The sequence below is a fragment of the Halichoerus grypus genome, chromosome 8 (genome assembly GCF_964656455.1).
Source record: "Halichoerus grypus chromosome 8, mHalGry1.hap1.1, whole genome shotgun sequence".
Classification (NCBI taxonomy): Eukaryota; Metazoa; Chordata; class Mammalia; order Carnivora; family Phocidae; genus Halichoerus; species Halichoerus grypus.
Window position 1 is genome coordinate 78,747,200 of NC_135719.1, and position 64,535 is coordinate 78,811,734.

Genomic DNA, 64,535 nt, shown 5'->3' on the forward strand with positions numbered 1-64,535 from the left:
CTCAAGCTATATTACAAATCTGTGATCATCAAAACAGCATGGTATTGCCACAAAACAGACACATAGATCAATGGAACAGAATAGAGACCCCAGAAATGGACCCTCATCTCTATGGTCAACTAATCTTCAACAAAGCAGGAGAGAATATCCAATGGAAAAAAGACAGTCTCTTCAATAAATGGTATGGGAAAATTGGACAGCCACATGCAGAAGGATGAAACTGGACCATTCTCTCACACCATACACAAAGATAAACTCAAAATGGATGAAAGACTTAAATGTGAGAGGGGAATCCATCAAAATCAGAGAAGAGAATACAGGCAGTAACCTCTTTGACCTCAGCCACAGAACTTCTTGCAAGACACGTCTCTAAAGGCAAAGGAATAAAAAGCAAAAATGAACTTTTGGGACTTCATCAAGATAAAAAGCTTCTGCACGGCAGAAGAAACAGTCAACAAAACTAAAAGGCAACCTACAGAATGGGAGAAGATATTTGCAAATGACATAACAGATAAAGGGCTGGTATCCAAGATCTATAAAGAACTTCTCAGACTCAACACCCAAAAAACAAATAATCCAGTCAAGAAAAGGGCAGAAGACATGAACAGACACTTCTCCAAAGAAGTCATACTAACATAACATAATAAAATTAAATTAAAAAAATAAATAAAAATAAAGTGATGCTAAAAAAATAAGTCATACAAATGGCCAAGAGACACATGAAAAAATGCTCCACATCACTTGTCATCAGGGAAATACAAAACCAAACCACAATGAGATACCACCTTACACAAGTTAGAATAGCTAAAATTAACAAGGCAGGGAACAACAAATGTTGGTGAGGATGTGGAGAAAGGGGAACCCTCTTACACTATTGGTGGAAATGCAAGCTGGTACAGCCACTCTGGCTGGAAAGTTCCTCAGAAAGTTAAAAATAGAGCTACCCTATGACCCAGCAATTGCACTACTGGTTATTTACCCCAAATGTATGGATGTAGTGAAAAGAAGGGGCACCTGCCCCCAATCTTCATAACAGCAATGTCCACAATAACCAAACTGTGGAAGGAGCCGAGATGTCCTTCAACAGATGAATGGATAAAGAAGATGTGGTCTGTATATACAATGGAATATTACTCAGCCATCAGAAACGATGAGTACCTACCATTTACATTGACATGGATGGAGCTGGAGGGTATTATGCTAAATGAAATAAGTCAATCAGAGAAAGGCAATTATCAGATGGTTTCACTCATGTGGAATGTATAAGAAATAGTGCACAGGACAATAGGGTCAGGGAGGGAAAACTGAATAGGAAGAAATCAGAGAGGGAGACAAACTATATGAGACTCTTGCCTGAGGGCTGTGGACAGGGAGGTGGGTGGGGGGATGGGGTAACTGGGTGATGGGCATTAAGGAGGGGATGTGATGTGATGAGCACTAGGTTTTATATGCAACTAATGAATCACTGAACACTACATCAAAAACTAATGATGTAACATATGTTGGCTATTGAATTTAAATTTTTAAAAAAGCACTTGGAAACAAGGTATTCATTCAGAAAACAATTCTGATACCTACTGGTCCTCTCAACACTAGGCATCCTTTATTTTTAATTTTTAAAAAAGATTTTATTTATTTAAGAGAGTGAGTGAGAGAGCATGAGCCAGGGGAGAGGCAGAGAAGCATACTCCCTGCTGAGCAGGGAGCCTGATGTGAGACTCAATCCCAGGACTCTGGGATCATGATCTGAGCTGAAGGCAGACGTTTAACCCACTGAGCCACCCAGGCACCCACAAGGCATCCTTTAAAAAAGAATACACAAAAATGTTTTCTAGAATGACATCTGCATTTTTCATAATGAATTTATCCTGCCTGCTGAAAGTGATGTTTTTACTTGTTTGGTTAAAAAAAAATCTACTTTATTCTAGCAGAATGGTGCAGGAATCGATGAGATCTTCGTCAGTTCTCTGAAACTAGATTGAAACCATGTTTGCAATTCATCAAAGGTCCAAAAACTCAAAGAGTGTCCCTAACTCATGAGGCTCTGACAATATTACATGGGGAATCTAAGCACATAAATGTTAAGTGATTTACCACCCCAGCACAGCTGGTATATCATAAAGTTTGGCCCAAGTTCCTCTGAATCGCAAACCAGTACTGTCTTCCAGTTATCTCTAACCAATGACAATTTACCTTGCTACAAATTTAAAATAGGCAAGTGCGTGCCAAACATCTTAAAAATACACACACATGTGATCTATTTCCAATAATTTTTTCTAAAGAAAAAAAAACAGATTCTCAGGGGCAGCTGGGTGGCTCAGTCATTAAGCGTCTGCCTTCGGCTCAGGTCATGATCCCAGGGTCCTGGGATCGAGCCCCACATCGGGCTCCCTGCTCAGCGGGAAGCCTGCTTCTCCCTCTCCCACTCCCCCTGCTTGTGTTCCCTCTCTCGCTGTGTCTCTTTCTGTCAAATAAATAAATAAAATTAAAAAAAAAAAAACCAGATTCCCAGAAAATTTGCATTAAATTTTAAGTTCCCTAGCCAAAGCAATCTTAAAAAAGAAGAACAAGGCTAGAGGCATCACAATTCCAGATTTCAAGATATACTACAAGGTATTAGTAATCAAAATAATATGGTACTGCCACAGAAATAGGCACATAGATCAATGGAACAGAATAGAGAGCCCAGAAATAAACTCATATTTATATGGTCAATTCATCTACAAGGCAAGAATATACAATAAGGAAAAGACAGTCTCCTCAATAAATGATGCCGAGAAAACTGGACAGGTACATGGAAAAGAATGAAATTGGAACACTTTCTTATACCATACATAAAAATAAACTCAAAACGGATAAAAACCTAAATGTGAGACCTAAAACTGTAAGACTCCTAGAAGGAAATATAGGCAGTAGTTTCTTTGACATCAGCTTTAGCTACATTTTTCTAGATAGGTCTCCTCAGGCAAGTGAAATAAAAGCAAAAATAACCATTGGGTCTACATCAAAATAAAAAACTTATGTACAGAAAATCATCCACAAATCAAAAAGGCAAACTACTGAATGGGAGAAGATATTTGCAAGTGGTATACCCAATAAGAGATTAATGTCCAAAATATATAAAGAGCTTATATAATTCAACACCAAAAAAAAAAAAAACCCACACAATCTGATTTAAAAATGGGCAGAAGACCTGAATAGATAATTTTCCAAAGAAGACATATAGATGGCCAACAGACACATGAAAAGATGTTCAACATCACTAATCATCAGGAAAATGCAAATCAAAACCACAATGAGATGTTACCTTACACCTGTTAGAGTGACTAACATCAAAAAATAAGAAATAAGCATTAGTGAGGATGTGGGAAGAAAAAAACACTTGTGCACTGTTGGTGGGAATTTAAATCGGTGTAGCCATTGTGGAAAATACTGTAGAGGTCCCTCAAAAAATTCAAGATAGAATTACCATATGATCCAGTAATTCCACCACCAAAGAAAACAAAAACACTAATTTAAAGATATATGCATGCCTATGTTAATTGCAGCATTATTTATAATAGCCAAGATATGGAAGGAACCCAAGTGTCCATCCATAGATGAATGGATAAAAAAGATGTGGTATGTATGTGTGTGTGCATATATATACATATATATGTGTACATGTATACATGAAAGCATGTAGAGAGAGCATGAATGCTGAAGTCTGGATAAACACAGAAAATAAAGTAAAAAGCCATCACAATCTATTTCAAAGCCCTTCTGTTATATAAATGAGCCAATGATGGCTTCTGTATATTGACCCCTAGATTGTTTACTTCACAGCAGGTTGAATCCTGGTAGCTCAAAAGCCGACAGGTGCCAAAATTTTTACATACCTATTTTATATATAGCCCAAATAAATAGATTTTTAGCCATCTAGAGCCTGCCTACTTTGCATATCCCAGGAAACTGTGACCAATATCTTCTAGCCATGGAGAAGATAAATTCTGCCAGCCATAGATAAATAAAGACCCCCAAGTTATTGCTGCCCTTTGGAACTTTCTGACAGAGTCCTCCCCTTCTCCAGGCTAACAGCACCTAGTCAAGTAAGCTTACTCTCTGATCCCCATCTATCTCCTGGTGGTTGGTTAGCCCTTAGTCCTCCTCCCCTTCTGAGTACTGGCCTGTAAGCCTATAGCCTCTGAAAGGCCTCATGAAAGTTGAGGGATTTCCCCAGCAAGCAAATGTTCAAAGCAGTGTCCCCAAATAAAAGTTGTGTGTGCTACTGCCACCTCATGGTCATATTTTTTTCCTCAAAATTCCCAGAACGCCCCTACCCAATTCTTGCAGAATTGCCTTTGGTCAAACTATAGAGCCATTCAAATTTTGGCCCAGAGAGTAAGAGTCCTACACACATTTTTCAGGAAAAAAAAAAAAAAAAATACCGATTTCTTCAATTAATAGAATTGGACTATTTGTAGTCCCATGACATAACTCTGGGATCGTACTGACTACAGCACAGTTCAGAATTCCCTTTTTTCCCCCTTTGTCTATTGTCAACTTATGACCTTTAGAAGATACTATTCATGTTTATCAGTGTTAATGAAAACCTCAAGTTCTCACTAAACTTAGTATTTCCCACTATACTTTTTTTTATGTCATTGAGGTTACCTGGGTAAATTTTTTTTTTCCTGGACATATCTTAAATGCATATCATCGAGTTTCAGGATTGAAAAAAAAAATTGCTTCTGATGCTTACTTAAATTCCTCTTACCACTTTCCCGGCCTGCATCTGACAAAATCCATGATTGAAAGTAGTCTTCTGAAGTAGCTTGTCCCATCACTGGACAGGTTTCTCTGTTAGAAAGCTATTCTCCATATTGAATTATAATGTATCTCCCTATAACTTTTACCTATTTTTTTTAATTCTGTACTTTGGAGACAAATAGGACAAATTGAATTGTTCTGTTAAATGGTCACTTCCCCTTTTTTCTGATAGTCTTTTGTCTTCCAATTTAAATATGCAAGTTCCTTCCACTGTTACTCATTTTTCATACTTCCAAGGCCCCCTCTAAATTGCTTTCCTCCAAAATTACTGCCATTTGCCCATGTGCTTCTTAAATTATGAGACCCAGAATTTCTGAAGGACTCTTTATCTGATCTCTGCAGAGTCAAACAGGATTAGAGCATTACATCCATTATACGTTCTAAAGTCACAAGATTAGTTGTAGCAATTATAATGTTGATGTAAATGTTCAATTTACTTTACCCAGGCTGAAGTGAGACTAAAAGGACAAATTCACAAAACAAGTAAGACAACACTTTACAGTCAATAATGGAACAGTTGTTACTGATCTAAAAAGCCCAGCATTACCATAGCATGCCTGGGGTTGGTATATGTATTCAATTATAGAAAGGAAGGAACAGATGGAACAATCCTTTGAAGGGTTTTGTAAATTCTTTACTATAACTAAACTCTATCTTTATATCCTTTGGTTTTGTAGAACTCTTTGCTCTTACATTTTCATTCCTAAATCCAAGTGTCATCTCTTTTGCGGGAAAACACAGCTGCATTACCATAAAAATATATGCAGATGCTTCTGGTTATATTTAACATTCTGATCCAAGGCTTAAGACCAACTTATTCTTCAGCTAAGATCCAGGCTTTACCATCTTTCCTTTTTCCCCTAGAGGTTGGAACAATTCAGGCCTCAGTTAAAGAAATACTTTCTGAGATCTAGCCAAAACTTTCTCATTGTTATTCCTAGATGAGACCACTGGGAAAAGTCAGATAATCCAGGAGGGTCAGAAGCAAACCTTGGCATATTTATTAAAAAGTGCACAAGGGACTGGAGCTCAGCAGTAAGGCCTGAATGCACACATAGCGTGCTCTGGATCACCACACCTCCAAGATGGACTGTCAAGAACAGAATAATCACGATTCAGAATGTGTTTGCTACATACCCTCCTTTAGAGGCAGGGCTGTAATCAGTCATTCCCAAATCAGGAGAGACCACAGTGCCCTTTATAACTTCATGTAACCAGCTTGAAAAGGTCAGTATAGTCATTGTGTGGGCTTCAAATAATTGCTATCCTTGCTAATATTATCTTCCAACACTCAACCCCTTTCAGAAGCCTGAAAAGAAATGTGAATTGGAGCGCCATTGTGTTTAGCGTGGCTACACACTGTCCTGCTGAACTGAGAGAACAAGGAGACCCAGGCGGACTCCATGGATGTCTGCCCTCTATTGGATTCTAGAATCCTCACATAACAGCTTTAAGTAAGGTACAGCTCAGATTTTTTTGGTAATGTCCTTTTCACTTTCCTCTAACCCTTTGTTATATTTTTTCCATATGAAAATGTAATTTAAAATAGCTTCCTCCTAATGGAAATTGGTTACACTCTCAACTATATAACATAACCTCCAGCATCAGAACTATTCTAAATAAATATTGTCATATGTGTTTTATTTATAAATATTTTAATAAATATATTTAATAAAAATAATAGTATTTTACTTAAATTGAGATGTTAGCTGAACCACAAAACCACATGGGCCAAGAATAAATTGTGGAATGACAACTTCATTCTATACCTTATTACTTTTTCAAATCACATATACCAGATTTCCTGACCCTGAATATGGGGCAGAAGAAAACATCAGGTAGTAAGAGAAGGACATTTTTCTATTAAAGGACACTGATTGACTACATAGAGAAAAAATGTCAGTTATGGACTATAAACACATTTTCTTCAAGAGGGAATAACCTAAAACAGTTCACTTACCTATTTAAAAATGAGAGGGAACAATTATAAAAGCCATTTAATAAAAATAAAGATTTGGACAATTAGAAACAGAGAAGACAGCAAGATACAGAGTACACATACAACACACACACACACACACCCTTAGAGCAGATTATAATAACTTAGCAACAATAAGAAAACTCACAGCACAAAGCAGCGTGGATGAAAGAGACATAAAGAAAGATGAAATTATTCAAAGATGGTTGTCTTGAGCAGGCTCCTGTCATGGATATCCTCCTGTTTCCTTGGACTGATGGTGTATCCCCATAACAAACAAAATCTTTGTTGCCTAGCTTTTGTTTTTAGCAAAGTGGAGTTTCCAATCTTTGCATTTTTTAAAAACGTTTTTCCTCTGGCTACACACAATTATTTCCTTAATTGGTTAGTATTAGGGCATGTCATTAATTGAGACAACAAATATTTAATAAGCACCTATAATATACCAGATAGTGTCCTAGATTCTAGGAATATGTTGGTGAGCAAAATAATGTATTCCTCTTACATTCAGACTGTTGAGACAGAAAATACACACTAAGTAGATAATACAATGCCAGGTAGCGATAGGCACTTTAAAGGAAACTAAAGTGGGATTGGGAAACAGAGTAGCAAAGATGGACTAAAATAGGGAAGGCCTCTGTGAGTTTCTGATTTTTACCAGAAATCTGAATGAAGTTAACAGATTGAGGCATGTGAATACTGGCCAGGTGGAGAGAGGGACAGAGAGAGGGATGTTCCAGGCCTGGATAATGGGCCACCCCTGGCATGGTCAAGGATCAGCACAGCTGGAGTGGGGCCAGTAGGGGGAAGAGTGGTAAGAAATGAGGACATGGAGGAAGGCCTCATTGACCTTCCTAGCTATGGTAAGGAATTGGGGAGTTTTAAGTATATTTAAAAGATTGAGATCAAGTAGCTGACATGGTCAGATTTTCTAAAAACTGTCCTCAGCTACTATGTGGGTAACAGTCTCTAGGCATATAAAAATGGAAACAGGCAATTTAAAAGGCTTTTGTAGTGGTGAAAATGAGAATTTCATAGAAGCATGTACCAGGGTGAAAGCTGATAGGAATGCTAAAAATTGTTCAGATTCTGAATGTTTTGAACATGAGGCCTAGAGCACTTGTTGTTACAGAGTACTGAGAGGAGTGGTAAGGATGTGGCCAAAGTGTATAGACTGAGCAGCTTAGTGAATGGTGGTGCCATTTAGTGATATGGCAGTGAAGGAAGGATTGGCCAGTTTGAGGGGAGAAGAATCAAAGTTTAATCATAGGCATGTTCCGTTAGATATCAAATGGAGATGTTGAGAAAGAAATTGGGTAGATAAATCCAGGTTGCAGAAGAGACTTCATAGCTAGGGAGGGAAAATCTCGCTTCGTCTTAACACAGATGGTTGGTTTTTATATCAAGGGGCTAACTGTCAGGTCACTTACAGAGAGAGGATTGTGGGAGAAGGAAAAATATCAAGGGTTAGGTCCTGGGTGGGGTGGGAGGGACACGACACATGTACAGGTCAAGTGAACCAGGAGAAACTCTGACATAGAAGCCTGAGATAATATATAGAGAGAAATGAGGATGACTAGTCTATGCACAGATCTCCAATTAATATAATTCAAATCTCAGAATGCTTTTGTTGACATAACAACATAGCTATTTTTACTTTACATGACAAATATATATAGAATACCATCATGAGGTACTTTCCCTGCATGTGAGAAATTTCAGCTGAGGACTGAAGCCTGTGTACTCTAGTTAGGGTAACTCTCAGTTAAAAGAGAACCATTAGTCATTAGTCTAAACCTCATTCATACAGGGGCACCTGGTGGCTCAGTCGATTAAGCATCTACCTTTGGCTCAGGTCATGATCTGAGCCCTGCATCAGGCTCTCCGCTCAGCAACAAGTCTGTTTCTCCCTCTCCCTCTGTGATCTGTCTCAATTTTGCTCTCTCTAAAATAAATTTTAAAAATCTTTAAAAAAATAAAAATTAAAAAAACCTCATTCATTCATACCAATTTCATTTAAAATGTTTATTCAAGGTGACAGAACAAGAAGCTTACTTCTCTTCAGCAACAAATTTTTAACTGCAAAGGGAACCAAGTTAAAAATAAAGAGTACTTTGAAGAATTGTGCCTATGTCTCTAAACACTGAGAGAAAGTAACATTGCAAATTGTGTGATTTCAGGAGATCTTTAAAAATAAGAGGGCACACAAATGTCACAAGTGGCCTTGCTGTAAACAATGGTTGATTAAAAGTCATTTCTGAACTTGGTTGAAAGCCTCTGAATGACAAGAAGCATCTATCTTAATTTAATGTAGTGCTGAGGACACAAAACAAAGGCAGGGGTTTAATGACCCATGATGGGAATGGGGATCATGATGGTAAATCTGTAACAAGCACCCACACCCCCAAGTTCCTTATTTCCTCCCAATATCACTGGGGCAAAGAGGGCTAAATATCTTTAAGTAATCTAAAACTGCGCTTCCAATTGAATTGTAAAGAAAATTGGAGAACATCTTAAGATGTAGAGTCATTTGTAACATGGTGATGTCTTATTATTGCAGTTTGAAGAGGAAAAAAATGAAAAACCTAGTTGAAAATAACCACTCTGACCCTGTGAGTGAATTCATTCTTCTTGGATTCCCTTGTTCCTGGGAGATTCAGATCCTCCTCTTCTCATTCTTCTTTGCAATCTATGTCCTGACACTAACTGGAAACCTGTGCATTATCTCTGCAGTGTTGTGGGATGACCATCTCCACTCCCCCATGTACATCCTGCTGGCCAATTTTTCCTTCCTGGAGATCTGGTATGTCACTTCTACTGTCCCCAATATGCTAGCCAACTTGCTGTCTGAGACCAGCACCATCTCCTTCTATGGCTGCTTCCTCCAGTTCTACTTCTTCTTCTCCATGGGTACCACTGAGACCTTCTTCTTGTCTGCCATGGCCTTTGACAGGTACCTTGCTGTCTGCAGGCCCCTGCACTACCCCACTGTCATGACTGTTCAGTGCTGCATCAGAATAGGAGCTGGGTGCTGGGTGTCTGGCTTCTCCTGTTTTCTCCTCCCAGTTTACCTCATCTCCCAACTTCCTTTTTGTGGTCCCAATACAATTGATCACTTCCTGTGTGACCCAGGACCTCTTATAAAGCTGTCCTGTGTGCCAGCTCCTGCCACTGAGACCATCTGTGCCGTCTATAACTCAGTCCTCATTTTCTCCACCTTCCTCTTCATTACCAGCTCCTATACCTTGGTGATCAGAGCTGTGCTGAGGGTCCCCTCAGCAGAAGGTCGGCATAAGGCCTTCTCCACATGTGGTTCCCACCTGGCCGTGGTGTCCCTGTTCTATGGCTCTATCATGGTGATGTATGTGAGCCCAACAGCAGGCAATCCAACAGGGATCCAGAAAATTGTGACTCTATTTTATTCTGTGATGACTCCATTTTTCAATCCCTTGATCTACAGCCTCCGGAATAAGGAGATGAAGAAGGCCCTGAGAAAACTGTTTAGGAGTATGAGATTTTGTCAAAGACAGCCTCTCAAGAACTAGAATCCATATATGTGTAGGACACATAGTGATATAAAATTATAGGAGGTTAATGGTCTTAAGTAAATTTGAGAGGCAAATATGTCTCTCATATTCCCTGGAATATTTTTAGAAATGCATCTCAATGAAGCAAATAGCAAATAAGATCTTACAAGAACTTGCATAAATCATTTGTACTAGGCTTTATTGTATTAATATTCTTGTATGTCTTGCATGCAAACAGGAAAATGTAAAACATTCTCAGGACTCTTTGCAGAAAGACCGTATATAACCCAGATGTCACCTGGTCTGCTTCTATCTTTTGCAGATATAGGTAAATTTGTCTCTGACCCCCAATTTCTCAGTGATCACATGTCTAAAGTACCCACCACTATCTCCCTACATACACACCATATAAACATGTTCATGTGTGCTCCCTTCCTCCCACCCCTGAATCTACACCCTGTCTTGTTTTGATCATATCAATCTGGATGTGAGACTCATCCCTTCAACATTTTATCCAAAAACAAAGTAATTCCAGTTTTGTGTGGGTTTATTAACCTGACTACAGGTTGGGGTTAGGTAAAGTCATAGGAAAGGCCACTGTGCTGAACACTCAATCTTTAATATTATACCTGTTCTGCCTCTTTCTCTTCTTTCCTCATCTTCCTTCTCACCCACCAGAACAACCAGAACATCTTTCCCTTTCTTATTCAGAATAATTGTTTTCTATATGTAGGCCCTTCGCAATTTTGGATTGTTCCTCAAACTGGGCTTGTCAAAAAATTTCTTCTCAGCAAATCTAATTCTTAAATAGGATTTTGTGAAAATAGTTTTTTTTCTAACTGCTTGCTTTTTGGGTTGTTTTAGGTTCTTATAACTTACTATATTCCTTATCTTAGTACCACTCAATATAAAAGAGTAAATGTACTGAAACAGAGATGAGACCTGGATATATGATTACCTGAAAAAAACTTAATGAAATAATAATAATTGATATTTTAAATGCTTTATGATTTTTAAAGGGCTTTTCTCTCTATCTGTGTAGAATAAAAACTAACCATGCAAAGAGGATAGTGTGTATAAGTCTGAGGATAGAAATAAGATAGTATAAAAAAAGAAAATAGTATAGCCACTCTTCAATAAATGGTGCTGGGAAAACTGGACAGCTACATGCAAAAGAACAAAACTGGACCACTTTCTTACATCAAACACAAAAAATAAACTCAAGATGGATTAAAGACCTAAATGTGATACCTGAAACCATAAAACTCCTAGAAGAAAACATAGGTAGCAATTTCTTTGACATCAGCCTCAGCAACATTCAGATAGGTCTCCACAGGCAAGGGAAACAAAAGCAAAAATAAACTGTTGGGCCTATACCAAAATAAAAAACTTATGCACAGCAAAGGAAACCATCAGCAAAGTGAAAAGGCACCTAGTGAATGTGAGAAAATATTTGTGAATGGTATATCCCAACAAGGGGTTAATATCCAAAATATGTAAAGAACTTATAGAACTCAACACACACACACAACCAATCTGATTTAAAAATGAGCAGAGGACCTGAATAGATATTTTTCAAAGAATACATACAGATAGCCAAAAGACACATGAAAAGATGCTCAACATCACTCATCATCAGGGAAATGCAAATCAAAACTACAAGGAGATATATCACCTTACATCTGTCAGAATGGCTAGCATCAAAGAAACAAGAAATAACAAGTGTTGGCAAAGATGAAAGGAAAAAAGAACCCTTGTGCACCATTGGTGGGAATGTAATTGGTATAGCCAATATGGAAAACAGTATGAAAGTTCCTCAAAAAATTAAAAATAGAAATACCAAAGATCCAGCAATTCCACTTGCCAAAGGAAAAAGCAGTAAGGGGACATGCAAAATGGGTGAAAGCAAGTGAGAGATACAGATTTCTAATTATGGAATGAATAAGTCACAGGGATAAAATTACAGCATAGGGAATATAGCCAATAGTAATGCAATAGCATTGTATGGAAACTGATGGTAGCTACACTTGTGGTGAGCATAGCATAATGTATAGAGAAGTTGAATCACTATGTTGCACACCTGAAACTAACATAACATTGTGTTACAATTATACTTCAATAAAATAAAATAATTTTTAAAAATTTTATGAAGACATACAAAAATTGCTATAATATGATTAGAAATATATTAGGAATGGTAGAGGGGAGAGGGATGGGGGATGGGTTAGCCTGGTGATGGGTATTAAAGAGGGCACATACTGAATGGGGCACTGGGTGTTATATGCAAACAATGAATCATGGAACACTACATCAAAAACTAATGATGTAATGTATGGTGATTAACATAACATAATAAAAAAAAAGAAATAAAAGGAATGGGAAAATGGGGAAATGCAACAAAGTATTATTTTTATGTGACCCATAAAAGGACTAGTAGTGCCATTATTTTTTTTTAATTCTTTCTATATTATTTCATATTTGCCAATTTTTCTTAGATTTTCTAAAATAGTCATTTTAGGGGTGCCTGGGTGGCTCAGATGGTTAAGCGTCTGCTTTCGGCTCAGGTCATGATCCCAGGGTCCTGGGATCGAGCCCCGCATCGGGCTCCCTGCTTGGCGGGGAGCCTGCTTCTCCCTCTCCCTCTACTGTTCCCCCTGCTTGTGCTCTCTCACTCTCTCTATCAAATAAATAAATAAAATCTTTTAAAAAAATTTTAAAAATAAAATAGTCATTTTAATTGTATATAATTTCCTATCACAGTGTACATGTCTAGTAACAAGTCAAAGAGCAAATGTCCTACAGTGGTATGCAACTTAAAATTTAAAAAAAAATATCTTTATACAAGTGCAAAAGCTATTAAAGGTGTTATTTCTGGGATGAGAGTGCACTAAAAGAGACATTTTAGGAGAGATTTAGGCAGGTGAGTCTCAGGCCTTCAAAGTTGTCTCCCTAAAATAATTTCTTTCCCAGGGTTCTAAGTATCAGCCCCATGTGTGGGAAAATGACCTGCTCTATGCATTTTGACAAGCTTAACTTCAACAGGTGTGTCTTTTGGGGTGCCTAGTGGCTCAGTCAGTTAAGCATCTGCCTTATGCTCAGGTCATGATCTCAGGGTCCTGGGATTGAGCCTTGCATTGGGCTCCCTGCTCAGTGGAGAGCCTGCTTCTCCCTCTCCCTCGGCCCTCCCCTCCTCCCCCCACTTGTGCTCTCTCTTGCTCACTCTCGCTCTATCTCAAATAAATAAATAAAATCTTTAAAAAAATAAAAAATAAAATAAAAATAAAATAATTAAAAAATAGTTGTGTCTTTAGTTTTCCCCATATCCTTCCAGGCCTCCCTATCAATATATCCAGGAATTTTTCCTGAATTTCCTCTTGAATTTCATCCCCCAACACAATGTGCCTTAGATTGTCTTTAAAATCTTAGGCCCAGATGAATGGTATTACCAATCCTGAAACATCCTACCCTGGAAACCAAATTCTGTTCACATTATTCTTATAGAGACTCCCAAAGCCATGGACTTACTACTGACAAAATGTACACTATTTCCCCATCCCAAACACACTCAAAGGTGCTAAAACCTAATTGTTACTGTCTATTATTCAGATACCATACTATGATGTATTTTCTCTTTTCCACCATTTTCTTTTCCTCCTTTGAAACATTCCTTCACTCATTTATTCATTTTTTAATATATTCATCTCCCAAACATTTACTGAGTGTCTCCTATGTGCTAAATATTGAGCCCAGGTTTAGAGAAATAATGAAGTGCAAAATACTCACAGACCTTAGAGATTTAAAGTTGTTAAGAGAATAGATCCTAAAAGTCATCTCAAGGAAAAATTTTCTCTTTTCTTTTCATTTATCTATGTGAGAGGATGGAGGTTAACTAAACTTATTGTGGTAATCATTTCACAACAGATGTAAATCAAACCATCATGCTGTACACCTTAAACTTATACAGTGATGTATGTCAATTATTTCTCAATAAAACTGGAGGAACAACAGAGTGAGAGGACTCCAGGCAAATAGAGAGGAACCAGCAGAAGGGGACTAAATGATCAAGAAACTCTGGGGATTTAGGATATCAAGACAGCCTTGGAAGCAACTTGGACCTGCCAAGTGCTCTGATTTTACTGCTTCATTTGGTAAAGGGATCCCCAACTGGAATAGAGGGGGAGGTGATAAGAAATTGACTTCAAATTGCCAAATTTGGAATGAGGTCAACAAGCTACAAACTTCACAAATATCCTTGCAATTGGCTACAGATTTCCCTGTTATAATTTGCCCCCCAACTCGTCTCTCTATATTATAACAATAGCAAACAATGGGAGAGGCACTCAGTGGGGAAAAAAGGAAAAAAAAATATATTTGTCAAGCCTTCTATACAGAAAACTATAAAACTTGGTTGAAAGAAATTCAAGAAGGCATAAGTTAATAGGAAGATATGCCAAATCCATGGATTGTAAGAGTAATTATTGTGTAGATGACAATAAATGTCCCCATTCGAAGCAATCCCAATCAGAATTCCAGTAATAATTTTCATGCAAATTGACAAAAAGATTCTAAACTTATGTGGAAAGACATTGGGCAAAGACTATCAAAAAGAGTTTGAAGAGAAATAAATTGGGAGGACTTACCTCACTCGATATCAAAACTTATTATAAAGCTACAATAATTAAGAGAATGTGCTACTGGTACAATAGGTACAAAGAGACAGATGAGATTCACTGAGAATCCAGAAACCAACCCATGCATATATGGACACTTAGTTTATGATAAAAATACGACTACACAGCAGGTGCTGAATACAAATTTAACAAAAAAAAATGTCTAAGTCAAATGGATTTTCATGTAGAAAAATGAAATTTGACCTATATGTCACACAATACACAGAAATTATGACCAGGATAATAAGGGGCTGGTATCCAAGATCTATAAAGAACTTATCAAACTCAATACCCAAAAAACAAATAATCAAGTCAAAAAATGGGCAGAAGACATGAACAGACTCTTCTCTGAAGAAGACATACAAATGGCTAACAGACACATGAAAAAACGTTCATCATCATTAGCCATCAGGGAAATTCAAATCAAAACCACACTGAGATACCACCTTACACCAGTTAGAATGGCAAAAATGGACAGGGAAAGAAACAACAAATGTTGGAGAGGTTGTGGAGAAAGGGGAACCCTCTTACACTGTTGGTGGGAATGCAAGTTGGTACAGCCACTTTGGAAAACAGTGTGGAGGTTCCTCAAAAATTTAAAAATAGAGCTACCCTATGACCCAGCAATTGCACTACTGGGTATTTACCCCAAAGACATAGATGTAGTGAAAAGAAGGGTCATATGCACCCCAATGTTCATAGCAGCAATGTCTGCAATAGACAAACTGAGGAAAGAGCCGAGATACCCTTCAACAGATGAATGGATCAAGAAGATGTGGTCCATATATACAATGGAATATTACTCAGCCATCAGAAAGGATGAATACCCAACTTTTACATCAACATGGATGGGACTGGAGGAGATTATGCTAAGTGAAGTAAGTCAAGCAAAGAAAGTCAATTATCATATGGTTTCACTTATTTGTGGAACATAAGGAATAGCATGGAGGACATTAGGAGAAGGAAGGGAAAAATGAAGGGGGGGGAATCAGAGGGAGAGATGAACCATGAGAGACTATGGACTCTGAGAAACAAACTGAGGGTTTTAGAGGGGAGGGGGAGGGGGGATTGGTTAGCCCGGTGATGGGTATTAAGGAGGGCACATACTGCATGGAGCACTGGGTGTTATACAAAAACAACGGATCGTAGACCACCACATCAAAAATTAATGATGTATTGTATGGTGACTAACATAACATAATAAAATTTTAAAAATTAAGAAAAAAAAAAGACAACCTACAGAATGGGAAAAATATTTACAAACTGTATATCTGATAAGGGGTTAATATCCAAAATATATAAGGAACTCATACAACTAAAGCAGATGTATTGTATGGTGACTAACATAACATAATAAAATTTTAAAAATTAAGAAAAAAAAAAGACAACCTACAGAATGGGAAAAAATATTTACAAACTGTGTATCTGATAAGGGGTTAATATCCAAAATATATAAGGAACTCATACAACTAAAGCAAAGTATATATATATATATATATATATATATATATATATATATAAATTTTAAAATGTGCTAAGGATTTTTATAGACTTATTTCTAAAAGAGATATGCAAATGACCAAAGGGTACATAAAAAGGTACTCGACATCACTAATCATCAGGGAATTGCAAATCAAAACCACAAAAGATACTTTGCACCTGTGAGAATGGCTAGCATCAAAAAGACAAAAGATAACAGGTATTGGTGTGAATGTAAAAGAAAAGGGAGCCCTGGTTCATTGTTGGTGGCAACGCAAACTAATACAGCCACTATAAAAAACAGTATGGCATGTCGACAGATGAATGGATAAAGAAGATGTGGTACATATATACAATGGAATATTATGCAGCCATCAAAAGGAATGAGATCTTGCCATTTGCAACGACGTGGATGGAACTGGAGGGTATTATGCTGAGCGAAATAAGTCAAACAGAGAAAGACATGTATCATATGACCTCACTGATATGAGGAATTCTTAATCTCAGGAAACAAACTGAGGGTTGCTGGAGTGGGGGGGGTGGGGTAGGAGGGATGGGGTGACTGGGTGATAGACATTGGGGAGGGTATGTGCTCTGGTAAGTGCTGTGAATTGTGCAAGACTGTTGAATCTCAGATCTGTACCTCTGAAACAAATAATGCAGTATATGTTAAGAAAAAAAAAAAGGAAGAAGAAGATAGCAGGAGGGGAAGAATGAAGGGGGGGAATCGGAGGGGTAGACGAACCGTGAGAGACGATGGACTCTGAAAAACAAACTGAGGGTTCTAGAGGGGAGGGGGGTGGGAGGATGGGTTAGCCTGGTGATGGGTATTGAGGAGGGCACGTTCTGCATGGAGCACTGGGTGTTATGCACAAACAATGAATCATGGAACACTACATCTAAAACTAATGATGTAATGTATGGGGATTAACATAACAATAAAAAATTTAAAAAAAAAAACAGTATGGCACGTACTGCATGGATCACTGGGTGTTATACGAAAACAATGGATCGTGGATCACCACATCAAAAAACCAATGATGTACTCTATGGTGACTAACATAACATAATAAAATTTAAAAAAAAAAAAACAGTATGAAGATTCCTCAAAAAATAAAAAATAGAACTATCATGCATTCTGGCAATTTCACTTCTGGGTATAAATCTGAAGAAAACAAAATCACCATGTTGAAAAGATACTTGCACTCCCATGTTTAATGCAACATTACTCACTATAGCCAAGATAGGGAAACAACCTAAATGTCCATCTGCAGATGAATGGATAAAGATATATATACAATGGAATATTATTCAGCCATCAGAAAGAAGGAAATCCTGCCATTTGTGACAACACAGGTGGACCTTGAGAGTGTTACGCTAAGTGAAATAAGTCAAACAAAGACAAATACTGTATCAGTTGTATATAGAATCTCAAAAATCTGTACTCATAGAAACAAAGAACAGATTGGTGGTTGCCAGGGGCTGTGAGGTAGGAGAAATGGGAAGATGTTTGTCTAAGGATACAAATTTCCAGTTATAAGATGAAAACATTTGGGGCGCCTGGGTGGCTCAGTCGTTAAGCGTCTGCCTTCGGCTCAGGTCATGATCCCAGGGTGCTGGGATCAAGCCCCACATCGGGCTCCCTGCTCTGCGGGAAGCCTGCTTCTCCCTCTCCCACTCCCCCTGCTTGTGTTCCCTCTCTCCCTGTGTCTCTCTCTGTCAAATAAATAAAGTCTTAAAAAAAAAAAAAAAGATGAAAACACTTTGCGGAGCTAATGTACATCATGGTAATTACTGTCAACAGCACTGTATTACATAATTAAAATCGCTAAGAGTAGATCTTCAACGTTTTTATCACAAGAGATAAAGAATAATTATATGAGGTGAGGCAACTGTTAGCTAATATGTTGGTAATCGCTTCGCAATATGTGGGTGTATCAGTACATTGTACACCTTAAACTTATGTATTGTTGCTATGTATTATATGTCAATTATAGCTCAATAAATATGGGGGAAAATGTTTAAGGAAAAAAGACTACAAAGAAGTACAGTGCTGTACAAAGAAGAGACGGGGATAGCAGGAGTGGGCAGCAGAAAGAGGCCATCTCCCTAGCTGACACTACTCCAGCACACCAGCCACCTTGCTCTTCTCCTGATACACCACTGCACATATTCCTATCATTAGCTGTTCCTTCTGCCTGAAGTCTCTCTTGATATCCATCCTCTTGATTTGTTCCCCCACTTTTTCAAGCACCTGCCCAAATATTAATATCTCTGTTGGGCTTTCCTTAAAACTCTATTTAAAATTACAATTCCTACCCCACTTCTGGTCCATTCCACTCTTACATTTCATTATTCTCAAACAAACAAAAATTATAGTGCACTTACTGATTTGATCTTCTGTTGCTTTCCCTACCCCATTGAACCGTTCTATGTAGGTAAGAACTTACTCTGTTTTGTTCGCCTGCATATATTCCCAGTGCCTTGTAAGCACTTGATAAATATTTGTTAAATAACCCCATACCAGTCTTAGCACTTAAAGTGTCATTTTTCTATGAGTATGATATAACTGTGACTGAAATTTGTCTCTGAAGAACAAATTTAAGAACTAATATTGATGGGGAAGAATTTTCTCTTTCTTCAAAATAGAAACAGGGAATCCAATGGTGTGTCTTCATGTTGTATCTATCACAACAAGCTCTATTACTATTTAATTATTCCCCAGGAACCTTTTGCAATGCCTGGTGAGAAAAAGTATAAGAGAAGGTAAGAACACAGTTCTGAAGTGCACTAATCCTCAGGGAATAGCAGGGCTTGGAATTTCATTGTAAATAAATAAAAGTCAAAAACAATCTCATCTACTGAACAAATACTTTAAAAATGTTATGGGAGAGAGTGCCAAATCTCAGAAGACTATGATGCAAAAAAATAAATACAGACGATACCTTCACCTAGGCTTAATCTGAACCATAAATATGAGCTCTGCAATTCATGGCAGGTTACAAACTGGATTCTCCAATTCTTCAGAAGTCCTCACATGCTTTTCACTCTGTGGGGTAATATTTTATTCCCCCCTCCCTGACCTTTCTTCTTGACACATATCCAAGGAGTGAGTTAAAACTTTGCATGCCCTATTACAAATGCTGATTTTCTGCATAAGTGGATTTATTGGCAAGTGCTCTCTTCTTGCCCTGAAAATGTAAATATCTGATTAGAATAAAATTCATACAGAAAAGTTTGAAAATATTAATTTTCCTCTTGTTTCTCCAAGTCTGGGGAAATACATTTATTTAGCTTCCTTATCCCTTTAAGATATACATAAGTATTATTTACAGCAAGAGGCCTGGGGATTTTGTGTAAAAATGTGTAACTAATAAATTACTAGAGGTGGATGAATGATGAATTTTGTTACTTGTTTAACAGAGAAAATATAACAAATCTCTGATTCCACTGATATCATATCTAACTCATATATTGCTCTCAGTTTTACTAATTTAATATGCTTTGGTTTTATGTGAAACAACTTCCTTTAATGACAAAACCATTCAGCATCTGTGTGCCGTTTCTTGCATTTGTAGGATCTTGTTTGGATTATGACATAATACATTTAGTATTCCCAAGAAATACTGTAACAGGAGACACAAACAGGGTGAGTATTGATGCTGATTTGATATACCACTGTAGTGTCCCATTGTCGGTCAAAATATTAACTAAGATGGCTTAGAGTAGGATACCAATGTATTAAGACACAGTCCAGAATAAAAAGGACAAAAATAAATGAGTTTTAAAAATTCAGTTGAATGAGTTATGAAGATAACCACTAAGACCTGTTAGGCATATAAGTGAGCCTTTTCATCAATAAAAGAATGCAGCAGAATAATTTGTGGGCATCCCATAGAGTATTTTAGAAACTTAAGAATATCAATTGCCTCTTACATTATGTTTTTTCTCTCTTTGCTTCTGTATATTTTGTCCTCACTATACACATTTAAGTACAATTTAAATGTAGTTAACTTAAAGGCACTCTATTTTTCACTTCTAGCAAATGGCCAAGATTCAGTAGTTCCATACCTTGCTGTTTCTATGTAAGATTACATATAATTCTTTCTCAAATACTACAACAACCTCAGCTGAGAAAATCATACTATTATTCAGGATAAAAATCCTAAATAATCTTTTTAAAAAAAAAAATCTTACCATACAATAACAACAGATCAAGGGAGAATCTTTGTCTTCCAGGATGGGGGAAAAAAAAAAAAAAAAAACTCTTGTATTTGGAGAAATTCTGGTACATGCCTTCCACTGCCACCTGATACGATATGGTTTCTATGGGAACCAAATAGACTGAACTGCCAAGTTGCATTCAGACTTGATACAGCCTACGTAGTGCCATGCGCAATGAGTATACATAAACAGCAGTCCTTCCACCTTAGATGCCAAATGTGATAGCCAAGAGTAGGTTTCTAAGGAAATAAGACATACAGAAGTAAAGCTGTGATTCAATAACAACAAACTAGGAGTAATTTTAAGTGCCAAAATGTAAGCCTCTTCCTAATGCTGTGGAGCTGAATCCAACAGGCTGGATAGAGAGAAAGCATTTTTTACATAGCAAACATGTCTGGTCATATAATGAACTATCTAATGAACTAGAGAGCTGTTTTAGTCATCACTTTATAATATCATAAACAAGAACAAAAAGGAATATTCCCTGTGCCCTTCCACTGTATCTCAGTGAGACATTTTGAGATGTCTTAATATAAGTAGTACTTGATTTGATATTCTTATCAATATTACTAATTACAACAAATTAATTTTACATTATACTTTAGAAAGAAATTTCAATTTTGCACTCCTAATATGTAATCCAGTATCCTGCCCTATTTAATGATTGCCCCACACCATGTTTTTATTTATATTATTATTTACATCTTATCAAAATGAAATCATACTCTTGGGGCACAGGTTATGATGATCATAGCTTTGTTGCTTTAACAGAAACCTCACTGTTTATTACTTTATCAAAAAAAAGAATCTCGTGTTTTCAAGAAGAACCAGCATACTCCATTAAAGTGCAATAACCTAGTCATCTCCATGTCTTCCAAAACCAATGAATGTGTCCAGCACAGAAACCAACTCTGTTAGCCACTTCATCCTCATGGGCTTTCCCTCAAGCCCAGAAATGCAGCTCCTCTACTTTGGGCTCTTCTCAGTAGTCTACACCCTGACTCTGATGGGGAATGCAGCCATTGTCTGTTCTGTGTTGTGGGACCGGCGTCTTCACACCCCCATGTACATCTTCTTGGGAAATTTCTCTCTCCTGGAAATATGTTATGTCACCACGACTGTCCCTAACATGTTGGCCAATTTCCTCTCCACAAGCAAGTCTATCTCCTTTGTGAGCTGTTTCACACAGTTCTACTTTTTCTTCTCATTTGGGTGTGATGAGGGCTTCTTCCTTTGCGTCATGGCCTTTGACAGGTACCTTGCCATCTGTCGTCCTCTATATTACCCATGCATCATGACTAAACAGCTACACAATGGCCTTGTCATCTTCGGATGGTCATGTGGGTTCATCCTCTCCTTAACCCCAGTTGTTCTCATTTCACGGTTGCCCTACTGTGGCCCAAATACCATCAACCATTTTCTGTGTGATCCTGTCCCATTGATGTTGCTGTCCTCTTCTGAAGACACCATCACTCAGTTCATCTACTCTACTTTCAATGCTATTTTCATGATTGGCACCTTTCTCTTTATTCTTTGCTCCTATGCTCTGGTGATTGTGGCTGTGCTGCGGATGCCTTCAGCAGCAAGCAAACACAAGGCTTTCGCCACTTGTGCTTCTCATTTAGCAGTTGTCACCCTGTTTTATGGCTCCGTCATGGTGATGTATGTTAGTCCTGGATCAGGACACCCAGTGCAAGTGCAGAAAATTGTGACCTTATTTTATTCTGTGATAACACCACTCTTCAATCCTCTAATTTATAGCCTCAGGAACAAGGAGATAAAGACTGCCCTAAGGAAAGTCTTTGGGACTGAAATGCCTGTCCATAAAATATAAATCAGAAGTCAGAGTGAACCAAGTTCCACCACAGCCTATCTTAATAAAATATGAGCAAGATAATTTTCTAGAGAATTCAATAATTTTGGTTAGGGAACTGTTACAGTAAAGCCCACCACCATCTTAAATATCTCACTACATGATGGAGTTTTCTTTAATAAATAAAACTGTCTTAGTCTCTTCAACAATTGCTGTTGGGAAAATTGGACAGCCACATGCAGAAGAATGAAGCCAGACTACTTTCTTACAAAATACACAAAAATAAACTCAAAATGGATGAAGGACCTAAATGTGAGACAGGAATCTATCCAAATCCTAGAGGAGAACACAGGCAGCAACCTCTTTGACCTTGGCCACAGCAACTTCTTGCTAGATACGTCTCCAAAGGCAAGGGAAACAAAAGCAAAAATGAACTTTTGGGACTTCATCAGGATAAAAAGCTTATGCACAGCAAAGGAAATAATCAACAAAACTAAAAGTCAACCTACAGAATGGGAGAAGATATTCACAAATGATATATCAGATAAAGGGTTAGTATCCAAAATCTATAAAGAACTTACCAAACTCAACATCCAAAAAACAAATAGTCCAGTCAAGAAATGGGCAGAAGATATGAACAGACATTTCTGCAAAGAAGACATCCAAATGGCTAACAGACACATTTAAAAAATGCATCACTTGTCATCAGGGAAATAAAATTCAAAATCACAATGAGATACCACCTCACACCAGTCAGAATGGCTAAAATTAACAACTTAGGAAACAACAGATGTTGGTGAGGATGCAGAGAAAGGGGAACCTTATTACACTGCTGGTGGGAATGCAAACTGGTGCAGCCACTCTGGAAAACAGTATGGTAGTTCTCCAAAAAGAGGGCACTCGTGATGAACACTGAGTGTTGTATGTAAGTAATGAATCATTGAATTCTACTCCAGAAACCAATATTGCACTATATGTTAACTAACAAAATTTAAATTAAAAAAGAACAACAAAAAATAAAAACAGTTTAACTGACACTAGATTTGCAGCAAAGGGAGTTAAATCCTAACGTTTGGCCCTTTATATTTAGCATCTATCTTAATCCTCCTGGAGATAAACAATAGTCACAAAATTCCTAATTCTTATTTTGAGTTTTCTCTGATCTACTACTTAACATGCATCTAAGGCTATTAGTTTGTTTTGTTAAAATCCTTAGAGTAAAATCATGCATCATTCTTTGGAGTTAGAGTGATAAGATCACACCTGCAAGGTTGGACTTTCTCATACAGAAATCCTTCCTTTTAGTCAGTACCTATCAGTCAAGGAGAGTTTGTTTATACTGTTAATCCCTGAACAAGTTTATGACCTATGTTACACCCTTCTATATTGCTCTAATTCTGAAATACAAAATGGATTTATACTTCCTAAGAAACTCAGCTATATAAGAAGAGTTCAGTTTTCTTAAGATAGTTTTCTTTTTTTTTTAACATTAAGCAGGTAATTTTTTTAAATTTTTATTTAAATTCAATTTAGCTAAAATATAGTGTAGTATTAGTTTCAGGGTAGAATTTAGTGATTCATCAGTTGTATATAATACTCAGTGCTCATTACATCCAGTACCCTCCTTGATGCCCATCACCTAGTTGCCCTATCCCCCCCCCCTCCAGCAACTCTCAGTTTGTTTCCAAAAGTTAAGAGTCTCTTATGGGGGCACCTGGGTGGCTCAGTTGGTTAAGCAACTGCCTTTGGCTCGGGTCATGATCCTAGGGTCCTGGAATTAAGCCCTGCATCAGGCTCCTTGCTCAGCAGGGAGCCTGCTTTTCCCTCTCCCTTTACCTGCTACTCCGCCTGCTTGTGTTCTCTCTCTGTGTCAAATAAATAGATAAATAAATAAATAAATAAATAATAAATAAATACTTTTTTTTTAAAAAAAGAGTCTCTTATGGTTTACCTTCTCTGCTTTCCTCTTATTTTATTTTTCTACCCCCTCCCCTATGTTCATCTGTTTTGTTTCTTAAATTCCACATGAGTGAAATCATATGACATTTGTCTTTCTCTGACTGACTTATTTCATTTGGCATAATACCCTCTAGCTACATCCATGCCATTGCAAATAGCAAGATTTCATTCTTTTTGATGGCTGAGTAATATTCCATTGTATGTAATTATATTGATGGCTGAGTAATATTCCATTGTATGTATTTATATTGATGGCTGAATAATATTCCATTGTATGTGTGTATGTATATATGTATATACCACATCTTTATCCATTCATCACTAATTGACTGTTTTTAGAACTATACTTTATTTCAGTATTTTTGTTGTGTGGTGTATTTAAGTATTATCCAAAATGCCTCTAAAGATCATATCTTATCTTCTTAAATACATAATTGTAATTTTTGATTTGAATATACATCTTATTTTAACCCTTTAGCCATCTATTTTTTCAAGTCTAACTTTCTAAAATGTAATAAAAGACAATAGGGAAATAGGACGCACTTCTGGTGCTATATTTATAGCCTTCAGAAAGTCATCCCTTTTACAAAGTGAAGTGTAACTGTAACTGGACATCCTTCAGGAAAGAACCAAGGATTTGAGGTTGCTTGGACTTAGAGGGGCAGGATTTCTGGGGATTTCATAACAAAAGAGACGTTTTCTTTGTTCTTTTTCACAGAAGCAAAGTGAATTGTGTGGCTGAGCAGATGCCTGGACAAATTACTGATATAGCAAAAAAACCTTAATTAAGAACTTATTTAGGGGCGCCTGGGTGGCTCAGTCAGTTAAGTGTCGCCTTTGGCTCAGGTCATGATCCCAGCGTCTGCCTGCTTCTCCCTCTGCCTGCCACTCCCCCTGCCTGTGCACTCTCTCTCTCTGCCAACTAAATAAATAAAAATCTTAAAAAAAAATAACTTATTCTAAAATATCTTTAATATAGGTATAAGATGGTAATATTGTTCTGATTATTTTAATTATGATTCCTCTCTGGGTGCTTATGGCTTATTCATTCTATGGTCATCAATATTTCTTAGTAGGTTGGGAAAAGAAATGAATCTGTGTGGTAATTAATAAAATATGCTGTTGATTCTTTCTAAAGGTGTGTGGTTTCTGCATTTGTAACCAACTTTGAGGTAACGATTAACACAGGCTCTTTACATATCAGACTTCCCAGGAAAACTTTCGCCTGCTATTTCAGGCTGCTACCACTTATGGAATGAAATCCAACTTAATTAGTAACTTTTGCTGAATTCGGGATTTTATAAATTAAGAATATTTTGATAATAAAATATGAAATTTTTTTTCTGATTTGTCTATTTAAGAGATGAACTATCTATAAGGATACAAATAAAAGTCTATCCTACTCAATAGATAATTTCTGGTCTTCATAATTTCCCCTCACTCCCCTTGACCACTATCTAAAAGTTACATTTTTTCAAACTATATAATAAATTCTTACCTCCTCAAATACAGAGGATAGCCTTTCAGCCCACTTCATTTATTTCAATAATATGCACTGTTTGAGCATTTATCAGCTGCTTGTCACACAGAGATAAATCACTTATAAATATCATCTCCAAATTTTCCAAAATATTTTTCAAGGAATAATCCATGTGAAGTTAATAGAAAAGGGTGGGGAGGGGTCTATTTAATTAAAAAAAAAAAAGTCCTATGGGCACCTGGGTGGCTCAGTCGGTTAAGCATCTGCCTTTGGGTCAGGTCATGATCCCAGGGTCCTAGGATTGAGCCCTGCATCCAGCTCCCTGGTCAGTGGGGAGACTGCTTCTCCCTCTGCCCCTCCCCCTGCTCATGCTTGCACACACGTGTGCTCTCTCTGAAATAAATAAAATCTTTAAAAGACAAAATGATTCTCTCTCCCTCTTTTTCTGCCCCTCTCCCCCCAAAATGTCCTATATTTAAAAAAAAGCAAGTAATAGGTTATGCCAAATTAAGCATATTCATGAAGACTTCAAGAACATCATAAGCATTATGAATCACCAAAATAAATATTTTAGGATGGAGCTTTATCCAATTTTGACAGGATAACTTCCTTTTCCCTAATATCACCTTATTGAGACTATTCCACTGAATATGTTTTGGGAATAGTAACCTCATCTATTATATACAACAACCCTCTGGAGTTGTTATTATCCATGCCATATTTTTAAAAATTGGAAAACTGCAAATGGAAAGATATATCATGCTCATGCATAAGAAGAATTAATAATGTTAAAATATCCATACTATCCAAAACAATCTACAAATTCAGTGCAATTCCTATCAAAACACCAACAGCATTTTTCACAAAACTAGAACAAATAATCCTAAGATTTGTATGGAATCACAAAAGACCTTGAATAGCCAAAGCAATCTTGAAAAAGAATGAAGCTGGTGGTATCCCAATCCCAGATTTCAAAATATACTACAAAGCTCTAGTAATCAAAACACTGGCACAAACACTGACACCTAGATGAATGAGACAAAATAAAGAGTCCAGAAATAAAGCCCATACTTATGTGGTCAATTAATCTTTAACAAAGGAGACATGAATATACAGTAAGAAAAAGAGCTTTTTCAATAAATGGTGTTGGGGAAACTAGACAGCTATGTACAAAAAAATGAAACTGGACCACTTTCTTACACCATACACAAAATAAACTCAAAATGGATTAAAGACCTAAATGTGCAACCAAAACCATAAAACTCCTAAAAGAAAACATAGGCAGTAATTTCTTGGATATCAGCCTTAGCAACATATTTAAGGATGTACCTCCTGAGGCAAGGGAAACAAAAGCAAAAATAAACTATTGTATGGGACCAAAATAAAAAGCTCATGGACTGCAAAGGGAACCACCAGCAAAGCAAAAAGGCAACCTAGTCAATTTAAGAAGATATTTGCAAATGATTGTTCAATAAGAAGTTAATATCCAAAATATATAAAGAACTCATACAACTCAACACCAAAAAAAAAAAAAAATCCTATTTAAAAATGGACATAAGACCTGAGTAGATATTTTTCCAAAGAAGACATACAGATGGACAACAGACACATGAAAAGATGCTCAACATCACTCATCATCAGGGAAATGCAAATCAAAACCAGAATTAGATTTCACCTTGTACCTGTCAGAATGGCTAAAATCAAAAATAGAAGAAATAATAAGTGTTGATAAGGATGTGGGGCAAAGAACCCTCATACACTGTTGGTAGGAATGTAAATTAGTACAGGCACTATGAAAAATAGTGTGTAGTTTCCTCAGAAAATTAATAAGAGAAATACCATATGATCCAGTAATTCTACTACTGGGTATTTACCCAAAGAATGAAAATGCTAATTCGAAAAGATATATGCACCCCTATGTTTACTGCAGCATTATTTATAATAGCCAAGATATGGAAGCAACTTAAGTGTCCGTAGATAGACAAATGGATAAGGAAGATGTGGTATATATAAACAATGGAGTATTATGCCGCCATAAAAAAGGGCAAGATCATGCCATTTCTGACAATGTGGATAGACCTAGAGGGTATTATGCTAACCAAAATAAGTCAGAATGAAAAAGACAAATACCATATGATTTCATTTATACATGGAATTTAAAAAAAACGAATAAGCAAAAAAGCAAAAAGCAGAATCAGACCTATAAATACAGGGAACAAACTGATAGTTTCCAGAGGGCGGTGGGAAGATGGGCAAAATGGGTGAAGGGGAGTGGGAGATACAGGCTTCCAGTTATGGAATGAATAAGTCACAGGAATAAAAGGCACAGCATAAGAAATATAGTCAATGATATTTAGTAGTGTTGCATGGTGACAGATGGTAGCTACATTTCTGGTGTGGATAGCATAATATATAAACTTGTCGAATCACTATGTTGTAGAGCTGAAACTAACATAATGTTGTGTGTCATCTATACTCAAATTTAAAAAAAGAAAACAAAACAAAACAAAAAACACAGATTCAATTAGGAAATGACCAAGTATGCATATTTGGCCACTTCTCTCTCTTTCACCCGAATTCCACAGGAGACATAGCAACACTCAGAGTCTTTATATATGGCCTCTGGAAGGCTGTACAAAGATGGGAACATAAATATCCTGGGCTGTACTGACTAAAGCAAAGCCCAGCCCCAGAGCCCTTCGGACTTAGCTGCCATAGCTTCGGCACCATCTCACTTGACAAAAAGAGGGCCTGAGAAGATGAGATTTACCCCAGGTGCACCGCTTCCTACCAATGCCTTTCAGGCCCAGAGCTGATTTCTTCCCAGAGTTTGAATCCAAACACCTCATCAGGACCTGGTTTCCCTTGGGTACTCCTAACTTAAGCAGCGACTTCCAGGCCCAAAGTATATTTCCTCTTCAGCAGCAAAATGTCCTGTTTGGCTTTAGTTTAGCTTTATCCTGGGATATCCAAACTGGCATTAAAACTCTGAGATATCCAAACCCAGAACTTTACTGTATGTGCTCAACTACATACTGACAGGTTGAATAAGACAAATGAGGCATTGAGCTCACTGGCAATATCAGAGAGCCTCTGTTGCTATGGCACCAACTCCAGGAAGAAAACACAAAGAAATGGAATCAGAATGTGGAAAGAAAAGAGAGAAAAACATAATAATCATAATCATAATCACAATGAAGAGTGATAGAAAAACATATAGGTTCAAGCTTACATTTGAGGAATTTATCTGAAACTGAAACATCTAGAAAATTTCAATTTTGGGGCTGTCTGGGTAGCTCAGTCGGTTAGCATCTGCCTTCGGCTCAGGTCACGATCCCAGGTCCTGGGACAGAGTTCCTCATTCGGCTCTCTGCTCAGTGGGAAGTCTGCTTCTCCCTCTCCCCACTCCCCCCTCCTCTGCTCATACTCTCTCTCGCTATCTCTCTCTCCTTCTCTCAAATAAATAAATAAAATCTTAAAAAAAATTTTTTTTTCAATTTTTTTTCAGAATGGCTGTCTCCACTGGGGAAAGTGAGATGTCAGAGAAGACTGGTTTCTGAGGCACTTCTGAAATTAAAAAGGGAAAAAGCTGATTTGGAAGGTCACATACTAATGGGATACAACATAAATATTTCTAAAATATCGTACCAAAAATTACATACTGTATTATTCCATTCCATCTCCTTGAAATGACAAAATTCTAGAACTAGAGAACAGCTTAGTGATCGCCCAAGTGTTAAGGAGGTGGGGCCAGAGGGAAGTAAGTGTGGCCATACAAGGAAACCACCAAGGATCCTGGTAGTGATGGAAATGTTTTGTATATTTCCTCTTATTGATGTCAATATCTTGTCTGTGATCTAATACTGTCGTTTTGTAAGATATTACTATTGGGAAAAACTGGGTAAAAGGTACATGGATCTCTCTGTGTTATATCTTACAACTGCATGTGAGTTTACAATTATCTCCAAATAAAAAGTTTAATTAAAAAAAAATAAAACAGATGAACACAGGGGGAAAGAGAGGCAAACCATAAAACAGACTCTTAACTATAGAGAACACACTGACGGTTGCTGGAGGGAAGGTAAGCAGAGGGATGGGTTAAATGGGTGATGGGTATTAAGGAGGGCACTTGTGATGAGCACTGGGTGTTGTGTGTAAGTGATGAACCACTAAATTCTATTCCTGAAACTAATATTATACCATATGTGAACTAACTGGAATTTAAATAAAAACTTGAAAAAAAAGGAGGGAAAATTTTCAGATCATTATACCAGTATAATGAACTGATTGTGGATCAGGCTGTCCTTCTGTGTAGGTAAAACAGTTCTCTCCTCTCGTTTTTCCTTTATCTTATTAGTTCTTTAATAAATACTTATTGCACACACAAAAGAATAACAAAATAAATGGAAAATAAAGATTGTACCGAAGAGTTTAGACATCAATCATCAAAGTGATAAAGACTCAATAGAAGATTTTCAAAAGCCAAGTCATTGAGGGAGGAGGTTAAAAAGGAGTCTCCAAGTGCAATATGAAAGCATTAATGGGTTGAAGACTTCCAGATACATCAGTGGTACTTCCAAAATGGAAAAATTAGAGTATTCTTAAGTTAGCACCAGAAGAAGAAAGAGGAAGTAAGACCAGCAATTAATGCTACTCAGAAATATTTGTCCCAAGTTACTTTCTGCAGGGAATGTTGAACACTGAACAGAGTTGAGTGGGATATTTCTTTTTATTATGTCATGTTAATCAGCATACATTACATCATTAGTTTTTGATGCAGAGTTCCATGATTCATTTTTTGTGTCTAACACCCAGTGCTCCATGCAGAATGTGCCCTCTTTAATACCCATCACCAGGCTAACCCATCCTCCCATCCACCTCCCCTCTAGAACCCTCAGTTTGTTTTTCAGAGTCCATCGTCTTTGAGTGGGATATTTCCACTCTTGCTGCCTTTCTCAGCTTGGATTACAGACATTCTGGCCAGTTCCTGCCACCTCACACCTGTGTGCTAAAATGACTAAAGCTTAGAGAAGAGAGAAGTTACCTAACACAAGCTACAGAGTGTCTAACACAAGAAGGTGACATCTGAAACTGGCCTGACTCCTACCTTCCTATGAATCATGCCCAGGAAGTTAAATGTACCTCACTGTCAGTGTAGGACTACCATGTACCTGCTTAACCAGCAAAGAATGAAAAGGATATAAAGTGTTCCCCTTGCACAGGGTTCCTTGCTGGAACTTTTGCCAAAGTAGCTCATTACCCTAAAAGCTCTCTGTGGGCAATAATTGTTTTGAATAAATCTTTGTTCACAATGGGCACTCATTTTTCAATGAAATTCATTATACCAAGATAAACAGCAAGTTAAACCATAGACGGCAGCTTCTGAACAACCTGGTCAAGTTACTGTTTGAAGTAAAAATATTTTTAAAAGAAAAGAAGCAAAAAAAATAATAATTTTTTAAAAGACATTTATTTTAGAGAGAGAGCGAACACGCACATGAGCAAGTGGGGGGAAGGCCAGAGGGAGAGAATCTTAAGCAGACCCCCTCCTGAGCACGGAGCCTGATGATCCCATGACCCATGAGATCATGACCTGAGCAGAAACCAAGAGTCAGACACTTAACTGACTGAGCCACCCAGGTGCCCCAGTAATAATAATGTTAATAGCAGTTTTCCAGCGTGGCTAAAAAGCATAACAATGACCAAGAAAGAGTAACAATTTGAAGCCAAAGGCAGATTAAATATAATTTTTCACTACAGGCATCCTATTTGTGGAAAGGGAATAAACCAAGTTGAATTACAGCCAAATATAAACTCTTACACTCTGTGGGTTTCTGTTTAATCATTTTAAATGGTAAGACTGTCTTCCAAAGAATTTTATGAGTATGATATATTAGATAATGCCTGTGAAATCTGTTGACACAGGAATCAGCACATAGCAGGTACTAAAACTGTCATGTAGGCATGATATAAAGCTAGATCGAGTGTTTATATCCATTGGGACAGGAGGAAGATAATTTTAAAATCTAAAGAGACAGATTCCTCAGGGTTGCGGCCATAAGAGGAGCCTCTGAATGTTAAGTGAAACTCCAGGTTTTCCTACTGTCAAAGCCTGAAAGCCACTGGACGGTTCCAGTGGGCATCAGTTCCTGTGGCCGTGAGGCTGCAGGGGGAGTAGAGACAAATTCTAACAGCACTACACTCAGTGATAAAGATGGGCAGGGACGTTTCTTCTAGTGGATGACTGGGGAGATACTCGGGATTTGGGGATTTGTTAAAGTGAACTTAAATGTCATCTGAAGAAACACGTAGGAGGGAAAGGGAACTCCAGGAGCTTTGAGACAACTGGTGACATCCGCTATGAGGCCGGTTTTTAAAATCCAGAACCAGTCTGGAGGTGTCAGGTGAGCAGCAAACCAGAAGGGCCATTATTAGGTGACAGTCTCACTAATGGATTCAGGGAGGCCCTTCCACCTTTGAGCTCATCCCTGGAAGTAAAACCCACTTGGGGATTGATTGATGCACTGTGATTGTCCCTGCTGCTCCTGAGGGGAGGCCTCCAGGGACAGTGTGTGGCCAGAAAGAGACGCATAATAAGATGAATGGAGAGTTTCCTGACAGTCTACTCCTTTTTGTGTAACAGCTAAAGAGACTCCTTTGTGAGGCTCAAACTGTGAGAATGTGTCACGAGGAATCCAAAATCCTGCATACCTCGGCCCTCTAAGAGGTTACAAGTGTGAACCCCTCGACTGCTACAGAAAATATTGCTACAGAAAAAAACTGTAATATTGCTACCAAAAAAAGGCTGTGAATTTTCTTTTGTATTTTTATCTATAAATATATTTTATATTTTAGAGAAAGTATATATAATAATATATAATTTTTTTAACAAAGCCTTCATTCTTCTCTGCAGGGCATCTCAAATGTCTATCCAGAATATATTTGTTTAAAAATCTCATCAGGAATATCTGAGCTGCCACTTCAGCTTTGCATTATAGTCCAGATAAAAAGATGACAGAAGGCAGTGGGCTTCATATCACTTCAGAGGAGATAAAGTATTTCTAAGTAGTGGATATTTATTTTCATTAAGTATAATTAAGAATTAAGAACGCCTATATCTGCAGAGAAAGGAAAAATCAACAGGTAGTCCAAAATAGATCCTACAATGACCCAAGGCAGGAAGAGAAGGACTTAGAACATGAGGCAGGAATAGAAGGATTCTCAAAGACGAAGAAGTCTGCTCCTGAACTGAGAAAGGAAGGAAGAGCATTCACAGTAGTTCCAAGTTTTATTACAGATAAGAATTTGAAAGAAAACCTTCTTTCTCTTTCTGGACATTTTCTTTCCTCTTCCCTCAAACTTTGTTTCACAACCACTCATTTAAGAGCCACCCTCAAAATATCGAAGGCTGCTTCTCAAAAGCTCCTTATTCTTTCCTTAATTGTGAGGTGAGTTTACACTGATTCTAACCAAGAGTGAAAGGAGTAATTCTCATTCAAATAAAACCACCCCGAAATACACCTTCCTTACACTCTTGTTCTTATGACATTTCTTTGCCCTATTTATATGCAGTCTTACCCCCCATTGTCAGTTTCACTGTATAAGTAAAATTATGGTCACACTAAAGAGTGTGGGGGCACATATTATATACTTAAGTTAAATTTCAAATATAGAAAATTTAGGTTGTCTAGTTCTGGGTTAAAGCATCATACCATCCCTTACAATCACTGAATTTCCAGCCCACAGCCTCCTTCAGTGAGCCCACAATCTTGGAGTTATGGTTTATAGTTTTTCCCATTTCAGTTCACCAGTCTGTTTGTATGCCATGTTTGCTCTCTGAAGGATCACAGTAATCTTTTCATATTTGGTCTCCCTTTGGTATTTAGTGGAAACTGCTGTCCTAGAAGATACCTGCCTCACCATCTTAGCTGAAATACCTGATGTAAACTATTGAGAGAGAGTATGAGAAATATATAAATAATCTTCCCTATTGTATACAGCCTCATCTTAACACAGGCTTCCTGAGGCTAATCCTCCACATACACAAGTGTAAATTTGATATAGGCAAGTCTCATGTGAACAAATTGCATCAAAAACAATAAGGAAATACAGCTAATATATACACAGCTTACAGCCATGTAGAAAAAAAGGTTGGGTTTTAGAATCGACATACTCAGAGGGACAATAAAATTCAATGCTACATTTAGAAATGTGAAAGCGCTTGTTTGTTTTAAGGCTCTAGAACTGGAGAGGAGAGAGCAGAATTTAATGAGATAATGAACATTAAGTGACTGTCACAATAAATACTTAATGCATGGCAGTGGTTGTTGTTACACTTACTATTTTAGAAGTCAAATGTGTTTTAAAGGAAGTGTCCCAAAGTGGGTTCATGTCATAAAAGATACCAAGAATTAGGACAGAGTGCAGGTCAAAGAGGAATGGAGGATTTAAGATAGTGATTTCCAGCTTTGGCTTGTAGCCTTATTAAAGTCCTTCTTCATTATTTATAATAATGGGAATCTGGTTCAAAGGAGGGAAAGCTATAATACATGTACAATATACTTTTGCAGCCATCTGAGAAAAATAGGGTCCACAATAACCAAGTTTATGGGAAAAGGTCTGAACTAATGTCCAAACACCTAAGTTTTAGATGTGTTTCTTCCATCAAAAGTCAGCCGATCTTGGATCAGTCTAACCTCTCTGGTTTCGGTTTCTGTGATATGAGGAAATTGAGCTTGATAATCTGTGAGATCCCTTCTGACACTAACATTCTACACTGGTGTGTTTCTCTCACAGTTTTAGAATTAAATACATGCTTTTGTTCCTTTTTTATTGTCTTTTTACATAAGACAATTCATCACCATGTAGTAACAAGATGATGAGGCATCTGAGCTGAGAAACGTGTTCCTCCATCTGCCTCCACCTATTTTTCTATTTGAGAACCAGGATCTCCTAATAAAGGAGTGAAGCCAACTTGGGTCCTCTTGGTATCAAAATAGCTGTTGCTCAGCAAGTAGAAGTTAAATACAGGTATAAGAAGCTAATAGGTATGTTAACTAACTGGAATTAGAATTAAAAACTAAAAAAAAAAACTAATAGGTACTTGCTAGAATGGAATTTGTGGCAGTGTCTTCAGCACCCTGCTTCAGTCAACAGAATTATTCAGGACAGATCTCCTGACAATATTATGTTACTGACAACATAGTAAGATGCTCTTTTTGTACTGACCTAGTTCAATTTCAGGTTATATTGAAACTTGGATTTTTCTTAAAATTTTCCAAAATACTATACAAAATTTTCTTTTCAGCAAGAAGAAATATAAGGATATGATTATGTATATTATGAAAAAATATATATCAAAAAATAATTAATTTAAATGCAAATGGAGAAAAACTGTTTGGACTCGCTGTTACATGATGCCAGTGAAATTTATACTGTGAAAATGAAGACTGAGTGGGGGCTGTGGGAGCATACCAGGTTCTCCCAGAATCCTGATCTCACTGGACTAAGCCAGATCCTGGGAAGGAAATTATTGAATTCAGAACCATATAGAGCCTTTTCACAAAAGTGCATTAAAGGAGTATATAGAAGTCAGAAGGAATAAAAATAACTTTTAAAGAGATGGAAAATGACTAATATAATGATCCTTATTGCTCATTCCCTTCATAGATTAGGAGAATGAACATCTCAGAAGCCAGCAATATCTCTGGGTCTGTGATTGAGTTCATTCTCCTGGGCTTCCCATGCCGCAGGGAGATCCAGATCCTCCTCTTTGTCATCTTCTCCCTCATCTACCTTCTGATTCTCATGGGGAACACATCCATCATCTGTGCCATGTGGTCAAGCCGGAAACTCCACACACCCATGTACGTCCTCCTGGCCAACTTCTCTTTCCTGGAGATCTGCTATGTCAGTTCTGATGTGCCCAAAATGTTGGCCAACATCATCTTCCAGACCAAGAGCATCTCCTTTGCTGGCTGCCTGCTCCAGTTCTACTTCTTCTCCATGTGTGCCGCTGAAGGCTACTTTCAGTCTGCAATGTCCTTTAATCGGTTCCTTGCTATCTGTCGACCTCTACATTACCCCACCATCATGACTTACCATCTATGTGCCCAATTAGTGGTTTCCTGCTGGGTAGGTGGCTTTCTATCCATACTGATACCTGCAATTCTTATGTCCCGGGTGCCCTTCTGTGGCCCTAACATCATTGACCATTTTTTCTGTGACCTGGGACCACTGCTGGCTCTGTCCTGTGCTCCAGTTCCCAAAACTACTCTAACTTGTGCTACTGTAAGCTCTCTTATTATCTTCATCACCTTCCTCTACATCCTTGGGTCCTATACCTTAGTTTTGCGAGCCGTCCTTCGGGTCTCAGCTGGCTCAAGTAGGAACACAGCTTTTCCACATGTGCCTCACATTTCTTGGTGGTTTCCCTGTTCTATGGCTCAGTGATGGTGATGTATGTGAGTCCAGGCTCCAGGAGTCAAATCCTGGGACACAGAAATTTGTGACCTTGTTTTACTGCATGGCAACCCCATTCTTTAATCCTCTGATTTACAGCCTTTGGAACAAAGATATGAAAGATGCACTCAAGAAAGTCCTGGGAGCACCATCAAATGAAATTTCTAAAAATAAAGAGAAATGATATAAATTTGCCTATCATTCTCTCAGGAATACCAAATTTCTCCCACAGAGGGGAGAAAACTATCTTCTGGGCATATATGAGTGTTTGATTCCTTGCTCTCATGAAAGTGTGACTCGTTACACACAAAAAACCTTCATCCTGTCTCAAAAGCAAATACCCACAGTCTTAAAGGTCTATTGTGGAAAGTTCTGTACAGTTTTCATTCATCAATGTGTCATTTCTCTGTTTTGGTCATTTTTTGAAGTCTGACAGCTAACGTAATCAAGTTGATAAGTACAAAGCTAACACTTGTATCTTGGCTTTTATCCTACTACTATTTTTTGTGTTTCAAATTTATCACTATTTTTTCCTTTCCAATTACAGATTTTTCTATAATGAAATATAGCATCTACTCATTGCACTAACAAAAATTCAATTGCTTGATTTGTAAGATCAAGGACCCATTATCTGTCACTGAAACAGTAGTGTTTTTTCATTTGTGTTCTCTTTATTACCAAGCATTGGTAAATTGTCCAGGGTGTGCAGCAAATGAAAATGAGAAATGATATGTTTGCTTCTTACAGAAAATTCTTAGTCCAGTTTTGAAGAGGATACATAGAAAAGCATGCACACATTCACATTGCCAAATCATTAAGTATTCCTTACCCAGACCTGGGTTTCAGCACCTTCTAAGCTTTGGGTAAGGTACATTTACTGGTGCAGAAAATAGGCATGAGAAACCAGGGAACAGACTGTCAAACAAAGTATAAGATACTTACAGGCAATCGGCACTTAATATAAAATTTTGACTTGGCCTGATCTTCTGCCTCTACTTGGAAATATTCATATTTTAGACCAGGGCACAAAATTTCCTTTTCTGGGGGAAGGGGTGGTTTGTGAAGTTGTCTCCTACATATTGGAAAAAAAGCTAATGATTTGACTGACAACATCCAACCCAGACCAGAACTCAATTAGATGTCTTAAACTCTTCCTCCAAGTTATTTTGGCTTTGGGGATATTTTCTGTAATAGAATATGCTAAATGACAAAGCTTCCTAGACTACTGCAGGAAAATTCATGACAACCTACAATACTGAAGAGTTAGTTTTGTTTTGTTTTGTTTTGTTATTTTGATGGTATTATTTTTGTTTACTTTTTAATTTTATTATGTTACGTTAGTCACCATACAATACATCATTAGTTTTTGATGTAGTGATCCACGATCCATTGTTTTCGTAAAACACCCAGTGCTCCATGCAGTACGTGCCTTCCTTAATACCCATCACCGGGCTAACCAATCCCCCCTCCCCCCTCCCCTCTAAAACCCTGTTTGTTTCTCAGAGTCCATAGTCACTCATGGTTCATCTCTCCCTCCAATTCCCCCACCCATTTTTCCTTTCCTTCTCCTAATGTCCTCCATGCTATTCCTTATGTTCCACAAATAAGTGAAACCCTATGCTAATTGACTTTCTTTGCTTGACTTACTTCACTTAGCATAATCTCCTCCGGTCCCATCCATGTTGATGTAAAAGTTGGGTATTCATTCTTTCTGATGGCTGAGTAATATTCCATTGTATGTATGGACCCCATCTTCTTTATCCATTCATCTGTTGAAGGGCATCTCGGCTCTTTCCACAGTTTGGCTATTGCGGACATTGCTGCTATGAACATTGGGGTGCATATGGCCCTTCTTTTCACTACATCTGTGTCTTTGGGGTAAATACCCAGTAGTGCAATTGCTGGGTCATAGGGTAGCTCTATTTTTAAATTTTTGAGGCACCTCCACACTGTTTTCCAAAGTGGCTGTACCAACTTGCATTCCCACCAACAGTGTAAGAGGAAAGTTCCCCTTTCTCCACAACCTCTCCAACATTTGTTGTTTCTTTCCCTGTCCATTTTTGCCATTCTAACTGGTGTAAGGTGGTATCTCAGTGTGGTTTTGATTTGGATTTCCCTGATGGCTAATGATGATGAACATTTTTTCATGTGTCTGTTAGCCATTTGTATGTCTTCTTCAGAGAAGTGTCTTTTCATATCTTCTGCCCACTTTTTGACTTGATTATTTGTTTTTTGGGTGTTGAGTTTGAGAAGTTCTTTCTAGATTTTGGATACCAGCCCTTTATCTGTAGTGTCATTTGCAAATATCTTCTCCCATTCTGTGGGTTGCCTCTTTGCTTTGTTGACTGTTTCCTTTGCTGTGCAGAAGTTTTTTATCTTGAAGAAGTCCCAAAAGTTCATTTTTGCTTTTGTTTCACTAGCTTTTGGAGATGTATCTTGAAAGAAGTTGCTGTGGGCGATGTCAAAGAGGTTACTGCCTATGTTCTCCTCTAGGATTTTGATGGATTCCTGTCTCACGTTGAGGTCTTTCATCCACTTTGAGCTTATCTTTGTGAATGGTGTTAGAGAATAGTCGAGTTTCATTCTTCTGCATGTGGCTGTCCAATTTTCCCAGCACCATTTATTGAAGAGACTGTCTTTTTTCCATTGCATGTTTTTTCCTGCTTTGTCGAAGAGTATTTGACCATAGAGTTCAGGGTCCGTATCTGGGTTCTCTATTCTGTTCCATTGGTCTGTATGTCTGTTTTTGTGCCAGTACCATGCTGTCTTGGTGATCACAGCTCTGTAATATAGCTTGAAATCGGGCAACGTGATGCCCCCAGCTTTGTTTTTCTTTTTCAACATCTCCTTGGCGATTCGGGGTCTTTTCTGATTCCATACAAATTTTAGGATTGTTTGTTCCAGCACTTTGAAAAATGTCATTGGGATTTTGATCGGGATGGCATTGAAGGTATAGATTGCTCTGGGTACCATAGACATTTTAACAATGTTTATTCTTCCAATCCATGAGCATGGAATATTTTTCCATCTTTTTGTGTCTTCTTCAATTTCTTTCATGAGTGTTTTGTAGTTCCTAGAGTATAGGTCCTTTACCTCTTTGGTTAGGTTTATTCCAAGGTATCTTATGGTTTTCGGTGCTATTGTAAATGGAATCGTTTCTTTAATTTCTCTTTCTACAGTTGCGTTGTTAGTGTGTAAGAAAGCAACTGATTTCTGTGCATTGATTTTGTATCCTGCCACATTACTGAATTGCTGGATGAGTTCTAGTAATTTGGGGGTGGAGTCTTTGGGTTTTCCACATAAAGTATCATGTCGTCTGCGAAAAGAGAGAGTTTGACTTCTTCTTTGCCAATTTGAATACCTTTTACTTCTTTTTGTCGTCTGATTGCTGTTGCTAGGACTTCTAGTACTATGTTGAACAACAGTGGTGAGAGTGGGCACCCTTGACGTGTTCCTGATCTTAAGGGAAAGGCTCTCAGCTTTTCCCCAATGAGGATGATATTCGCTGTGGGTTTTTCATAGATGGATTTTATGAACTTGAGGAATATTCCCTCTATCCCTATACTCTGGAGAGTTTTAATCAGGAAAGGATGTTGTACTTTGTCAAATGCTTTTTCTGCATCAATTGAGAGGACCATATGGTTCTTCTCCCTCCTCTTATTAATGTGTTCTATCACAGTGATTGATTTGCAAATGTTGAACCACCCTTGCATCCTGGGGATAAATCCCACTTGGTCGTGGTGGATGATCCTTTTAATGTATTGTTGGATCCTATTAGCTAGGATTTTGTTGAGGATTTTGGAATCCATATTCATCAGGGATATCGGTCTGAAATTCTCCTTTTTGATGGGGTCTTTGCCTGGTTTGGGGATTAAGGTAATGCTGGCCTCATAGAATGAGTTTGGAAGTTTTCCTTCTGTTTCTATTTTTTGAAACAGCTTCAGTAGAATAGGTATTATTTCTTCTTTGAATGTTTGGTAGAATTCCCCAGGGAATCCATCAGGCCCTGGACTCTTGTTTTTTGGGAGGTTTTTGATCACTGCTTCAATCTCGTTACTGGTTATTGGCCTATTCAGGTTGTCAATTTCTTCCTGTTTCAATCTTGGCAGCTTATAGGTTTCCAGGAAGGCCTCCATTTCATCCAGATGGCTCAGTTTATTGGTATATAGTTGTTGATAATAATTTCTAATAATTGTTTCTATTTCCTTGGTGTTAGTGGTGATCTCTCCCCTTTCATTCATAATTTTATTAATTTGGGTCCTTTCTCTCTTCTTTTGGATAAGTCTGGCCAGTGGTTTATCAATCGTATTAATTCTTTCAAAGAACCAACTTCTAGTTTCATTGATCTGATCTACTGTGTTTTTCTGGTTTCTAATTCATTGATTTCTGCTCTAATTTTAATTATTTCTCTTCTAATGCGTGGCTTAGGCGTCGTTTGTTGCTTTTTCTCTAGTTCTTTAAGGTGTAGAGTTAGTTGGTGAATTCAGGACTTTTGTATTTTTTTGAGTGAGGCTTGGATGGCTATGTATTTCCCCCTTAGGACAGCCTTTGCAGTATCCCATAGGTTTTGGACCAATGTGTTTTCGTTCTCATTGATTTCCATGAATTGTTTAAGTTCTTCTTTGATTTCTTGGTTGACCCAAACATTCTCGAGCAGAGTGGTCTTTAGCTTCCAAGTGTTTGAATTCCTGCCAAATTTTTTCTTGTGATTGAGTTCCAGTTTTAGAGCATTGTGGTCTGAGAATATGCAGGGAATAATCTCAATCTTTTGGTATCGGTTGAGACCTGATTTGTGACCCAGTATATGGTCTATTCTGGAGAAAGTTCCATGTGCGCTCGAGAAGAATGAGTATTCTGTTGTTTTAGGGTGGAATGTTCTGTAAATATCTCTGAGGTCCATCTGGTCCAATGTATCATTCAAAGCTCTTGTTTCCTTGTTGATTTTCTGCTTAGATGATCTGTCCATTGCTGAGAGTGGAGTATTGAGGTCTCCTACAATAAACGTATCGTTATCAATATGACTCTTTATTTGGTTAACAGTTGGCTTATGTAGATGGCTGCTCCCACGTTGGGGGCATAGATATTTACAATTGTTAGATCTTCTTGTTGGATAGACCCTTTAAGAATGATATAGTGTCCTTCTGTGTCTCTTATTACAGACTTTAGTTTAAACTGTAATTTGTCTGATATAAGAATTGCTACCCCAGCTTTCTTTTGAGGTCCGCTGGCATGGAAGATAGATCTCCATCCCCTCACTTTCAGTCTGGATGTATCTTTAGGTTCAAAATGAGTCTCTTGTAGACAGCATATGGATGGGTCCTGTCTTTTTATCCAATCTGCAACCCTGTGCCATTTTATGGGAGTGTTTAGGCCATTCACGTTGAGAGTGATTATTGAAAGATATGAATTAATTGTCATCATGTTGCCTGTGAAGATGTTGTTTTTATAGGTTGTCCCTGTAAATTGCTGTTGTAGATCACTCTTGGGGTCTTTCTCCTTTTATAGAACCCCCCTTAATATTTCTTGCAGGGCCGGCTTAGTGGTCACATATTCTTTCAGTTTCTGCTGGTCGTGGAAGCTCTGCATCTCTCCATCCATTCTAAATGAAAGCCTTGCCAGATAAAGTATTCTTGGCTGCATGTTCTTCTCATTTAGTACCCTGAATATGTCTTGCCAGGCCTTTCTGGCTTGCCAGGTCTCTGTGGATAGGTCTGACGTTATTCTGATGTTCCTCCCTCTGTACATAAGGAATCTCTTCCCCCAACTGCCCTTAAGATAGTTTCCTTGGTTCTAAGATTTGCAAGTTTTACTATTACATGCCGGGGTGTTGGCCTGTTTTCCTTGATCTTAGGAGGGGTCCTCTCTGCCTCTAGGACTCGAACGTTTGTTTCATTCCCCAGATTAGGGAAGTTCTCAGCTACGATTTGCTCAAATATATCTTCTAGTCCTCTCTCTCTCTCTCCACTCCCTCCGGGATTCCAATTATTCTGACATTGGAATGCCTCATGGTGTCACTTATTTCTCTGATTCTATTTTCATGGATTCTGAGTTGTTTTTCCCTGGCCTCCTCTTTTCATCTATTATATTGTCTTCCAGGTCGCTTATTCGTTCTTCTGTCTCAGTTACCCTAGCTGTTAGATTATCTAGATTGGATTGGATCTCATTGATAGCATTTTTAAGTTCTGCCAATTCAGCTTTCATTTCTGCCCTTAGAGACTCTATGTTGCCATTAATTGATTTCTCCATTCTAGCCATTGTCCTCACAATTGCTAGCCTGAATTCCATCTCCGACATCTTGGTTATATCTGCATCCATTTGTAAATCTGCGGCATAAGTCATAATCTCTGAGTCTTTTCTGTTTTGGGGGCTCCTCCTCCTAGTCATTCTGTTGATGGGTGTTTGAGGGAATGTAGAGAGTCCAAATTATTGACCAGAACCCAAGCAAGATACACCTGTTTTCTTGGGACCTTAGGGTTGCTGGCCTCTTGTTTTCCCAGCCTGTCTTCTGCGGGAGGGGCCTGCTGCGCTGTTACTCAGGCAACCCTGTTTGGGCAGAGTTGCCCTGTGCCCCTGTGGTGGGGGATGGGCTCAGCAGGAATCAGTCTTTGGGGCTTTTGTTCTCTGGCGCCTTTCCCTGGTGGCTTTCCGTGTCTCTTCCGCGAGTCAGAGCAGAAGAGACCGTTTCCAACCCTCTGCCTCAGAGCAGAGAGACTGCAGTCTGTTCTTCAGTGCGCTCTCCAGGCCACACTCTCCATTTCTGTCCGTGCTGCTATAAACTGCAGCGTCCTGGGTTGTGCGCCCCTCCGCAGCGCTCCCAGTCCTGCCTCCAGGTCGGGGCACGTCTCTGCCCTTTGGGCTTCTAAAACTGCCAGCCGCTCCCAGTTCACGTGCGCGCGTGACTCCGCCACTTGGGGTTCTGTCCCGGGGACTGCAGTTCGCGTGCATGTGACTCCGCCGCTCCGGGTTTCCACCCCAGGGGTTGCAGTTCACGGCGCGACACCGGCGCACCGGGTTTCCTTCTCGGAGGCTGCAGTTTGTGTGCGCACTACCATGGTTCCGGGTTTCTGTCCGGGGGGCTGCGGTTAGCGTGCACGCGACCCGCCGGTCTGGTTTTCCCCCCTGGGGGCTGCCCTAAAGTCCTTTCCCAACGCTACCGTTCTGCAAGTCTGTGCCCCGTCCGCAGCGCGCGAGGCTGTCACTCACCGGCGGTGCAGGATCCCCACAGCCAGGCACCCTCCCGCTGCCGTTTATCCTCTGATATCTGCCCGCAGAATCACGGCTCTCCGCTTCGTACCTCAAAACCAACCGCCTGTGATATTCTCTTTGTAGAGATCCAGATCTTCTTACATCTCAGGCTGGTTTCGTGGGTGCTCAGAGTGGTCTGGTAGATATCCAGCTCAATTCCGGGGACCAGCTGAAATAGGGTCACCTACTCCTCTGCCATCTTCCCCCCTCCCTTCATCCCCAGTTTTTAAAAAGGATATTTTGGGGTTTTTTAATGTGGATCAAATGAGCAATCATATATAAAAGTATTTATAAAATGCAAAGTGAAGCCAAAAGATGGAAGCAGTTCAAATATACATCAACAGGTGAACAGATAACAAAATATGATGTATACATACAATGTAATATTATCCAGCCTTACAAAGAAAGGAAATTCTGAAACACGGATGAACCAGCTTGTCACAAAACGACAAATACTGTATAATCTCACTTTTGTAAGGTTCCTAGAGTCTTCAAATTCACAGAGACAGAAAGTAGAATGGTGGTTGCCTAGGGGAGAGGGAGGGGAATTATTGATCAATGGATACACATTTTCTCTTTGGGAAGATGAAAGTGTTCTGGAGATGGATGGTGGTGATGATTGCTCAACAATGTGAATGTACTTAATGCCACAGAACTGTACACTTACAAAATTGTTAAGATTTGTTAGATGTCGTGTTATGTGTATTTTATCACAATTAAAAATAATTTTAAAATGTAAAGCATATTACCAATGTCAGTTGTTTTTTATTTGGATTGTTATCATGTTAACATTTCCAGTAACCCCTGCTGCTGCAATCTTGTTTGTGTGTGTGTTTTCTTTTCCGCTGTGATGTTGCTGTGATAGCTTTTTCTCAGTAATTAAAACTGCAGATGGGGTAGGATCCTTCCCTTCAAGTCACAAATACTTCTTCACTCCCCAACTGCAGCAGCGCTCTGCCCTCCCAGGTGCCCCTTTGCTTTGCTCTTTGAGGACACACAAAGTGGTCTCAAGGAGGCAGCCACTCCCCTTCCTCCAAAGGCTGACTGCCACCTCAGGGAGTTTCTTCCACCCTAGTGCACATGATTGTTAGAAACTGCATTATCACTAGGGATAAAATTAAAGAAAGGAATAATTTTGGTTCTGGGATGTAAGATCAAGTCCCCCCTGAGGTGTGCAAACTCTTGGCATATGAAGGAATTTGCTCTTGAGGCTGCCTGGTTTTGCCCACTTTTTAGGTCACATGCAGAGTCTCTCCTGTTCTATTTTAACATATAATCAATATAAAATTATTAACCAAACATTTTGTATTAATTTTTTATACTAAGTCTTGAAAACTGGGCTGAATTTTATGCTTATAGCACATCTCAGTTTGGACCAGTCACATTTTGAGTGCCAGTAGCCACAGGTAGCTAGTGGTTACCATAACAGACAGTGCAGCTCTATGGCTTCTTATGTTCTCCTTGGTAATGAGCATGGGTATGGATGGGGTGAATTAGGGTTAGTAGATTAGGAACTTTCAATTAGTAACCTTAGATAAATACTTGCTATGTTTTCTTTGTTCTGTCTCCCTTCCCTTGTCCTCTTCCTCTAAAGGGAGATTGAACTTTATTTATTTTTTTATTTTTTTGGGAGATTGAACTTTAAAACAGCTTTTAGAGAGGAGGGAGCAATAAAACCTGGAAGCAGCAAAAGAGACAAGGAAGACTATTTGTTACCAGTGGAGTCAGATCAGGGCCATTTTGGGAAAAGGAGCACAGTGGGGTGTGTTCTGATGCTCTCTCTCCACAGCAGCTGGTGTAGAAAGGCTGATGGGAAGCGAGAGGGTGGTAACTTTACTAGGAGACAGCAGAGCTTTGGCGTTCCTCTCCAGTCTTGCTGATGGTGGTGCACACGCCAGAGGCTGTGTGGTCTTATACATGGAACTCTTGATTCTCCAGAATCCATCAAAATCCTTGAGGAGAACACAGGCAGCAACCTCTTCGACCTCAACCACAGCAACTTCTTGCTACAACGTCTACAAAGGCAAGGGAAACAAAGGCAAAAATGAACTATTGGAACTTCATCAAGATAAAAAGCTTTTGCACAGCAAAGGAAACAGTTAACAAAACCAAAAGACAACCAACAGAATGGGAGAAGGTATTTGCAAATGACATATCAGATAAAGGGCTAGTATCCAAAATCTATAAAGAACTTATCAAACTCAACACTGAAAGAACCAATGATCCAATCAAGAAATGGGCAGAAGACGTGAACAGACATTTCTGCAAAGAAGACATCCAAATGGCCAACAGACACATGAAAAAGTGCTCAACATCACTTAGCATCAGGGAAATCCAAATCAAAACCTCAATGAGATACCACCTCACACCAGTCAGAATGGCTAAAATTAACAAATCAGGGAACAACAGATGTTGGTGAGGATGCAGAGAAAGGGGAACCCTCCTGCAAAAGCTTCTTAAACTCTAGTCATATTCCAAGCAGCATACTTGGTATTGACGATACACAGATGCATATGATAGGATCCTTGTTCTTGAGGAATTCTTAACTTATGTGGGCACAGATCTATTAACAATCCAAAAAACAAAAAAGCAAAGAGAGAGGAATGCATAGGGTGCCAGAGGAACAAAGAAGGGTTTTGGACTAAGAGTATAGGTTAGGGAGGGGTTCACAAAGAAGCTGATAAATCAACTGAGTCTTGAATGACAACTTGGAAGTTTTCTAGATAGAAGGGAGGGAGGAGGGTGGATGATGACATTACAATCAGAAGGAGTAGCATATACAACGTGTATGACTGAGTGTAGAGTGAATGAAGGGGGTGTCCTGAAAGGAGATGAATTTAGGGAGGCAGGAAATTAGAGACACTAACAAGGTTGAACTTGATCCTGTTGGGTTGAAGGAAATATTTAAGGATTGAAAGCAAGGAAATGACATGATCAGATTTGCATTTTTGAAAATTTGGCCTCTTTGTTTAGATTCTGTGTTGTTCAGTGCCACAGGATAGCTCCTTCTCTCATTAAATGTAGTGTAGGCTATCCAATTAACTTTAAGAAGAAGATGAATTCAGATTAAGGGTATTGACTCAATCTTTTGAGAATTTCATGATTCCTCTTGAAAACAGCTGACATCTCAGAGTCTTACAGAGTCAAGGTGGGAAATGTGTTTTATACTAATATTGTCAGTTTAAGGTGAGTAGCTTGATATTTCAGTTGGGTAGGTGTTCAATTAAAATCAGATTTCATTTCTAATTGAACATGCCCAAATGGAAATTCTGAGCCTTTCATTCACCTTAGACTCCAAACAGTGGAATAATTCCTGGGCTTCAACCACATATTTGGCCTCTGAGAATAATTTAAAAAGTAATAATGACAATGATAACAACAGCATCTCCTTCACATTACCTCAAGCCCTTGGTTTGTAGCATATTTCCATGGAGGCTTTTTGCGGTTGCATATAGAGTGTATGACAAAGTCTGTGTTAAGGGTTATACAGCTCTTATGAGCCACTGAAAACTACTCTGTGTAAAGAGGTTAAAAAGCCATGTGCTAGAAATATGGAACTCATCTTAAGGGATCAGAATATAAAAACTCTCCAACAGATGTGTGACTTGTAAGATGTGTAAGAGTTCTAAGAATGATAAGCTGGTTTAGTAACAGATCTAGGGAGTTCTAAAGAATTCTGTATCCCTCATATGTACTACTAAAACAGCAAGAGAGCTAGGTTGGTTCTATAATGGCTTGTGGGTAGTTAATACAGTTCTGCAGGTTTTTATTTAGTGTGGTCATTAGCTTTGTGTTCTTGGGGATGTAGATTGTAGGTCTGAAGGGTAGACATTGGGTCAACTTGGATGAAGAGTCTTAACTTAAGGAGATATTCCATGTTCTTTCAACTGACACTGACATACATCATCATAATGGAGGCATAAATAGTGTTGCTACATATCTAGTTTGCAGAACTAGACCAGCAGCACAGTATGAAAAGCTGGGCCTTACTGCTCAGGACAGAGAGAAAAGTAACAGTGTTGAAGAAAGCTCTGAAATGTCTTTGTAGGGAAATGTGGCCGCATTGACCTAAATTTAAAATGCACTCACTCTACGACTCACAATTTTCATTTCGCAGAATTTGCCCTTCATAAACATTGTTTTTTAATTTTTCTGTGCTATTTTAAAGCATTTTTTTAAAAGATTTTATTTATTCATTAGAGATACAGACAGAGAGGGAGAGGGAGAGAGCATGACCAGGGGGAGAGGCAGAGGGAGAGGGAGAAGCAGGCTCCCTGCTGAGCTAGGAGCCCGACGTGGGGCTTGATCCCAGGACCTTGGGATCATGACCTGAGCCGAAGGCAGAAGCTTAACCATCTGAGCCACCCAGGCACCCCTCTGTGCTATTTTAGAATTAGAAAATTGAAGGGAATAAGCCCACAAATATATACATTTTAATATAGTCACCCACAGATTGTTTTCTTCATATGTCTATGAAAAGGTAAATATTTGATTCAATTAATCACATTATTATTCTCCAAACAACCTTCTTTTTTTGGTGGATCAAATATTAAAGGTGTTTACTGCTTACTTAAAGTCCGAATGGGTGTTCCTGATTGACAGGCAATTGTTTTTCGAATGATGACTCTGGAACTCAGGCTGTTTTCCATCCTTGGCTTCATCATTTTCAAAACTCAGCTTCCTAGGTCAACATGCTTAATTATATCAGAGATCATCAAGGACCATGCCTGGGTAAAGCTTAAAGTGTTGCTCATCAGTTTTAATTACACTCTGCTGACTAGGACACAGTCACATGAGCATACCTATGTACAAGGAAGGCTTAGAAAAAATGTATCCTTGACTCAAAGAAGAGGAAATGAATTTGTCTCCATCATACAGTCAGTGTTTTAACTTCTTAGCTGGCCAACATCTATTCTATTTGATCTACATGTGGAATTAAGGAGTTTGAAAAGAATGGAGATTGGTAGCTCTGTGGATGTTTAAGAATAGGCTCATTCTGGATCCAGTGGACAAGATCTTTAAACTGCCATTTGGACAACAGGAATGAGAGACTCTAGGTCTAACAAAGCTTGAGAGTAATGGCGCATCTCATGTCAAAAAATTTTGTTAGCTAAGAAGTAATTTATTAAGTTTAGGAGCGGGAACTCTGGAGGGAATAATACTGTGGTAGTTTAGAATATGTATGTGTATGTGCATGCATGTGTGTGGGGGGGATTGCACATATGAGTGTGTGCACATTCATGTAGCTTTCATCTCCAATATGATAATCATTGAAGATGAAACATGCCCCGGTCTGTATGATGCACATTAATTGCCTCCATTGCTCCTGGGGTTGAGGTTTCTGGAGATAGGCTTCAGAGTCTGGAAGGGATAAGTAATGGGGAATGGAGAGATTTGTGCCTTGCTCTCTTCTCTGAGTAAAACCTGAAAGGGGTCTTGGTAAAGAAAGGAACCAAAAAGTGTTCTACCAAAGAGTTGACACCTCTAACTCCTGGGCTGCACTGGGATAAGTAGGTCTGGGTACATGCAACAATGACTTCTTTCCTATGTCTCAATGTCCATTTTGTTTTATATATTGATAGGAAAAGGAGCAAAAAATTTCATGATTATTTTCTTTTACAATTACCTTTTCTATTATATAAACCATATTAGACATGGGATTAAGGAAATGTTTTTGTCAAATTATCTTGTCTTTGCAGGTCATCTTCAAAAGAACTGTATTCTTAGCTGATAGGAAAATGGGAAAAGTTTTCTTTAACACCTTGGCAATAATTTAGATGACTCTCTTGTTTACCATTCTCTTTCACACAGGTGACAACATAGCAAATTAACACCCATTGTGTGTGGCTTGTAGGAGGGGAAAACTTTGTAAATGGAAGCTAATTTAGTTAATGAAATATAATACTCAAGGACAATCAGAAGAGAGCTGGAGTATGACTGTGGCAAATTGAATGTGCGGTCTCTCTTTTCTGTGTCTTCTTGGCTCCTTGAGCAGCATTTAATTGCCTCTGCTGATTTTAAAGACCAGGAGGCTAGGTTTCTACCTTTGCACATCTCTTGAATCCATTCCTGGTATCTCTTTGCTTATACATTACCCTAGGTCAGTTTCTTCATGCTTTTTCCTTGGACTATTGAAATAGCTTTCTAATAGTTCCCTGCTAAATTCATTGCGCTCTGAGAAATTGTCTTACAAATGTAGCTTCCATAAACCTTTGATTCTTTTAGTCTTCTACTAGACTAACGCCAGTTGTTTTCCACTGATTAGTAAATTAAGCCTGAACTAGACTGGCAGTCTGCCACATGGCCCCATCTTTGAAATTTTTATCTTGCCATTCCTTTACAAGTACTCTAATTTCCACTCTTTTGGATTTTTCTCTAAACATAAGCCTTGTATCCAAATCTTTTCACATTATTATTATTACATGCTATTAATGTTCTGCCTTCATCACTGCCCTTTTGCTAAGGTTCATCTCTCTTTTCAAAAGCCTTTCCTTATTTTTTCCAACTGAGTATAATCTTGTCTTATAGGACAAGAAAAATTTTTTTTTCTAATTTTTTTTTAAAGATTTTATTTATTTGACAGAGAGAGACACAGCAAGAGAGGGAACACAAGCAGGGGGAGTGGGAGAGGGAGAAGCAGGCTTCCCGCGGAGCAGGTAGCCCGACGCAGGGCTCAATCCCAGGACCCCGGGTTCATGACCTGAGCTGAAGGCAGACGCTTAACGACTGAGCCACCCAGGCACCCCGACAAGAAAATATTTTGTTTTGATTTGTCATATGCTGTTGTTACTGTGTCAGCAGCAGCACCATGATATAGGTGGAGGGATGCTAACGTCACTCCAAATTCTGTATCAGCTCTCCATGAAGTTGCCACAATAAATATACAATCTAAGTAAAAACAGTTTCCTTTCTATGCAGGTGAGGGTCCAAAGTAAATCTCCTTAGCTCTCTTCCAATCAGATTTAAGCTCCTAAACTCCCTTTATGTAGAAATTTTGGAGCCACGAATGTATTGTTTGAAGTTGTTTTGAACAAAAGATATTTGACATCAGCTCCAAAGAGGAGGTACTCTACATTTTTATTTATCGTCTTTTTCCTATCTCCTAGAAGAGTGCTTGGCAATAATATGTGCAAAATAATAAATGTTTATTGAATAAATAAGGGAGGAAGGAGATGAAGAAAGAACAACTCATGCTTCCAAAGGGAAAATAGTAATATCACAAGCCTGAATTGAGGAAAATAAACATATATCTCTTTACCAGGAAGAAGAAAAATAGTGTAAATATTTCTGTTTCTTACTGTCTCTGTCACTTCCACAGGTCAGACTAATGAGGACCTTGGAGACTACTAATATCTCTGGGTCTGTGAGTTAGTTCATCCTCTTGGGATTTCCCTGTCGCAGAGACATCCAGGTCCTCCTCTTTGTCATCTTCTCCCTCATCTACCTTCTGACTCTCATGGGGAACACATCCATCATCTGTGCCATGTGGTCAAGCCAGAAACTCCACACACCCATGTATGTCCTCCTGGCCAACTTCTCTTTCCTGGAGATCCACTATGTCAGTTCTGATGTGCCCAAAATGTTGGCCAACATCATCTCCCAGACCAAGAGCATCTCCTATGCTGGCTGCCTGCTCCAGTTCTACTTCTTCTTCTCCATGTGTGCCGCGGAGGCCTTATTTCTCTCAGTGATGTCTTTTGATCGATTTCTTGCCATTTGTAGACCTTTGCAGTATCCCACCATAATGACCCACCACTTATGTGCTTGGTTAGTGGTCTTCTGCTGGGCAGGGGACTTTCTCTGTTTACTGACTCCTTTGACTCTAATATCTCAGGTGCCTTTCTGGGGTCCAGGCACCATTGACCATTTTCTCTGTGATCTTGCACCTTTGCTGGCATTGTCCTGGGCTTCAGTATCTGGAATTACTCTGATCTGTGGTATCATTAGCTCTCTCGTCATCTTTCTCACCTTCCTGTACATCCTTGGCACTTGCTTCTGTGTCCTGAGTGTGGTCCTGCAAGTGGCCCCAGGCTCAGGAAGGCATAAGGCTTTCTCTACTTGTGCCTCCCACCTTACTGTGGCATGTCTGTTCTATGGCTCAGTCATGGTGATGTATGTTAGCCCAGGTTCTGGGCACTATCTTGGGATGCAGAAATTTGTGACCTTGTTCTATGCTTTGGCAACCCCATTCTTTAATCCCCTGATTTACAACTTCAGGAACAAAGATATGAAGGAGGTTCTGAAGAAAATTCTGAATGTGTTATTGCGGGAAACCTCTAAGGGATTCAAAAGTTGAATTTCATATACTGCATCATTAATGATTTAGGAACAAATGAGATTATGCTTTTTTCTCTTCATTTGACTTTATTTTCATATATTTCATATATTGGGAAGATGATTTTTAAAAATTCATCACACTCATGATTTAAATCTTAGGAAGTCGTTGCTGTTATGTTCCAGATATGTCTGTACCTTAGATAGACTTTATTTTGAAATACAACTTAATAAGATTTTCCTGTATTTCTCTATGACTCAGTTTCTAGTTTCTCTTTTGGTTTTCATTACATACTACATGATGTATTTCAAGATTTCCAAATTCTGCTTTCATCAGAGCCAGTTTTGTTTTTTGTTTGTTTGTTTGTTTTTAGAGCATAGCAAATGTTGAATGTGTTGCAAACACATGCATAATTAAACAATCACACATAGTTAACCAGATTTAAAAAAAAACAAAACCCTCAACATCAGGGGCAGTTTTAAAGCACTGCTTTGGTATATTCCATAATTCCAAGTATAGTTGTGGACACCAACTAGGGTACTTAGTAAGGTTATATTGACTTGATTGACTCTCACATTTTGCCAATGCTTTCACTTTAGGAGGTAGGTCTAATCCTCCATATGCAGACACATGAAAGTTACTTAATACTCCACATAAGCCAAAGAGCTATAGACTTTGTGAGATCACTACCATCCAGGTCTAAGGTTCACTTACATTCATAGTTCTGTGTAAAATTCTGGATAAACATTACCCAGAGGCAATTTTTATTCTCTAATTTCTTATTTTCTGGAGTAGTCATTTAACTTACAGTATTGCACCTCATGAGGATACCTTGTGCTATAACTTTCTTCTGGGATAACGGCAATACTGGCCTTACTTCAATCCTAGTCAAATATCTGCAACCTCCTGCTGGATATTTTTTCATGAAAATATACTTCAAATGTCTGATCCTGAATTTGATAAACTCCTTTTAAATTAGCTCTAGCTGTACTTATTTACCAATGGCTCCACTCATCTACAACCTGAGCCTAAAATCTAAACATTTACAATTCCTCATCTCCTACCCAATCCTAATGTCATTAAATTCTGTGGCATCTTCCCTGTGATCCTTTGTCATCTTCACTGATCATTTTTGCCCAGGTCCTAGCACTCCATACCTGTAAAGGCATAACTTAAACCTCCTTTCCATCAGTCCATTAGTGCTTATCTCCTCTCTACTTACACAGATTTGGGGGATAAATCCTAAATTATTTTTTTTGTTTTGTTTGGTGGATACATGTCATTATAAATTTGTTCAAACCCATAGAATGTACAACACCAAGAGTGAACCCTAATGTAAACTGTGGACTCTGGGTGATGATTATATGTCAATGTAGGTTCATCAGTTATAACAAATGTACCACTTTGGTGGCGGATGTTGATAATTGGAGAGGTAATGCATGTGTGGAGTTAGGGGGCATATGAGAAATTGCTGTGAGCCTAAAACAACTGCTCTAAAAAATAATGTTTCAAACAAATATTATACACACACATATTTATATTTATATACCGCTCTGTGTTGGATCTGTGCTTATAGATCCTCATTTGTTACTCGTGGTTACAAGATGGCTTCTAAACGTCCAGGCATTTCCCCCTTCCAGGTTGGAGGAATTTGAAACTGCTATTCCAAGTTCCAAGAAAGCAAAAGCCTCCTCAGAAACCCCCAGTTTGTGTCTCATTGGCTAGAACTATGTCACATGGCCAAACTAGCTGCAAGGAAGCTAAAGAAGTGAATGTTTTTAGCTGGACTCATTGCTACTCTGAACAAATCAGGTTTCTTGTGCTAAGGAAAAGGTGGATGCACTTTGCGTATGCAACAGCAGTCCCTGCCATAAGAGGGATCTGGAGAGTTTCTCTAATCATCTTAGACTTAATGAAACCCAACAACTGAAAACATTGAACTTTGACAAGTATAAAAGAGCTAAGGAAGAAAAGCACACAAATTTTCCAGAAGCTACTACATTTATAAATCTGACTAGAGGCTAATAAGATAGAACTGTTTGTTGACTAAGCACTTGAAATCAATTTTTGTTGATTATAATGAATGATATTTTTGTAAACAATTTACAACTAAATTTGAATATAATGAGCTTTTCTGATGATGATCATAATAATATTGAGCTAGCATTTGACCATAAAAGGGCACTTATGAGTTCAATGGCAAGGAAAACATTTGAAGAGAAAAGACTAAAGAGAAAAAACTGTTTTGAGTCCTAGTTTTCTGTGAACAATTTTCCAAATGGCATCACTAACTAATTTAACCATCTTCCTGCAAGGAATATATAAATAATCATTTTCAGTCTGTTGATTAGAGAGGAGTCCGTTGAATCACAGAGACCACAGATACTGTCAGCCTGTCTAGAGGCAATGAATCATCCCACCAGTCATTCATTTTGAGGCTTTATGAAATGTGTCCCTAGAAATGGAATGGGATAGGATAGGATAGAAATGCATTATTTGTGATAAGGGTGGTATTGTTCTAAGAAGCTTCTGTTTCAGTTGTATATGAATGTGTGTACTGAGCACAATGTCGGATGAATTTATTTCTGTGGGTTGTGGTCAAAAAAGTTTGAAAAACCATTGTCTTGGCAGTTTCAGAACACCCAAAAGCAGCCACTAGCATAGGTCACCAAAAAGAAAACCTGGCCTTAAAAACAGCACAAGAACTCAAAACGAGAAAAGAACCCAAGAATTAAAGTCAAATGTGGAATAATGAGCCTTCAGACCTGTGGAATGCATAGGAAACAGGAATAGTAATAACAGATAACTAAAAAGTGGCAAATCTTTATCCTGTTATAATGATCTTAATGCATGGTGAGTTGGAGAAGATAAGACACTTGAGAACAAGAAAAAAAACCAAGTGGCACCAAAGAAGAGAACAATACCAATGTGAAAGGACTTCTGAAAAGTCTGAAGACTGTGATTTGAGCAGCCACCTATGGGAGGTGCCACCCTAGAGAGAAAGGATCAGCAGTTAGACAAGATTATGCTAGCAAAAGTTGCATGTGATTAGTCATGTCCAAATTCTTTAGTTTGTATATAATTCAAAGTTCCTCTCAACGTCTTCAAACTAGAACCTTATTAAATATATGTCCCATTACTCCTGTTGACTCAATTTCCCCAATTAAGGTAGTACAGTCTTAGTTTTACAATTTGAGCTTAAAATTGTTTTACTAATAACTTGCCCATTTTTAGACACTAGTCATGCTGTCCTTGAAAATTTTCTTGCCCATTATAGCTCATCATAATATTCTTTTCTAAATTCATAGCATTTTTTAGGTTTGCCAGATATTTACTCATAATTGGACTGCCTTTTGTGTATTTGTTGCGGCATTATTTGTGTTTTTTTTTTTTTTTTACTTTCCTACCAGTTATATTGTAAATTTCCTGAAGGCAGGGAATATAAGTTATACTATCTTTTCACTGTTCCAGAATGGCTTCTTCTATAGTAGAAACTCGAATAATTGTTTATTTCATTAACAAGCCCATTCAACAAATGTTTATTGAGCTCCTCCTGTGTGTTAGGCATTTCTCTTGGCATTGAGGGTATAGTAATGATATCTAGCTGTCATGAAGTTCATGTTCTAGTACAAGGAGCCAGAAATAAAGATATAGGAAAAGAAGTGTATAGAATATAATATATTTCTTTTAATTAATTTATTTAAGTAATCTCAGCACCCAAGCGTGGGTCTCGAACTCATGACCCTAAGGTCAAGAGTCACATGCTCCACTGACTGAGCCAGCCAGGTGCCCCTAGAATAGAATATAGTTCTGTGGTGTTAAATACTTTGAAGAAAAATAAAGCAGGTGAAGGGAACAGATAATAATGGGAGTGGGGGGGTGCTCTCTTTTAAATAGTATAGTCTGGGAAGACTTCTTTTAATCTGAATTTTGAGAAAAGCCCCAAATGAAGTAAAGTGGTTCTGTTTTGGCTATTTCATATTTTAGGTGAGTTAAAAAGCTAGACAATTGAGTGTGGGAACATTCTAATAAGCAAAATTAGAGAACTAAATTAAAATAGTTGCATTAAGCCATCAAAAAATGAAATCTTGCCATTTGCAAGATGTGGATGGAACTAGAGGGTATTATGCTAAGCAAAATAAGTCAATCAGAGAAAGACAAGTATCATATGATCTCACTGATATGAGGAATTTGAGAAACAAGACAGAGGATTATAGGGGAAGGGAAGGAAAAATCAAACAAGACAAAACCAGAGAGGGAGACAAACCATAAGAGACTCTTAATCTCAGGAAACAAACTGAGGGTTGCTGGAGTGGAGGGGGATGGGAGGGATGGGGTGGCTGTGTGATGGACACTGGGGAGGGTATGTACTGTGGTGAGCACTGTGAGTTGTGTGAAACTGATGAATCACAGTCCTGTACCCCTGAAACAAATAATACATTATGTGTTAATTATAATAAAATAAAATAAAATAGTTGCATTAAGAAAGGCAAGGGGATTTTGGTTCAAAAGAATACCTGGAGATATACAATTGAAAAGTATGACAGGCTCAAGATTGATTTGAATCCCCAAATGTATGAATTGAAGATGTGTCAGACCACATAATTCTCTTACATGGATGTGATAAGAAGAAAGACATTACCTGGGGGAAGGACAAGCCAGTGTAGTACTTTGATAATCCTGAAAAATATGTCCTTGGAACACAAATGACCTTTATTGGCATTAAGAAGGTAGAAATGACAGGCTTTATAACTTATCTCAAAAAAGAGCTAACATTAATTACTGTCCACTGCCTTTTTTGTTAAAAGATGGAAATCTCTCATAATTTTTAAAGTATGTGTCTCATATTTAAATTGATCTCATAGACAAAGTTAGATTTGCTTAGTAATACCCAAGTTTTCAGCAAAGGCAGCTATTTCCATATGGAAACCTAGAAGGAATTAAAATATAAAAAAAATATATGTAGTTATTAAATATACCAGGGGACTCTACTTTATTGTCTCATAACAGAGTAAGACTAACCTGCATTTGAATTATACACATTAGCCAGAATTTCTCATCCTGTGTCAATACACGTGCTAATATTGGTCCACTGAAATAAAAGATAGGAATGTACACTTAAAAATTGATGAATAAATGTCCAAGTGGAGGTTCAGGTAGACCATTGGATATGCAATTCTGGACGTATGAAATGAGGTTGAGAGTGGAGATAAAAACCTGAGAATTATAAACATATTAATGTTATTTAAAGCTATTAGATTCTTTGAGATCAGTCTAAATCAGTCTAATCTAATAAGATATAATGTGAGCCACAAATGTGAGCCACATATATAATTTTAAATATTCTACTAGCCACATTAATAATGGTAAAAAGAAATACATGAAATTACTTTTAGTAAAATATTTTATTTGACTCAGTTGATCCAAAATAGTATTTCAACATGTACTCAACATAAACATTATTAATGAGATATTTACATTCTTTTATTATATTAAGTCTTCAAAATCAGTATGTAATTTTACCTTATCACACTTCTCAATTAGAACTGGTCACATTTCTTTTTTGTCTTCAAATTTTTATTTAAATTCTAGTCAGTTAATATATAGTGTAATATTGGTTTCAGGAGTAGAATTTAGTGATTCCTTGGTACAACTAAATTTGATAATACTACTTATCCCCTCTAGGCAAAGAAACTATATTCTGAAAAAATAAAGACATTTCAGTTATTTGTTTAACCTCAACATTTTTAGGTTTTATATTTAGTCCTCAGACTTCTCTAAGTATACCTGCACTATACAACACAATAGCCATGACTCACATGTGGCTACTGATCACTTGAAATGTGTTCCAGAACAATAATCAGAAGCTCCTTCAGAAGCTGGATGAAATTTCCTTCTCAGGCATTGCTTTTTAAATGAGAGTAGGGGGTGGGTGTGAGGGCCAGTCAGGCATAGAGCAATTTTCATGTATAATCCAATTTACATAGCCATTCAAAATCCAGAATTTATGTATAGGTGTGTGTGTGTATATATATATATATATATACACACACACACAGAAAAACGTCTAGAAGTATACCCACCAAACTGAAGACATTCCTAAAGAGACAGGTGTGTGCAAGTATGGACATACAAAGATTTTCATTATTTTGTACTATTTGGTCTTTTACAATGAAAATTTATTCATTGTAAAATGTATTACCTGCATAATTAAAAAGAATATAGAGAAAGTAGAATATTATTCATCTCAATGTAGCTAAGTAAGCCTGGTTATTGAAAATTCTATGTATATAACATTTAGACCAAAACAAAAAAATATTTTATTTTAAAATATGAATATCTTCTTCAGATACTATGAAAACCTAGATATAAAAATCTCATTTATTTGGCTAATTGTGGTCCATTTACCCCCAGGCAAAAAAAAAAATTCTGGCTCAAAGTAAAAGAATAAGTGAAGAATCTTCCTTATCCACTCTTCACCAGTTCTAAGAAAGGTGAGTGGGCAGCATTAAATTTCACTGCAGCTAATGAGTCTTTCCTAGAAGGTGGGTGATTTTTTTCCCCCTTCAGTTAAACTTCTGTTTCTCAGAATTGCAGATAATGCAGCAATAACTTATCAGAATCAGAGTATGTTCTACCAGCACTCATCATGAGGTAGATAAGCCCTCAACTACCCATAGGGAAGTTTATTTCCCCTTTCTCATCCAGCTTCCACTTCACTGCTATTACATATGGGTCATTTAATTAAGTCCTACCTTGTGTAATTTCTAGAGGGAACATGGCCCAGGGATATCATAGGGAGTCCAAATAAATGGGTTGTTAGAGTTGGCATTTGTCTTTTATTTTGGCTGCCTAGTATCTCAATCCTTTTTTGTGGCTGTGGCTTATTACACAAGAGGAGAGTTACCTCTGGCAGAGAATCACAATATTAGCAGGCTTGGAGCTTATCTTTGCATAATTGGATTTCTTATTGCCAGGTATTAGCTCTTCCAGTCTTTCCTGTAGCTACCGCCCAGGAACGTACTCTTGGTTCCACCAAGCAGATACAGCTACACCAGATTTTGATTCAGGGGTTAGTGATGGAAGAAGCAGAAGTGGGGTTGGGGGCAGCAATGTTGAAATATTGGCATTAAAAACAGCAATGAAGCAGGTAGTGCAGTTATTGCAGGAAAGACAAACTCCTAGCACAGAATTGGCAGTGGTTGAAGCTGTGGCATCTGCTGGCCCATGGCAGCAGGTGTGGCTCTCGTGGTGTTGATTTTTCATCAGACCAGTTCTGCAGAATAATTTGCACATTGGTCTGAAGCTGAGCCCGAACTCTGGTTTTTCAGCTTTCATTGATTCTGTGAAATTCTTGATATCCCATCAATAAATCTTTTCCATTGTCATGCTTAAGCAGTGAGAGTCAGCTTCTGTTGTATGCAAGTAAGAACCCTGTTATAATTACACAAGAGTAGAGTTACCTCTGGCAGATGTAGTCCCAGTAATCTGCCGAGGACAAGGAAAAACTAAGTCTTCAAGGGAGGAGGAAAGATGGTGGAGGAGTAGGGGACCCTATTTCAACTGGTCCCCGGAATTGAGCTGGATATCTACCAGACCACTCTGAGCATCCACGAAACCAGCCTGAGATGTAAGAAGATCTGGATCTCTACAAACAGAATATCGCAGGCAGTTGGTTTTGAGGTATGAAGCGGAGAGCCGTGATTCTGCGGGCAGATATCGGAGGATAAACGGCAGCAGGAGGGTGCCTGGCCGTGGGGATCCTGCACCGCCGGTGAGTGACAGACTCACACACTGCGGACGGGGCACAGACTCGCAGACCGGTAGCGTCGGGAAAGGACTTTAGGGCAGCCCCTGGGGTGGAAAACCAGACCGATGGGTCGCGTACACGCTAACCGCAGCCCCCCAGACAGAAACCCGGAGCAACAGTCGCACGCACGCGAACTGCAGCCTCCAAGACAGAAACCCGGTGCACGGGGTCGTGCCGTGAACTGCAACCCCCAGGGTGGAAACCCCGAGTGGCGGAGTCGTGCGCACAGGAACTGCAGTCCCCGGGACAGAACCCCAAGCGGCAGAGTCACGCACGCGCGAGACCTGGGAGCAGCTGGCGGTTTTAGAAGCACAAAGGGCAGAGACGTGCCCGACCTGGAGGCAGGACTGGGAGCACTGCGGAGGGGCGCACAACCCAGGACGCTGCAGTTTATAGCAGCACGGACAGAAATGGAGAGTGTGGCCTGGAGAGCGCACTGAAGAACAGACTGCGGTCTCTCTGCTCTGAGGCAGAGGGTTGGAAACGGTCTCTTCTGCTCTGACTCGCGGAAGAGACGCGGAAAGCCACCAGGGAAAGGCGCCAGAGAACAGAAGTCCCAAAGACTGATTCCCACTGAGCCCATCCCCTGCCACAGGGGCGCAGGGCAACTCCGCCCAAACAGGGTTGCCTGAGTAACAGCGCGGCAGGCCCCTCCCGCAGAAGACAGGCTGGGAAAATAAAAGGCCAGCAACCCTAAGGTCCCAAGAAAACAGGTGTATCTTGCTTGGGTTCTGGTCAATAATTTGGACTCTCTACATTCCCTCAAACACCCATCAACAGAATGACTAGGAGGAGGAGCCCCCAAAACAGAAAAGACTCAGAGATTATGACTTATGCCGCAGATTTACAAATAGATGCAGATATAACCAAGATGTCGGAGATGGAATTCAGGCTAGCAATTGTGACAACAATGGCTAGAATGGAGAAATCAATTAATGGCAACATAGAGTCTCTGAGGGCAGAAATAAAAGGTGAATTGGCAGAACTTAAAAATGCTATCAATGAGATCCAATCCAATCTAGATAATCTAACAGCTAGGGTAACTGAGACAGAAGAACGAATAAGCGACCTGGAAGACAATATAATAGATGAAAAGAGGAGGCCAGGGAAAAACAACTCAGAATCCATGAAAATAGAATCAGAGAAATAAGTGACACCATGAGGCGTTCCAATGTCAGAATAATTGGAATCCCGGAGGGAGTGGAGAGAGAGAGAGAGGACTAGAAGATGTATTTGAGCAAATCGTAGCTGAGAACTTCCCTAATCTGGGGAATGAAACAAATGTTCGAGTCCTAGAGGCAGAGAGGACCCCTCCTAAGATCAAGGAAAACAGGCCAACACCCCGGCATGTAATAGTAAAACTTGCAAATCTTAGAACCAAGGAAACCATCTTAAGGGCAGTTGGGGGAAGAGATTCCTTACGTACAGAGGGAGGAACATCAGAATAACGTCAGACCTATCCACAGAGACCTTGCAAGCCAGAAAGGCCTGGCAAGACATATTCAGGGTACTAAATGAGAAGAACATGCAGCCAAGAATACTTTATCTGGCAAGGCTTTCATTTAGAATGGATGGAGAGATGCAGAGCTTCCACGACCGGCAGAAGCCGAAAGAATATGTGACCACTAAGCCGGCCCTGCAAGAAATATTAAGGGGGGTTCTATAAAAGGAGAAAGACCCCAAGAGTGATCTACAACAGCAATTTACAGGGACAATCTATAAAAACAACGTCTTCACAGGCAACATGATTACAATTAATTCATATCTTTCAATAATCACTCTCAACGTGAATGGCCTAAACACTCCCATAAAACGGCACAGGGTTGCAGATTGGATAAAAAGACAGGACCCATCCATATGCTGTCTACAAGAGACTCATTTTGAACCTAAAGATACATCCGGACTGAAAGTGAAGGGATGGAGCTCTATCTTCCATGCCAGCAGACCTCAAAAGAAAGCTGGGGTAGCAATTCTTATATCAGACAAATTACAGTTTAAACTAAAGTCTGTAATAAGAGACACAGAAGGACACTATATCATTCTTAAAGGGTCTATCCAACAAGAAGATCTAACAATTGTAAATATCTATGCCCCCAACGTGGGAGCAGCCATCTACATAAGCCAACTGTTAACCAAAATAAAGAGTCATATTGATAACAATATGTTTATTGTAGGAGACCTCAATACTCCACTCTCAGCAATGGACAGATCATCTAAGCAGAAAATCAACAAGGAAACAAGAGCTTTGAATGATACATTGGGCCAGATGGACCTCAGAGATATTTACAGAACATTCTACCCTAAAACAACAGAATACTCATTCTTCTCGAGCGCACATGGAACTTTCTCCAGAATAGACCATATACTGGGTCACAAATCAGGTCTCAACCGATACCAAAAGATTGAGATTATTCCCTGCATATTCTCAGACCACAATGCTCTAAAACTGGAACTCAATCACAAGAAAAAATTTGGCAGAAATTCAAACACTTGGAAGCTAAAGACCACTCTGCTCAAGAATGTTTGGGTCAACCAAGAAATCAAAGAAGAACTTAAACAATTCATGGAAATCAATGAGAATGAAAACACATTGGTCCAAAACCTATGGGATACTGCAAAGGCTGTCCTAAGGGGGAAATACATAACCATCCAAGCCTCACTCAAAAAAATACAAAAGTCCTGAATTCACCAACTAACTCTACACCTTAAAGAACTAGAGAAAAAGCAACAAACGACGCCTAAGCCACGCATTAGAAGAGAAATAATTAAAATTAGAGCAGAAATCAATGAATTAGAAACCAGAAACACAGTAGATCAGATCAATGAAACTAGAAGTTGGTTCTTTGAAAGAATTAATACGATTGATAAACCACTGGCCAGACTTATCCAAAAGAAGAGAGAAAGGACCCAAATTAATAAAATTATGAATGAAAGGGGAGAGATCACCACTAACACCAAGGAAATAGAAACAATTATTAGAAATTATGCCAATAAACTGAGCCATCTGGATGAAATGGAGGCCTTCCTGGAAACCTATAAGCTGCCAAGATTGAAACAGGAAGAAATTGACAACCTGAATAGGCCAATAACCAGTAACGAGATTGAAGCAGTGATCAAAAACCTCCCAAAAAACAAGAGTCCAGGGCCTGATGGATTCCCTGGGGAATTCTACCAAACATTCAAAGAAGAAATAATACCTATTCTACTGAAGCTGTTTCAAAAAATAGAAACAGAAGGAAAACTTCCAAACTCATTCTATGAGGCCAGCATTACCTTAATCCCCAAACCAGGCAAAGACCCCATCAAAAAGGAGAATTTCAGACCGATATCCCTGATGAATATGGATTCCAAAATCCTCAACAAAATCCTAGCTAATAGGATCCAACAATACATTAAAAGGATCATCCACCATGACCAAGTGGGATTTATCCCCAGGATGCAAGGGTGGTTCAACATTCGCAAATCAATCACTGTGATAGAACACATTAATAAGAGGAGGGAGAAGAACCATATGGTCCTCTCAATTGATGCAGAAAAAGCATTTGACAAAATACAACATCCTTTCCTGATTTAAACTCTCCAGAGTATAGGGACAGAGGGAACATTCCTCAAGTTCATAAAATCCATCTATGAAAAACCCACAGCGAATATCATCCTCATTGGGGAAAAGCTGAGAGCCTTTCCCTTAAGATCAGGAACACGTCAAGGGTGCCCACTCTCACCACTGTTGTTCAACATAGTACTAGAAGTCCTAGCAACAGCAATCAGACAACAAAAAGAAATAAAAGGTATTCAAATTGGCAAAGAAATCAAACTCTCTCTTTTCGCAGACGACATGATACTTTATGTGGAAAACCCAAAGACTCCACCCCCAAATTACTAGAACTCATCCAGCAATTCAGTAATGTGGCAGGATACAAAATCAATGCACAGAAATCAGTTGCTTTCTTACACACTAACAACGCAACTGTAGAAAGAGAAATTAAAGAAACGATTCCATTTACAATAGCACCGAAAACCATAAGATACCTCGGAATAAACCTAACCAAAGAGGTAAAGGATCTATACTCTAGGAACTACAAAACACTCATGAAAGAAATTGAAGAAGACACAAAAAGATGGAAAAATATTCCATGCTCATGGATCGGAAGAATAAACATTGTTAAAATGTCTATGCTACCCAGAACAATCTATACCTTCAATGCCATTCCAATCAAAATCCCAATGACATTTTTCAAAGTGCTGGAACAAACAATCCTAAAATTTGTATGGAATCAGAAAAGACCCCGAATCGCCAGGGAAATGCTGAAAAAGGAAAACAAAGCTGGGGGCATCACGTTGCCCGATTTCAAGCTATATTACAAAGCTGTGATCACCAAGACAGCATGGTACTGGCACAAAAACAGACATACAGACCAATGGAACAGAATAGAGAACCCAGATATGGACCCTCAACTCTATGGTCAAATAATCTTTGACAAAGCAGGAAAAAACATGCAATGGAAAAAAGACAGTCTCTTCAATAAATGGTGCTGGGAAAATTGGACAGCCACATGCAGAAGAATGAAACTCGACCATTCTCTAACACCATTCACAAAGATAAGCTCAAAGTGGATGAAAGACCTCAACGTGAGACAGGAATCCATCAAAATCCTAGAGGAGAACATAGGCAGTAACCTCTTTGACATCGCCCACAGCAACTTCTTTCAAGATACATCTCCAAAAGCTAGTGAAACAAAAGCAAAAATGAACTTTTGGGACTTCATCAAGATAAAAAGCTTCTGCACGGCAAAGGAAACAGTCAA

The 64,535-nt window shown here is 38.5% G+C and overlaps 3 protein-coding genes and 2 pseudogenes across 3 annotated transcripts; all 5 read left to right on the top strand.

Annotated features, from left to right (window-relative positions):
- Window positions 1-1,982, top strand: part of LOC118551894 (toll-like receptor 11) — a 5,692-nt pseudogene extending 3,710 nt beyond the window's left edge.
- Window positions 1,983-9,363: 7,381 nt separating this feature from the next.
- Window positions 9,364-10,332, top strand: LOC118551893 (olfactory receptor 11H6-like). Its single transcript, XM_036118042.2, has one exon. It carries the CDS (start codon window positions 9,364-9,366, stop codon window positions 10,330-10,332), a length of 969 nt encoding a protein of 322 aa, XP_035973935.1.
- An 11,235-nt stretch (window positions 10,333-21,567) lies between these two features.
- LOC118551891 (olfactory receptor 11G2-like) lies at window positions 21,568-22,521 on the top strand. Its single transcript, XM_036118041.2, has one exon. The coding sequence runs from the start codon at window positions 21,571-21,573 to the stop codon at window positions 22,519-22,521; it is 951 nt and encodes a 316-aa protein (XP_035973934.2). The 5' UTR covers window positions 21,568-21,570.
- A 13,096-nt stretch (window positions 22,522-35,617) lies between these two features.
- LOC118551908 (olfactory receptor 11H6-like) lies at window positions 35,618-36,584 on the top strand (annotated as a pseudogene).
- A 14,388-nt stretch (window positions 36,585-50,972) lies between these two features.
- On the top strand, window positions 50,973-51,941 carry LOC118551890 (olfactory receptor 11G2-like). The gene is given in 1 exon segment (XM_036118040.2): window positions 50,973-51,941. A coding segment is annotated over 1 exon segment (969 nt).
- The last annotated feature ends 12,594 nt before the right edge of the window (window positions 51,942-64,535 follow it).

Coding starts and splice junctions, on each gene's coding strand:
- LOC118551893 (XM_036118042.2), top strand. CDS start 9,364: ATGAAAAACCTAGTTGAAAATAACCACTCTGACCCTGTGAGTGAATTC.
- LOC118551891 (XM_036118041.2), top strand. CDS start 21,571: ATGAATGTGTCCAGCACAGAAACCAACTCTGTTAGCCACTTCATCCTC.